The 72089-nt window shown below is 37.8% G+C and overlaps 2 long non-coding RNA genes across 2 annotated transcripts; one reads left to right on the top strand and one right to left on the bottom strand.

Moving 5' to 3' along the window:
- Window positions 1-15846: 15846 nt before the first annotated feature.
- On the bottom strand, window positions 15847-46942 carry LOC134484264 (uncharacterized). The gene is made up of 2 exons (XR_010061679.1): window positions 46584-46942; window positions 15847-16053 (listed from the first exon to the last, which is right to left on the bottom strand). It is a non-coding gene; the product is annotated as an uncharacterized LOC134484264 (long non-coding RNA).
- A 16465-nt stretch (window positions 46943-63407) lies between these two features.
- Window positions 63408-69386, top strand: LOC134484263 (uncharacterized). The gene is made up of 3 exons (XR_010061678.1): window positions 63408-63831; window positions 65114-65172; window positions 68934-69386. It is a non-coding gene; the product is annotated as an uncharacterized LOC134484263 (long non-coding RNA).
- Window positions 69387-72089: the final 2703 nt, after the last annotated feature.

Raw genomic sequence — 72089 nt, 5'->3', positions numbered from 1 at the left:
GCACTTGGTCCTGGTAAGACTGAAACCCAAGTGAATGTGATTGTTGGGGGAGGGTGTCAATGGGGGGAGGGTGGGGAGGGGAACACCCATAAAGGGGAGGGGGAGGGCTTAGTGGGATGTTTGCCTGGAAAACTGGAAAGGGAATAACACTGGTAATGTAAATAAGAAATACTCAAGTTAATAAAAAAATTTAAAAATAAGACCTCCAAATAAAACCAGATACACTGAAACTAACTGATGAAAAAGCAGGGAAAAGCCTTGAACACTTTAGAATTGGGGAAAATTTCCTGAATACAACACCAAAGTCTTTTGTTCTAAGATCAAAAATTAAAAAATGAAACTTCATAAAATTTCAAAGTTTCTGTAAGGCAAAGGACACTGTCATTACTTCCATACAGCAACTAACATCTTGGGAAAAGATATTTAAAAATCCTATATCCGATGGAGCACTAATCTACAATATATACAAAAAATTCAATAAGCTATCCTTCAGAGAACCAAATAACACTATTTAATAGTGGACTACAGTTCTAAACACAAAAATTCTCAACTGATTAATATTGAATGGCTGAGAAGCACCTAAAGATATTTTCAACATCCTTAGTCCTTGGGGAAAAGCAAATCAAAACAATCCTGAGATTCTACCTCATACCACTCAGAATGGCTAAGATAAAAAAGTCAGGTGACAAAAGAGGCTGGCAAGGATGTGGAGAGAAAGGAACACTCTGTCACTGTTGAAATTGCAAGCTCTTTAAATACTCTGGAAACCGGCTGGAGGTTCCTCAGAAAATTGAACATAGTATTTACTACTTGAGGACCCAGCTGTACCATTCAATGGCATATATCCAAAACTTGCTCCAACCTACAACAAGTTCACATACACCAATTTGTTTATAACAGCCTTGTTTATAAAGGACCGAAGCTGGAAAGAGCCCACATGTCCCTCAAAAGAGAAACAGATAAGGTGGTACATTTACACAATGGTGTGGTACTGAGGTATTAAATAGAATGACTTCAGGCAATTCATAGGCAAATGGATGAAACTAGAAAATATCATCCTGAGTGAAGTAACCCTAACACAAATAAAGGCACATGGCATTCACTCACTGGTAAGGGGGTAATCTCTTGAATTTCTCAGATACTAAGGATGTGACAGGTTCCCTGGACCTAACATTGATGACATTAGCCAACATACACAAAAACAGTGATACTGAACCTGAAGACACCACCTGCAGTAGATAGACACGGTCCACAGTGCAAGAATGGGACAACTCACCGATCTCTTATTAAATCACAGTTATCCCTGTCTAGTGGAAATGCAGGGCAAAAATGCAGCAGAGGCTGAAGGAAAGGCCATCCAGAGATCTGCAGACACCAAACTGGACACTGTTGCTGATCTTGAGATCTGCTTGCAAACTGGAGTCTGATATGCCTATCCTCTGAGAGGCTCTGCCAGCACAGCCAACCATTGAACTGAGCCTAGATATCCCAATGGAAGATGTAGGGGAAGGCCTGAAGGAGCTGAAGGGGATTGTTATTAGAGGTCGAATAACGATATCAATTAAGCAGACACCTCAGAGCTCCCATGGCCCTAACAACCAACAATAGAATGTATATGGTCTGGTACCCTACATATGTAGCTGAGGACTGCCTCATCTCACATCAGTGGAAGGGGAAGCACTTGGCCTTTGGATGCTTGATGTCCCAGAGAAGAGTGATTCTAGAGGGGTGAGGCAAGAATGAGTGGGAGATTTGGGGAGGCACCCTCTTAGAGACAAAGTGGAGGAGTATACTGTGGGGTGGTTTATTAACAGGGACTGGAAAGTGGTTAATATTTGCAATGAAAACAAAAACAATGATTAATAATACTAATAATAAAGGAGTGGCATTTTCCATACATTATTTTACTGCACAGGTTAGCTTGGAACATTTATTGTTGCCTAGATGCATATTTCTTCCTACAGTTTCTGATTTCTTGTTTTCTGAGGAGTGTAGCCTTAGGTCTTTCTCTTCATTCAAAGAAGGCATAACACTTAACTCCTTTCTCCAAGCAAGGGTGATTATAGATATGTCTGTAAAAGGCAGGAGCCATTTCTACAATCTATTTGGGGGTCACCAAAAGAATTAATTACAAGCAAAATTTGTAACACGAACAGTATGTGTTCAATAAACTTACTAGTATTGAATGCATCCCAGGATTTCTAGCCAGGCAACTGTGTACGATAACAAGAGACATTTAGAATTTCAATATATGTAACTAGAGAAAATACATTCCATTGAGTAGCATACTCAATATTTCAAAAATATCATCATGGAAATAATATTAAGAGCTTTAGGTCAAGAAAAAATAATGAACACCAAGTCACAAGCATCACAGAAACACCTGGAAGTCACATGGAATTCTAATATCAATCACACGCATTCTATGCTCTATTCATATCCTATTACATATTCATTCCCTAACACAGTCCACCAGTGATTTTCTAGTCCCTGCAGTCTCTGAGGAGCAAGGGTCTGGATCAGCTTTTCACATTCGGTTTTGAGGCTCCAAGACACATGACTGCACCACTGATGGCCTCCAGTTTACAGGGAACTACCCTGTTTTAAGAGTCGCTTGACTGCACAGTGTCTTAAGCACTCCTTGCCCTTTCCGTTCATGTTGATCCTTCCAGAATCCCTTGTCTTGGCCCCTGACAGTGTGCACAAGAGCAGATAGCACTCTGGATTCAAAGGAGGAGAGTCGACAGGGATCCTCCCCATTCAGAAAGCTTGGATGATCGCCCGCTACTAAAAGCAGAATTGACAAGTGAGGCAGCTCCTGACTGGGCCATGAAGACCTCGCGACTGCCTCGTGCAGACCTTGCGACTTCCCGGTGCAGACCTCACGACCCCCGTGCAGACCTCGCGACTGCACCATGCAGTCCTCGCTACTGCCCCGTGCTAACTCGAGGACAGGCCCTCTCGAGCTTTGGTTGTTTCCTGAGATCAATGGTCACTCGAGATTTCCCTGCTTTGCCTTCCGGACTTGTCCAAAGTTCTCGGGAGAGAGAGCAATACTCAAATGATACAGCTCAACTGATGTTCCTTACCACTGGGAAGTACATTCACTGCCACTTCACGAGTAGTAGCCCATTTGCCATTTCTTGTTCAATTTCCTAACGACTAAAAGGCCAGATGTGTGGAGAGAGGCCAGTGAGCTTCATCCCGGACTTTACCCTCTGACCATGCACCGCCGATTTCCCAGCCTCCTCGGCCTTGGAACGCCTTTAGATTCCCCCAAGATGATTATAACACCGGACTCCAATGGGGGAAGCACTTTAAGGGTTCCCAGTGTTCGCCACCTGAGACCGCCTTCAGTGTCCCCCAACCGGATTATAACTTCCTACACCAGTGTGGGAAGCAATTGAACAGCAGAGACCCGAGCGACTTTGTACCTCCCGGACTACTTAGACGCACTCGGTACAAGTTCAGATGCACAAAACCCTATGAAGACCAGAGATTCAAAAAAACCTGATATTCGTGCTACAGAAAAGCTACGGAAACTCGAAGATCATATGAAGGCTTCAGTCAGTAAGGGGGTCCTAGACCACAGACCGGAACTGACAGAGAAGAAGAAATGGACAGTTCCACTTCCTCTGAGGGTTCCTGAGGGCATGAGTAATTCACTGACCAAGGATAGCAGATCACTGAGTAACCCACTGACCAGGGATACCAGAACATGTGCTTACATCCTGCTACCAGAAAAAGAGTGGCCGCATCTTTAGTGCTCATTCTTGGGAAGATGAAAAAAAAAAGTGGGTTATTTCTACTGGGTTTGAAGAAAATATGGACTTTGACGAGTTGGTAGCCAGAGTGCCTGCAACATCTACAAAACACAGTACTGGAGAGAACACTGAAAGATTCAAAGTAGATCACACTGTGCCTGGGCCACCTTCTGCTGACTCTTCTACTGACAAACTTGGACAGGTAATTTCCCCACACTTTCCAGGTTCCCAACATCCTTCCCTATCTAGACATGGAGAACTTCGATCTCCCATTTTACCCCAAGATATTCCTACCCACCCAAGACTTTGCGGAAATAACCAAATGTTTCCAATGTTCTATAGGGTTATTCCACATTTGCCCAAGTGTCCAAAATTCTTCCCACAGATACTGAACGGAAAATGATACATTCTCCTCTTCCAGAAGGAGTGTTTTTTTTTTTTTTTATTTTCTTCAATCTTTATTAACTTGAGAATTTCTTATTGACATTTCAAATGTTATTTTCTTTCCAGGTTTCCATGTTAACATTTTCCTAGCCCCTCCCACTCCCCTTCTACAGGGGTGTTACTGTCCGATTCTCCCCCACATTACTGCCCTTCTCCCAACAATGCCATTCACTGGGGGTTCAGTCTTGGGAGGACCAAAGACTTCCCCTTCCACTGGTGCCCCTACTAGGCATTCAGTGATTCCTATGATTTTGGAGACCAGGGTCAGTTCATGTAAAGTCTTTGAGTAGTAGCTTAGTCTCTGGAAGCTCTGGTTGGTGGGCATGTTATTTCACATGGGGTCTCAAGCCCCTTCAGTTCTTTTAGGCCTTTCTCTGATTCCTTCAACGGGGATCCGTTTCTCAGTTCAGTGGTTTGCTGCTGGCATTTGCCTAAGTATTTACCATTATCTGGCTTTGTGTCTCAGGAGAGATCTACATCCAGTTCCTGTCAGCCTGCCACTCTTTGCTGCTTCATCCATTTATTTAGTTTGGTGGCTGTATATGTATGGGCCCCAATGACTGTTCCTTCATTCTCTTCTCTAAACATTGACACCCTGTGCCCTACTATAGGTATTCTTGTTCCCCTATTAAAGAAGGAGTGAAGCATCCACATTACAGTTATCCTTCTTGAAATTCCTGTGGTCTGTGCATCTTGGGAAATTAGAGCATTTGGGTTAATATCCGCTTATCATTGACTACATACCATGAGTGTTTTTTCTGTGATTGGGTTACCTCACTCAGGGTGATATTTTCTAGTTCCATCCACTTGCCTATGAATTATATGATGTCATTTTTTGAGAGTTGAGTAGTATTCCTTTGTGTAGATTTATCACATTTTCTGTATCCATTCCTCTCTTGAAGGGCATCTGGGTAATTTCCATCTTCTTCTGTGAATATAGTGGAGCATGAGTCTTTGTTGTATGTTCGAGAATGTTTTGGGTATATGCTCAGGGGAGATATACTTGGGTACATAGATAGTGCAATGCCCAGTTTTCTAAAGAAGCTCACAGAATGATTTTTACCAGTCGGCAATCCCACCAAAAATGGAGGAGTGCTCTTTTTTTTCTCTATATCCTTGCCAGAATCTGCTGTCACCTGAGATTTTTTTTTGTAGCCATTCAGACTGGTGTGACGTGGAATGTCAGGGTTGTTTTGATTTGCATTTTCCTTATGATTAAACATGTTGAAAATTACTTTTTTTTCTCCATATTTATTAACTTGGTTATTTTGTTTTTTAACATTTCAAGTGTTACTCCCTTTCCCAGTTTCTGGACCAACATCCCCGTATCCCATACACATCCCCTTCTATATAGGTGCTAGCTCCCCTTCCTCCCTCATTAGTGCCTCCCCAAAACAATCCCATTTAATGGTGAATTCAGTCTTGGCAGGACCAAGGTCTTCCCCTTCCACTCGTGCTCTTCCTAGGATATTCATTGCTACCTATGAAGTTCGAGCCCAGGGTCAGTCCATGTAGAGTTTTTGGGTAGTGGCTTAGTCTATGTAAGCTCTGCTTGGTTGACATTGTTGTTCAGATGGGGTCTCGAGCCCCTTCAAGCTCAACTGATTCCTGATTCCTTCAACAAGTGTCCCGTTCTCAGTTCAGTGGTTTGTTGCTGACATTTGCCTGTATATTTGCTGTATTCTGGCTGTGTCTCTCAAGAGAGATCTACATCTGGATCCTGTCAGCCTTCACTTTTTTGCATCATCTCTTATCTCCTTAGGTTTCTGTATATGTATGGGCCACATGTATGGGAGACTGTGAATGGGTGTTCCTTCTGTCTCTGTTGTAAACTTTACCTCCCCATCCTCTCCCAAGTATATTATTGTTCCCCATTTAAAGAAGGAGCAAAGCATTCACATTTTGGTCAACCTTCTTAAGTTTCACATGTTCTGTGCATCTAGGGTAATTGGTCTAATACCCACTTATCAATAAGTGCATACCATGTGTGATTTTCTGTGATTGGGTTACTCACTCAGGATGATATTTTCCACTTCCATCCATTTGCCTATGAATTTCATAAAGTCATTGTTTTTGATAGCTGAGTAATATTACATTGTGTAGATGTACCACATTTTCTGTATCCATTCCTCTGTTGAAGGCATCTGTGTTCTTTCCAGTTCCTGGCTATTATAAATCAGGCTGCTATGAACATAGTGGAGCATGTGTCTTTGTTACATGTTGGGGCATATTTTGGGAATATGCCCAAGAGAGGTATAGCTGGTTCCTCAGGTAGTTAAATGTCCAATTTTCTGAGGAAGCTCTGCACTGATTTCCAGAGTGGTTGTACCAGTCTGCAATCCCACCAAAAATGGAGGCCTGTTCCTCTTTCTCCACATCCTTGCCAACATCTTTTATCATCTGATTTTACATCTTAGACATTCTGACTGGTGTGCGGTGGAATCACAGTGTTGTTTTGATTTGCATTTGCCTTAAGACTAAAAATGTTGAACATTTCTTTAGGTGTTTCTCTGCCATTTGATATTCTTCAGCTGTGAATTCTTTGTTTTGCTCTGAACCCCATATTTCAATAGGAATATTTGTCCCCCTTTAGTCTAACTTCATGATTTAGAGTTTGACAATCATTATCCTAAGGATCCTTTGCTACAATTTTTTACTGAGCATCCAGTGATCTTTCCTCAGGTCACTGCCTCAGAGCATTAGATATTTATACAGATGGCTCCAAAACAGGTGTAGGTGCCTACATGTTTGATTCTCAAGAAACAGTATTGATTCAGTACAGTCCAGGAACACCCCAAATCACAGAATATATAATGGTATTGGAAGTTTTTAAAATATTTCATGATTCTTTTAATTTAATTTCTAATTCTGCTTATGTAGTTTACGCTCACTTGAAATTTCAGGGCCAATTACTTCGAGTAATACTGTATGTCAAATTATTTTCGAATTACAAAAATTGATTTGGGTCAGAAAAAATAAGTTTTTCATACAACATATCCGAGCTCATACTAATTCGCCTGGTCCTGTGGACAATAATAACGACTTGGTGGATGCTAGTACTCGTAGAGAATTTATTTTTCATGCAGCTCCAGTTGATCTTACTAGAGAATTGCATCAAAAGATTCATGTTCCTGCCTTTACAAAAGTTTAACATCTCTAGGGCTACAGTTCGTGATGTGGTGTTAGTTGCCAGAATTGTGTTCAATTTCACCACCCTTGTCATGTGGGGATTCACCCTTGTTGTCTGATCCCCCTAAAACTTTGGCAGATGGATGTCACACACATATTTCAATATGGAAATTTAAAATATGCTCATTTTTCTGTTGATACTTGTTCTGGTATTATACATGCTACTCTGGTGACTGGTGAAAAGGCTAGTAATGCCATTAGTCATTGCTTAGACACATGGGTGGCCTGGAAAAGCCTGATAGTGTTAAGACAGACAACGGGTCTGCCTACACAGCAAAGTCCTTTAAGGAATTTTGCCAGACAATGCAGGTTGGTCATACTACAGGATTACCATACACTCCCTAGTGGCAAGGAATTGTGGAAAGAGCACATTGTACCTTAAAAGAGCTTATAAAAAGCAAAAAGGGGGATTTGCCAGTGGCCAAACACCAAAAGAAGAACATTCATTAGCTCTTTTTACTCTAAATTTCTTAATTTTGTCCGTGCATGGCCGCTCTGTCACGGATTGCCATGCTGCTACTACACCTATGAGTAATGCAGAAGAAAAGTGGAAGGAAGTATTAACTGGTGAATGGTGTGGGCCAGATCTTGTGATTTCGAGGTCTAGGGGAGCTGTTTGTCTTTTTCCGCAGAACCAAGAAAATCCAATTTGTACCTGAGCACTTGACTCGAAAATTGCCTTCTGCTCTTCCTGAAGATGAGACTACGAACCCTACTATAACTGGGAATGGTAATTTAGGTTGATTCACTAATCTTGTGGGCTATTGCCAGATCCTGGCCAGTACCCATGCCTGTTCATAGCAATTCAACTGTTTTGCCAAACTTTTCCTCTGCCTCCTGTTTGTGTGATGCTCCCTGTATTTTGCCAAATGGAGAAATGCCCCAATGGTATGCAGCCATTAACTTTTCTCTGTCGCATACCTTATGTTTTATTTTAAGAACTCTTCCCTGCCTTGCATTTGGTTGCGTAGAGCCACATTTCAATATTCAATATAATATAAGCTCTAATGTGAGCAATATACCCATTTGGTATCTGGCCTCCTATTAGTTAATCAAAGGATAGATTTAGTTCAAGGACAAATTGAAGCACCTTACCATATTACGCAGCTGTCCTGCTTTTCTTCCCATAGAGGCTTATGCATTACTCCTTTGCAAGTTAACTTTTCTCAGCATTCTCTACAGAGCAAAGAAATCTTGAATTATCTGAAAGGGAACTATTCCATGAAAGCAGACCAACTATCAAGACAATTGCTGATGTAGATTGCTGACTTAACAGCACTAGGTTGGACCCTATCACAGTTGAAGAATTTACGTCATGGATTGCCAATGCTTTCTCCCTTTATTATGGAGTGGGCTGGTATGTTTGCCTGGGGAGCTATTTTCCTCCTTGGATGCAGAGTATGTCTCTAGCTTATTGGCCATTTAAAAAGATAACATGTCAGACAAAAAGCGGTTGTTTACAAGGCTATGATCGTCTTTGAAAATGGTGCTTCTCCCAACATAGGGCTGGCCTCTTTATAAGATTAAGTGTTCGCCCTAGATCATTTTTGTCATTGTCATGTGGAATCATTGTATCCAGAGATGGGTAAATATCCTGGAGTTCGGTCCAACCTCAGACAGGAGGCCCAGTGGTTGTTTGTGAACCCAATGATGGGTAAGTCTGAGTCATCATCAGGAATGACCTAAGACAGGAGCAATGAAAAGAATGATGTTACACCCAGATCTAGACCATTCATATTATTAAACAAAAAAGGGGGAGAAGTGGGGAGCAGCATGGTAAAACAAAGATGGCGCAGACATCCTGTCCCGTGTGGTAGTAAATGACTTATCGAGGATGCATAGGCTTGTCCACTTGCCAGGGCGGCCTTATGATAATGAGGTAATCCAGAGCCCTGCTGTGGTGAACAAAGGTATTTGCATACAGCTCATGCATGGAATTTGCACCTGGCATCAGTTGGATGGGACAGGAATGTGCTAATGAGGGATTCATGCTCTGCCAATCCATGAAGGACAAGTAGCAGAGTAATAGTGGGGTGATCCATGATCCACCAATCCCTGAAGGACAATTAGCATAACCACAGTCTCTTCTCTACATAAGGCGAGCGCTTTTGCCGCTTGAGTTCCCCTTATCAGTAAAGAGGTGATCCCGCAATAAAGGCTGTTAAGAAGAATCCCACTGTGTTGCGTATTCCTTGCCAGCCGAGGTGGAAGTGACACTTCAGAATAAAAGTCGTAGAAAGATCAGGAATTGAAGGCCCATTTCTAAACATAGTGAAAGAAATATACTGTAAACCTCTAGATAACATCAAACTAAATGGGGAGTAACTTGAAGCAGTCTCACTAAAATCAGGGACTAGATAAGGCTGCACCACTTTCTGCCTACTTATTCAAAACAGGACTCCATGTCATAGACAGAGAAACCAGACAACAAAAGGAGGTCAAAAGGATACAATTGGAAGGTTAGATATCAAAATATCACTATTTGCAGATGATATGATTGTATACTTAAGTGACACCAAAAGTTCCACCAGAGAACTACTTAATCTGATAAATAACTTCAGCAAAGTGTCAGGGCATAAAATTAACTCAAACATACCAGGAGCCTTCCTATCCTAAATGGATAAACAAGCTGAGAATGAAAATAATGAAATCATACACTTCACAATAGTCCCAAATAATGTAAAATATCTTGTTGTGAGATTTACCAAGCAGGTGAATAATCTGTATGACAAGAAATTCATGTCTCTGAAGAGAGAAATTGAAGAAGAACTCAAAAGATACAATGAGCTTCCATGCCCATGAATTGACAGAATTGATATAGTAAAGATGACCATTTTGCCAAAAGCAATCTACACAATCAATGCAATCTCCGTCAAAATTACAATTCTTTAATAGAGAAAGAGCAATTTGTAAAATCATTTGGAATAAGAAAAAGCCATGATAGCTAAAACTATCCTCAACAATAAAAGAACTTCTGCGGGAACCACCACCCCTGAACTCCAGCAGTATTACAGAGCAATAGTGATAAAAACTCCATGGTATTTGTAGAGAAACAGACAGATAGAGAGTGAAAAAGAATTGAAGACCCAGAAATGAACCCACAAACCTTTCACTTGATCTTTGGCAATGGAGATAAATCCATCCAAAGGAAGAAACATAACATTTTCCGAAAAAAGGGCTGGTTGAACTGGAAGTCAGCATGAAGATGAGGGCATATTATACCATTTTAAGACCATGTACAAAGCTTAAGTACGAGTGAATCAAGGACCTTCACATCATACCAGATACACTCAAACTAATATGTAGGGAGAAGCTAAAGATGGCTCCGAAATCCGGTGATCATTAGTGATAAACAACTACAAGGTGCATGTCGTGACATTTCTCCAGCAGTTATCAGACTGGAGTAATATTCATGTTAATAAGGTATTTCATACTCCACCAATCCCCAGAGAAAAAATTTACAACCACAGCCTGTCTTGTATTTAAGTCAGGTGCCTTTGTTCCCCAGGGTCCCCCATATCAAGAATGAGGTGTTCCTGCAAAAAAGGCTGTTGAGAAGAATCCAATGGTGTTGTGTCTTCCTTACTGGACGACTTGGGCACTACAACTTGTACGGGGACCCAAGAAAATTCTCTTTTCTCAAGTGGATTCAGAACTTTTCAGCCTCAGGACTGTGACGTGAGGAAGTTTCTTGATGGGACGATAAAGCTTCTGGATAAGGGATCATAAAGCTCCCAGAAAAGGGACGATAAGTATCCCAGATAGTGTCGATCAAGTTCTGGTGTATTAGGGACTATAAAATTTCCCTAATGGGAAAATAAGTTTCTCTGGAGTAAGCAGAGACGATGAAAGCCTTGTTTTACAGGCAAAAAGGTGAGTGAAACGTGGCAAAGTTTTTTTTTTTTCCCCAAATGATCTTCTGTGGGTTGTACTAATACTTTTGCCTTTTACCCTTTTTGTGTGGTGGTGTTGCTACTGTTTGAATTGCCACCATCCAGGCCATGAATACATGTGCTGGGTAGAGACCACTAATGATGAGCTACAAACTGGTGTGTAAATAAACACTCCAGCTTGCCCTGCTCGTAAATCAATAGTAAATAAGGTCGTAGATCATGGGAAACTCACACTCCACCCCCTCCTGTCAGCTATTCAGGAGCTTGTTGGTCAGCGTAAGCTTAAAATCAAAAGGAAAAGAGACAAGGAAACTTGAGGAAGAAATCACTCTTAAATAAAATTTCCCCAGATAAGGCCTCTGGCTAAGGAGTAAGTGTAGTAGAAGGAAATTTAATTTTATGGACCCTGCTCTAGTAGTGGTGTGTTGGTTGATTCCCAATGTTAATTTTTGAAACATAGTGTTTTATCTGTGCTTTTGTTCCCAGCCCACACAGTAGGGGGGAGCAAAACTAGCTGCGGAGCTGCTACAGTGAACATGGAAACTTCTCAGTCTCACCCAATTTTCCTGGCTCTTCAAGAGCTGTTTGAAAGAAATAGACAGGATAAAAAGAAGCACTATAGAGAGATTTCTTAGTGATTTTGAAGCCATTACTCCTTGGCTAACTCTCTGGGAATCTCATGGTGGACAGCTGAGATAAGCTGGGAAAAGATTTAAATTTTGCTTGGGAGCAAGGAACTATAAAGACAGAGGATGGGCCGGTTTGGCACTTAATGAATACCTGCCTAGAAGATCAGAAATGCTGTTAACAGGCTATAGAAAAGGGACAGGCTGTGTTAGAAATGTTACAGAAAGAACGATCTGAAAAGTCTGAGCGTAAGGCGGGGGAAGACTCTAAGTAAAACAAGAACTAGAAAGGAATTTATCCATAACTCAAAGAACAAGGTCAGAAGAAAAAATTCCACTTGCTCCCAGTTGAACACCTGACCTTCAACATTTGCTCACAGAAAGAGAGTGCTCATTAAGACAACTTCCTTAAGAGAGTCTGCCTTATCTGCTGGCTTTATTCCAAGAGAGGAGTCAGTCTCCAGCATTAAGTTACTTTTCCCCTTGATCTCCAGCATTAAGTTACTTTTCCCCTTCATCATCATTAACATGGAGAGTGCCTTTGATCCTGTCCCCTCAGCAGACAGTTTCTGCCCCTATGGTAAAAATGCCCCAGATTTGGGGACAGGGGGTGCCTAAAGTAGTTTCAAAAATGTCTACAGCAGAGTATGAGTAACTTTGTCTTTCTAGACAGAACAGGCTTTGCTCTAAGATGATAAGAGGTGAAAGTCTTGGCATAGGCTCTTCACCTTACTCCAATAAGGTGTTGTGACCAAGGTCAAGATTAATGTTTTCTTTTCCATGGGCCTTTAGCCCTCTGAGACAGTTTGATAAAGGGCCACTGTTGAGGTCCTGAAAGTCCCAGGTGAACTGGTTACAATTCTTTTGTCAGTCTTTTGATGAAAAAATCATGTAAAAACATTAAATGACTTTCAAAAGTTACTAGGAAGAATAAATTGAATTTGACCCTATATTAAAATGCCTAAAGTAGATTTACAACCACTCTATGAGATCCTGAAAGGAAATTCTCAGGTTACATCACCCTGTGCTGTAACCAAGGAAGCAAAATTATCCTTGAGAAAAGTAGAAGAAAGACTGGAAAAAGCAATGCTAAGAAGGTAAAAGGAAAAGGAGGTTCTCTTTTTGTGTATACTGAGAACTTTTCGTCAGCCTACAGGAGTGCTATGGCAAAAAGGACCACTACTGTGGATTTATCCCCATATTTCTCCGAATAAAACCCTTGAATATTTTTCCTCTGCTGTCGAACAGCTTGCTATGTTAGGTGTTAAATCTTGTATTCAGCATTTTGTTATTTTGTCCAAGAAAATTATACCATATACTACCACTCAGGTGGAAACATTGTGTGCCCTGATAGATGACTGGGCCATATTATGCTGTAGTTTTTGATGGAGAGTTTGAAAATCATTATGCTAAGGATCGTTTGTTACAATTTTTTACTGAACATCCTGTGATCTTTCCTAAATTCGCTGCCTCAGAGCCTTTGTCTGGAGCGTTAGATATTTATAGAGATAGCTCCAAAACAGGTGTAGGTGCCTATATGGTTTATTCTCAAGAACCAGTATTAATTCAGTACAGTCCAGGCACCCCCCAAATTGCAGAATGTAAAATTGTATTGGAAGTTTTTAAAAGATTTCATGATTCTTTGAATATAATTTTTGATTCTGCTTAAGTAGTTAATGCTCTGCGCTCACTTGAAATTGCAGGGCCAATTATGTCGACTAGTACTGTGGGTCAAATTCTTTTAGTATTACAAAAATTGTTTTGGGCCAGAAAAAATAAGGTTTTCATACAACATATCCGAGCTCATACTAAATTGCCTGGTCCCATGGCCAATAATAACATCCTGATGGATGCTAGTACTCGTAGAGAGTTTATTTTTCATGCTGCTCTGGTTGATCTCGCTAGAGAATTTCATCAAAAGTTTCATGTTCCTGTTTTCACTCTTCAACAAAAAATTAAAATCTCTAGAGCTGCAGCTCGTGATGTTGTATAAAGGTGAGAATTGTGTTCAGTTTCACCTCCTTCCTCATGTGTGAATTAACCCTAGTGGTCTGATCCCGCGAAAATTTTGACAGATGGATGTCACATACATATCTCAATTTAAAAATTTAAAATATGCTCATGTTTCTGTTGATACATGTTCCCGTATTATACATGCCCCTCTGATGACTGGTGAAAAGGCTCGTAATGCCATTAGTCATTGCTTACAGACATGGGCAGCCTGGGGAAAGCCTGATAGTCTCAATACAGACAACGGGCCTGCCTACACTGTAAACTCCTTTCACACATTTTGCCAGACAGTGCAGGTCAGTCATAGTACTAGATTGCCATACAATCCCCAAGGTCAAAGAATTGTGAAAAGAATAGATCGTACCTTAAAAGAGCTCTTTCAAAAACAAAAAGGGGAAATTGCCAATGGCAGAACACCAAGAGAACAGTTGTCTTTAGCTCTTTTTACTCTAAATTTCTTAATTTTAGATGTGCATGGCCGCTCTGCTGCAGATCGCCATGCTGCTACTAAACCTATGGCTAATGCAGACTTAAAGTGGAAGGATGTTTTAACTGGTGAATGGTGTGGCCCAGACTCGTAATTTTGAGATCTAGGGGCGCTGTTTGTGTTTTTCCACAGAATCAAGACAATCCAATATGAGTGCCTGAATATTTGACTTGCAAACTGCCTCCTGCTATTCGTGAAGATGAGACTACGAACCCTACCATTACTGGTGGAAATGGTAATCCAGGTTGATTCACTCACTCTGTGTGCCATTGCCAGATACTGGCCAGTACTTATCCCAATTCACAGCAATTCTACTGTTTTCCAACTTTTCCTGTACATCCTGTTTGCATGACGTTCCTTGTATAGCGCCAAATGTAGAATTGCCCCAACGGTATACTGCCACTAATAATTCTTTGTTACATACATTATGTTTCACTCTTAAAAATTCCTCCCAGCATTTTATATGGTTGTGAAGGACCACATTGGCCAATTGGTTAGATCCTATGAACAATAGTGCTGTGGGCACTGGAACCATCCTGGCTGCTTTGAGTCAAATTGCCCAAGTAGCTTCTTCAGGCAGTGAAAACACATCAATCAATAATTCTGCTAAGTTGAACATTACAACTTTGATCAGGATACATAATTGTAGTTTTTCATGTATTACTCTTTACAGGTTAACTTTTCTCAGTATTCTAACAGAACAAAGAAATCTCAAATTATCTAAAAGGAAACTGGTCCATGAAAGCAGAGCAATTATCAAGACAATTGCTGATACAGATTCCTGTCCTTAACAATACTAGAATGGAACCCATCACGTTTAGAGATTTCACATCATGGATTACCAATGCTCTCTTTTTTTTAAAGAATGGGCTAGCATTTTTGCCTGGGGAGCCATTGTCCTCTTGGGATGTGGAGTATGTCTATGGCTCTTTTGCGGTTTACAACGAGAACATGACAGACACAAAGCGATTGTTTACCAGGCTATGGTTGCCATTGAAATTGGTGCGTCTCCCAATATATGGCAGGCCTCTTTAAAAAATTAAGAGTTTGCCCTAGACTATATTTTGTCACTGTCATGTGAAGTCATTATATCCAGAGACGGACACCATTCCTCAGGTTCAGACCAACCTAAGACAGGGGCTTGGTGTCGATAGGGTTACACAAGGACAAGTAAGGCCGAGTCCTGGAGAAGAACGACCTAAGACAGAAACAATGACATATACTGATGTGACACCAAGATCTAGACAGTCATTTTTAGAAAACAAAAAAGAGGGAGATGTAGGGAGTGTCTAAAGATGGCTCCGACATCTTGTGGTTGTTAGTGATAAACACCTACAATGTGCATGTATTGACATTTCTCCGGCAGTTATCAGACTGGAGTGATATTCACGCTAATAAGGTATTTCATACTCCACCAATCCCCAGAGGACAAATTTACAACCACAGCCTTTCTTGTATTTAGGGGGAGTGCCTTTTTTCCCTCGGGGCCCCCCTCATCAAGAATGAGGTTTTCCTGAAATAAAGGCTGTTGAGAAGAATCCAACGGTGATGTGTCTTCCTTGCTGGTCGAGGTGGGCACTACACTAATAGAAGAAAAGATGGGGAAGAGTCTTCAACACATGGGCACTGGAGAAAGTTTCCTGAAAAAAAAAAAAACAAAAAAAAAAACATGACTTATGCTCTAAGATCAAGAATTGACAAATAGGACCTCATAAAATAGCAAAGTTCTGTAAGGCAAAATACATTGTCATTTAGACAAAACTGCAACCAACAGTTTGGGAAAACATTTTTACCAATCCTATATCTGATAGTGGGTAATATCCAAAATATACAAAGATCTTAAGAAGTTAGACTTTAGAAAGCAAAAACAGAATTAAAAATGGGGTACTGTGAGTTACAAAACATTCTCAGATGCAGGTTATCAAATGGCCAAAAAACACATAAATAAATGTTCAACATCCTTAGTAATCAGGGAAATTCAAATCAAAACAAATCTGAGCGTCTACCTCACACCAATGAGAATGGCTAAGATATAAATCTCAGGTGACAGAAGATGCTGGTGAGGATGTGGAGAATGAGGAACACTCCTCCATTGTTGGTGAGATTTCAGACTTGTACAACCCTTCGGAAAATCACACTGAAGTTTCCTCAGAATATTGGACATTCCATGAATGAGGACGCAGCTACAACTATCCTGAGCATATACCCAAAATATTGTCCAACATACAACCGAGAAATGTATTTGTCTGTATTCATAGCAGCCATATTTAAAATAGTTAGAAGCATGAAAGAACCCAGATGCCCTTCAACAGAAGAATGGATACAGAAATGTGGTACATCTACAAAATGGAATATTACTCAGCTGTAAAAACAATGACTTCATGAAATTCTAGTCATATAAAAGGAACTAGAAAATATCATCCTGAGTGAGGTTACTCAATCACAGAAAAACACACTTGATATGCATTCATTGATAAACAGATATTAGCCAAAAAGCTTGAAATACCCATCATGCCATACACAGACCACATGAAGCTGAAGAAGGATGACCAAAATGCAGATGCTTCACTCCTTCTTTAAAAGGGGAACCAAAATACCCGTGACAGGGGATAAGGAGGCAAAGTTCATAACAGTGACTGAAGGACCTGCCATTCAGAGCCTGACTCACATGTAGCCCATATATGTACAGACACCAAAACTAGTTAAGATGGATGAAGTTAAGAAGTGCAGGCTGACAATGACTGGATATTGATCCCTCCTGAGAGACACAGCCAGAATATGTCAAATACAGAGGAAAATGGAAACAGCAAACCACTGAACCAAGAACCAGAACCCGGTTGGAGGAATTAGAGAAAGGATTGAAAGAGCTGAAGTGATTTGCAACCCCATAATAATAACATTGCCAACCAACCAGAGATACCAGGACCAAACCACAAGAGAAAGACTATACATAGACAGACCCATGGCTCCAACTACATATGTAGCAAAGGATGGCCTTGCTGGGAAAAATGTAATGAGAAACTCTTGTTTCTACCAAGGTAGGACCCCCAGTGTTGGGGAAAATGGGGAAGTGTGGGGAGGCCATGGGTGGGAATGTGAACTCCCTTACAGAAGAGTAGGGGGAAGGGTTAAGGGGCTTATGGACTGAAAACATGGACAGGGAATAACATTTGAAATGTAAACATGAAATCTCCAACAATGAGAGAGAGAGAGAGAGAGAGAGAGAGAGAGAGAGAGAGAGAGAGAGAGAGAGAGAGAGGGAGGAAGAAGACGAAGAAGAAGAAGAAGAAGATGAAGAAGAAGAAGAAGAAGAAGAAGAAGAAGAAGAAGAAGAAGAAGAAGAAGAAGAAGAAGAAGAAGAAGAAGAAGAATTTGAAACAGAAATAGAACTAAAGTTCCATTCTTCTCCATTCCCTCTCTTCGTCAGCTGTTGTTTAGGCAGTAGTTTTAGTGAGATGATATAAGTGTAATTTCTGGTGTTACATTGAGACACCATCTCATAGAAAACTTTAGTCTCTTACAATCTTCATGCTCCCTCTTCGGTAATGTTCCTCAGCCTTGAATCATGTGACATTTTGTAGATAGAGTCATTGAGACTGGGCTTGAAATTACTATCCTGCATTTTTTATGGCTGGGATTTTTACTGTGATGTTTGTTCCAGAGACTGTAATTAATTCTGTATATAAGGACACATGGCTTTGATTGTTGTTAGGTATGATACTGGCTTAAGTAAGTAAGGGGCTGTACATTCACCTTTGCACCCACAGCTTCAATAGTCTTATATACATGGCTACATTTCTACTACAAACGATTTTCATTGAACAGGACTTAAACCAAGTTAGAGAGCTGTTGGCTATCACCAAGCTATTTACGCCATTGCACTGCCCTTATGGTTATACTGCATGTTTATCATTGTGTTTTACAGGCATGATGTGAACAATCATTTGAAACGGACAAGACTGATGATTGTAATAACAGGTTATACTAGAAATTTGACCTGTGCCTGGCACATCTTCCAGTATAAGAATATTGATTTTCTGATAGGTAGGGGGATGTAAAAGTTAAATTTTGTTTAACAAAAAAGAGGAAATTAAAATTTTCCTCCTATAGCATGTTTAATTAACTGAAGCAAAATAAAATCTATTTACTTGATGTTGGGGAAATATCATTTAAAATATAATTCTAACTCTTTTTTTTAATCTATTAGCCATTTCTGAGTTTTTTGCCTTTTTTTGTAGACTGTCACATTTTAAAAACAATTGTCAAAGTTTCCACTCCTTGGTTAGATTCTAAGAATGAGAATTGGCACATCTCCCTGGAGTAGGTCAGGCATTGCTCTCCTTTTGGGTATTTAGGCTTTCTTTGTGGGAGAGTCATGGGGATTGTAGTGTCAGAAGAGGCTCAACTCTTCTTTTGAGAATTTTTTTTAACTTGAGTATTTCTTATATACATTTCGAGTGTTATTCCCTTTCCCAATTTCTGGGCAAACATTCCCCTCCCCCCTCTCCTTCCTTATGGGTGTTCCCCTCTCAACCATCCCCCCATTGCCGCCCTCCCAACAACAGTCTAGTTCACTGGGGGTTCAGTCTTAGCAGGACCCACGGCTTCCCCTTCAACTGGTGCTCTCACTAGGATATTCATTGCTACCTATGAGGTCAGAGTCCAGTGTCAGTCCATGTATAGTCTTTAGGTAGTGGCTTTGTCCCTGGAAGCTCTAGTTGCTTGGCATTGTTGTACATATGGGGTCTCAAGCCCCTTCAAGCTCTTCCAGTTCTTTCTCTGATTCCTTCAACGGGTGTCCTATTCTCAGTTCAGTGGTTTGCTGCTGGCATTCACCTCTGTATTTGCTGAATTCTGGCTGTGTCTCTCAGGAGCGATCTACATCCGGCTCCTGTCTGTCTGCACTTCTTTGCTTCATACTCTAATTGGGTGGCTGTATATGTATGGGCCACATGAGGAGCAGGCTCTGAATGGGTGTACCTTCAGTCTCTGTTTTAATCTTTGCCTCTCTCTTCCCTACCAATGGTATTCTTTTTCCCCTTTTAAAGAAGGAGTGAAGCATTCACATTTTGACCATCCGTCTTGAGTTTCATTTGTTCTAGGCATCTAGGGTAATTCAAGCATTTGGGCTAAAGCCACTTATCAATGAGTGCATACCATGTATGTCTTTCTGTGATTGGGTTAGCTCACCCAGGATGATATTTTCCAGTTCCAACCATTTGCCTACGAATTTCATAAAGTCGTTGTTTTTGATAGCTGAGTAATATTCCATTGTGTAGATGTACCACATTTTCTGTATCCATTCCTCTGTTGAAGGGCATCTGGGCTCTTTCCAGCTTCTGGCTATTATAAATAAGGCTGCGATGAACATAATAGAGCATGTGTCTTTTTTATATGTTGGGGCATTTTTTGGTTATATGCCCAAGAGAGGTATAGATGGATCCTTAGGCAGTTCAATGTCCAATTTTCTGAGGAACCTCCAGACTGATTTCCAGAATGGTTGTACCAGTCTGCAATTCCACCAACAATGGAGGAGTGTTCCTCTTTCTCCACATCCTCGCCAGCATCTGCTGTCACCTGAGTTTTGAACTTGGTCATTCTCACTGGTGTGAGGTGAAATCTCAGGGTTGTTTTCATTTGCATTTCCCTTATGACTAAAGATGTTGAACATTTCTTTAGGTGTTTCTCAGCCATTCGGCATTCCTCAGCAGTTAATTGTTTGTTTAGCTCTGAACCCCATTTTTTAATAGGGTTATTTGTCTCCCTGCAGTCTAACTTCTTGAGTTCTTTGTATATTTTGGATATATCTGTTGGATATAATTGGGCCATTATCTGTTGTAGGATTGGTAAAGATCTTTTCCCAAACTGTTGGTTGCCGTTTTGGCCTAACAACAGTGTCCTTTGCCTTACAGAAGCTTTGCAGTTTTATGAGATCCCATTTGTCGATTCTTGATCTTAGAGCATAAGCCATTGGTGTTATGTTCAGGAAATTTTTTCCAGTGCCCATGTGTTCCAGATGCTTCCCTAGTTTTCTTCTACTAGTTTGAGTGTGTCTGGTTTGATGTGGAGGTCCTTGATCCACTTGGACTTAATCTTTGTACAGGGTGATAAGCATGGATCGATCTGCATTCTTCTATATGTGGATCTCCAGTTGAACGAGCACCATTTGCTGAAAATGCTATCTTTTTTTCCATTGGATGGTTTTGGCTCATTTGTCAAAAATCAAGTGACCATAGGTGTGTGGGTTCATTTCTGGGTCTTCAATTATATTCCATTGGTCTATCTGAATATCTCTGTACCAATACCATGCAGTTTTTAATCACTATTGCTTTGTAATACTGCTTGATATCAGGGATAGTGATTCTCCCTGAAGTCCTTTTATTGTTGAGGATAGTTTTAGCTATCCTGGGTTTTTTGTTATTCCAGATGAATTTTCAAATTGTTCTGTCTAACTCTTTGAAGAATTGGATTGGTATTTTGATGGGGATTGCAATGAATCTGTAGATCGCTTTTGGTAAAATGGTCATTTTTACTATATTAATCCCGCCAATCCATGAGCATGGGAGATCTTTCCATCTTCTGAGGTCTTCTTCAATTTCTTTCCTCAGTGTCTTGAAGTTCTTATTGTACAGATCTTTTACTTGCTTGGTTAAAGTCACACCGAGGTACTTTATATTATTTGGGTCTATTATGAAGTGTGTTGTTTCCCTAATTTCTTTCTCGGCTTGTTTCTCTTTTGTGCAGAGGAAGGCTACTGATTTACTTGAGTTAATTTTATACCCAGCCACTTTGCTGAAGTTGTATATCAGCTTTAGTAGTTGTCTGGTGGAACTTTTGTGATCACTTAAATATACTATCATATCATCTGCAAATAGTGATATTTTGACTTCTTCTTTTTGGATCGGAATCCCCTTGACCTCCTTTTGTTGTCTGAACGCTCTGGCTAGAATTTCAAGAACTATATTGAATAAGTAGGGAGAGAGGGGCAGCCTTGTCTAGTCCCTGATTTTAGTGGGATTGTTTCAAGTTTCTCTCCATTTAGTTTAATATTAGCAACTGGTTTGCTGTATATGGCTTTTACTATGTTTAGGTATGGGCTTTGAATTCCTATTCTTTCTAGGACTTTATATCATGAAGGGGTTTTGAATTTTATCAAATGCTTTCTCAGCATGTAACGAAATGATCATGTTGTTTTGTTCTTTCAGTTTGTTTATATAATTGATCACATTGATGGTTTTTCGTATATTAAACCATCCCTGCAAACCTGGGATGAAGCCTACTTGATCATGGTGGACGATTGTTTTGATGTGCTCTCGGATTCGCTTTGCCAGATATTTATTGAGTTTTTTAGCGTTGATATTCATAAGGGAAATTGGTCTGAAGTTCTCTCTTTGTTGGGTCTTTGTGTGGTTTAGGTATAAGAGTAATTGTGGCTTCGTAGAAGGAATTCGGTAGGGCTCCATCTGTTTCAATTTTGTGGAACAGTTTGGATAATATTGGTATGAGGTCTTCTATGAAGGTTTGATAGAATTCTGCACTAAACCCGTCTGGACCTGGGCTCTTTTTTGTTGGGAGACCTTTAATGACTGCTTCTATTTCCTTAGGAGTTATGGGGTTGTTTAACTGGTTTATCTGTTCCTGATTTAACTTCATTACCTGGATTCTGTCTAGGAAATGTCCATTTCCTGTAGATTTTCAAGTTTTGTTGAATATAGGCTTTTATAGTAAGATCTGATGATTTTTTGAATTTCCTCTGAATCTGTTGTTATGTCTTGCTTTTAATTTCTGATTTTGTTAATTTGGACGCACTCTCTGTGTCCTCTCATTAGTCTGGTTAAGGGTTTATCTATCTTGTTGATTTTCTCAAGGAACCAACTTTTGGTTCTGTTGATTCTTTCTATGGTCCTTTTTGTTTCTACTTGGTTGATTAAAGCTCTGAGTTTGATTATTTCCTGCCTTCTACTCCTCCTGGGTGTATTTGCTTCTTTTTGTTCTAGAACTTTTAGGTGTGCTGTCAAGCTGCTGACATATGCTCTTTCCTGTTTCTTTCTGCAGTAACTCAGCGCTATGAGTTTTCCTCTTAGCACAGCTTTCATTGTGTCCCATAAGTTGGGGAATGTTGTACCTTCATTTTCATTAAATTCTAAAGAGTCTTTAATTTCTTTCTTTATTTCTTCCTTGACCAGGTTATCATTGAGTAGAGCATTGTTAAATTTCCACGTATATGTGGGCATTCTTCCCTTATTGTTATTGAATAACATTGGCCGTGGTGGTCCGATAGCACGCATGGGATAATTTCTATCTTTCTGTACATGTTGAGGCCCGTTTTTTGACCAATTATATGGTCAATTTTAGAGAAAGTACCATGAGGAGCTGAGAAGAAGGTATATCCTTTTCCTTTAGGATAGAATGTTCTATAAATATATGTTAAGTCTATTTGGCTCATGACTTCTCTTAGTCTGTCTACGTCTCTGTTTAATTTCTGTTTCCATGATCTGTCCATTGATGAGAGTGGGGTGTTGAAATCTCCTACTATTATTGTGTGAGATGCAATGTGTGTTTCGAGCTTTAGTAAGATTTATTTTACATATGTATTGCCCTTATATTTGGGGCATAGATATATAAGATTGAGGGTTCATTTGGTGGTTTTTCCTTTGATGAATATGAAGTGTCCTTCCTTATCTTTTTTGATGACTTTTAGTTGAAAATTGATTTTATCTGATATTAGAAAGGCTACTCCAGCTTGCTTCTTCTGACCATTTGCTTGGAAAGTTGTTTTTCAGCCTTTCACTCTGAGGTAGTGTCTGTCTTTCTCTCTGAGGTGTGTTTCCTGTAGGCAGCAGAATGCAGGGTCCTCGTTGTGTATCCAGTTTGTTAATCTATGTCTTTTTATTGGGAAGTTGAGGCCATTGATGTTGAGAGATATTAAGGAATAGTGATTATTGCTTCCTGTTTTATTCATATTTGGATGTGAGGTTATGTTTGTGTGCTTTCATTCTCTTTGTTTTGTTGCCAAGACGATTAGTTTCTTGCTTCTTCTAGAGTATAGCTTGCCTCCTTATGTTGGGTTTTACCATTTATTTTCCTTTGTAGTGCTGGATTTGTAGAATGATATTGTGTAAATTGGTTTTGTCATGGAATATCTTGGTTTCTCTATCTATGTTAATTGATAGTTTTGCAGGATACAGTAACCTGGGCTGGCATTTGTGTTCTCTTAGGGTCTGTATGACATCAGTCCAGGATCGTCTGGCCTTCATGGTTTCTGGCGAAAAGTCTGGTGTGATTCTGATAGGTCTGCCTTTATATGTTACTTCAGCTTTTTCTCTTACTGCTTTTAATATTCTTTTTTTTTGCTTTTGGTGTTTTGACTATTATGTGAAGGGAGGTGTTCCTTTTCTGGTCCAATCTATTTGGAGTTCTGTAGGCTTCTTGTATGCCTTTGGTTATCTCTTTTTTTAGCTTAGGGAAGTTTTCTTCTATGATTTTGTTGAAGATATTTACTGGTCCTTTGAACTGGGAGTCTTCCCTCTCTTCTATACCTATTATCCTTATGTTTCATCTTCACATTGAGTCCTGGATTTCCTGTATGTTTTGAACCAGTAGCTTTTTCTGCTTTACGTTATCTTTGACAGTTGAGTCAATGATTTCTATGGAATCTTCTGCTCTTGAGATTCTCTCTTCCATCTTTTGTATTCTGTTGGTGAAGCTTGTATCTACAGCTCCTTGTCTCTTCTTTTTGTTTTCTATATCCAGGGTTGTTTCCATGTGTTCTTTCTTGATTGCTTCTATTTCCATTTTTTAATTCCTTCAACTGTTTGATTGTGTTTTCCTGGAATTCTTTCAGGGATTTTTGTGTCTCCTCTCTATGGGCTTCTACTTGTTCTCTAAAGGAGTTCTTCATGTCTTTCTTGAAGTCCTCCAACATAATGATCAAATATGATTTTGAAACTAGATCTTGCTTTTCTGGTGTGTTTGGATATTCCATATTTGTTTTGATGGGAGAATTGGGCTCCGCTGTTGCCATGTAGTCTTGGTTTCTGTTGCTTGGGTTCCTGCGCTTGCCTCTCGGCATCAGATTATCTCTAGTGTTACTTTGTTCTGCTATTTCTGACAGTGGCTAGACTGCCCTACAAGCCTGTGTGTCAGGAGTGCTGTAGACCTGTTTCCCTGTTTTCTTTCAGCCTGTTATGGGGACAGAGTGTTCTGCTTTCGGGCGTGTAGTTTTTCCTCTCTACAGGTCTTTAGCTGTTCCAGTGGGCCTGTGTCTTGAGTTCACCAGGCAGGTCTCTTGCAGTAGAGAAGTTGGTTTTACCTGTGGTCCCGAGGCTCAAGTTTGCTCTCGGTGTGCTGCCCACAAGCTTTCTAGGGCGACAGCAACCAGGAAGATCTGTGCCGCCGTTTCTGGGAGCTTCAGTGCACCAGGGTTCCAGATGGCATTTGGTGTTTTCCTCTGGCGTCTGAGATGTGTGTGCAAAGTGCAGTCTCTTCTGGTTTCCCAGGCGTGTCTGCCTCTCTGAAGGTTTAACTCTCCCTCCCACAGGACTTGGGTGCAGAGAACTGTTTATCTGGTCTGTTTCCTTCTAACTCCTTTTAAATGATTAAAAGTCACAGATAGTTGGTAGCTGTCATAGTGTGTAATGATTGTGACGATGATATATTCTCTGTTTTATGCAAATGCATAGTAATAATGAAAAAAATTATGTACCAAGTTTCATGCTTTAGGTATCTAATTGCATGTATTCAATTGTATCTAAGATAATATCATATTAGCTAGGTATCAAATGCATAATAATTATGATTAAATTATTAATTATATATTAAAATAAGCATACTAGAGTTACCAAGTGGAAATGGAAAATAAAATAAATTAGAGTAAACAAAATATATTTATTAAAATCCAAATGATGAAAACATTGTATATATACAAGCACCCTGGAGGTATATGTCACCTTAAAGTTTTATAGTGTGTTCTAGAGAGGTGGCCGAGCAGATAAATTTTCATGCCATGAAAAACCAAGAATCTAAATTTGATACCCACACATATATGTTTTGAAGATTTTCATATTTACTACATGACCTGAGCACATAAAAGCTTAAACAGAATATTAGTAATGAGACTAATAAGAACAATAATAATAAGAAAAAGAAAAAAAAACAAAACCCTATGAATATTTTAATACAATAATTTATTGTATTGGCCTTAAAAAAGGAAATTCAACACATTTTCTTAGTAGATTAACTCTTCAAAGAAAAACTAGAAGTCTTTTACTTCATTCTATATGAAATAAAAACACATGAGATGGATTGTGTAAAGGAAGAGAGAACAGCAAACTGTAAAATTAATATAGTCATTGCAGAGGAAAGAAAAAGATACTGAACCAAGGTTATATAAGTAAAAATTTGAAAGATTTACTGCATAATATTGACATATTTAATCTAAAACATCTTAAAAGATAAAGGAAAGAAAACTGGAAAAAAATGCCTGAATGTAGTCTCAGCACCGAGAAGGAGGCAAGATGTCTCAAATACAAAGATACACTGAAATACATGAGAAAATGATAAATAGGTTGATTTTATTATGGAATAAGTATTGTAGTATTGCCTTAGTGGTTAAGAGCACTTATTACTCTTTAGAGCAAACTTGTTAAGTTTACAACACCCATGAAGACACTTGCAACCAGCTGTAAAAGCATCTCCAGGGGATCTGATAACTGATCTCCCCAAGTGCCTGTGTTCATGTGCACAAATCTATACATAGACATTCACACATAACAGATCATTAAAATAAAAGATTCCTAAATATATTTTCTGCACAAATAATAAATAGTAAGCATACGACATATGAAAACACAATTGATGCAATGTAGTAAGAATGGAAAAAATCGCAAATAGTATGAAGAGTAAATTAAGGATTAATGCTTACACAGTTCAGTAAGCGAAAACGCTAAACTTCACAATTGAATTGCAATGTAGATGATAAAAAGAAACTAGCATTTGAATTTATGAGTGAAACTATTTTAAAAATTATTTTATTTATTTACATTCCTGCCATTGTGCTATGTCCTTCCCACAGTTCCTCATCCCATTCCACCTCTTCCTCCCCTGACACGAGGAGGATTCTCCCCAGATCCTGCCAGGCACCATAATCCCTGTGGCCTCAAGTTTCTCAAGGATTACGCCAGACCAAGCAGTCCTCTGCTATACATGTGTCACGGCCTCCGATCACCTTAGGTGCCCTGCCTGTTTGGTGGATCAGTGTCTGGGAGATCTCAGCGATTCAGATTAGTTGTGACTGCTTGTCTTCCTATAGAGGATGCCCTCCTCTTCAACATGTTCAACCCTTCCACTAATTAAAGAACTGACAGAAGTTAGAGATTGATACCTTTTTAAAATATATGTACCATTTAACTTTGAATGGTATAGTATGGTTTCTCATATAAAATTGATGGCAATATATATTTATTAGAGTCTTCTGAAATGGAAAGTTGGCAGTATTTATACAAGTATTACATTACTTAACAGTCTTGACATCATTCCAACAATGTGTTTTGTAATTTATACAAAATATAATGTAAATAATCACCATTGAGTAGAGTGCCTGAGTCAGTGTACTTTCTGTAGCGAACTTTAGTTAATGAAAATGAAAATGATCTGAATGGCACAATTAGATTATTATTTAAACAAATGAGTATACTACCATTAATTAAATGCATGATATTCCATGAAGAAATTCCCCATGCACATGTATTCAAGATATATTGTTAATTGAAAAACAAATGACAGAATAATGCATTATTTAATGAAACTTGAAAAACAGAATATTTACATATATTCTATAATTTTGTCAATATTGAGTAAACCTGATAAAAGAGCAGGGGATGCAGGAGACAGAACACTGGCAGTTCTAGGGTAATTTGAGCTACACAATGAGACACAATTTTTAAAACAAATAGAGCAGATTTGAAAGAATATCTCCCAAATTTTCTTTGTGGTTACATTTAGAAGTTTTAAGAAAGGAAGTTATTCTTTGACAATTCCATACATGCACAAAACATGAATGTAAGCCCTCTATACTCTCAACCTCATCCTCCCCAACCAACATAATCTCTTTGGACTAAATCCTGATAGCACGTGAATATCTTTATATTTTCCTTCATGAACCCCTGGATATAACTTGAGCCTTTTTGGTGAACAAGGGCATGAAGCTAAACATTTAACCCCTAGTAAGACACCAGTGGCTACATCATCTTTTATTTTCCAGCACTGCCCTTAGTAACTTTGAATAGGCAGGGTCAACATAATTTAGGGTCTGTTCAGATAGATGTAATTATTGCGAATTCCTGAGTGTCACAACTGAATATTGCTCAGAAGACAACACCTCACAGAACTCGTTACCTGTTAATTAGCCCTTTAAAGAAGCCAAGCCCTGAACATCACCTTATCTCTCAACCAGAAATTATCTCCAATGGGTAATAATTTGAAATGAAAGCATACTTTTCTCCAAGGGACTCTCACTGGGTACACAATTCAATTTTAAGGGTAGACTGCATAAAAAGCACTAAGGGAACTCAAAATTATCTTTGGAGAATCGTTGTCTCATAATCCACCAGGACATTTCCTTCACAATTTCTTTTACCTTATTTTAATTTGTTTAATTATCTATTAATTGCTACTCTGTATGATTTTGTATATATTGTTTCCTGGTTTTACGTTTACTTAGAATTATCCAGTATGTGAATGGAAGTCTGGGTCCCTGTGTCTGTACCTGATTCTTGTGCCTTTTATTGGCTCTTTGCTATCTGCTTCTTTTGTTCTACTCCAGTTCATTAACCTTTACCCTAATTTTGTCCCTTAGATGATTTTTTGTTATCTACTGAGAGTCAGAAGGAATGTAGATACAGGTGACAGGAGAGGTATAGAAGAAGGGGGAGAAATAGAGGGTAGAGGAACCGTAAAAAATATATTGCATAAAAAAGTCTATTTTAAAGAAAAGAATTTTAAAAACATACTTTATATGGCCTGTCTGCTCCCTTTTCTCAAAGTCCTAACTAGTTTCATATCAAAAGTTTTAGTCACTTTCCAACTCACAGAAAGTGATTTGTTTACAGCCAATCTGGAACTGCAACTATATGAGTGAAGCTTCTGCACGCTTAAAGTAATGCAGTCTTTAAATGCTTTCAGAGACATCAATCCATTGGGGTATAGTGGGTATTTCACATGATGGATGTTACACATTTTCAATGGGAAGATATACATTTTTGATACTTCAATTTTCATGAAACTCTTCAAGTTCAAATTAAAAGTTGTATGGGATATAGGTATGTTCCTTTGAAATTTTCACAATTTACCAAATAAAACTAAAATACCATTAATAAATCAGAATATATTGTATCCTAAGCCCATATCAATATAGCAATTAAGAAATAGAAGTAGATGTGAATTATTGGATAAAAGCTGTTTCTGGAGAGGCACTATTTTATTTCTGGCACAATTTCACTTCGTTGGTACATGGTTTAAATCAAACTTCTGTTAATGAAGGTCTTGCTGTAGAAGACCATTCTTTCACTAAGGGAATCTCAAAACCAGTTGCAAAGAGCGCTAGCATTTCAATAAATCATCTGAAGCAATTTTGGCAATGTCTTTATAACACTAAAATGACTGCACAGGAGTTAGTCTTCATCAATATCTCTGCTTCAAAGGGAATACTCCTCATTTCATTGTGTAATAAAATTTCAAATTCAGTTTCATGTAAATTAGATGATGATGGTGATGATGTCATTGTTGTTGTTGGTGGTGGTGGTGATGAAAATGATGAAGAAGAATTCAAAAAAAGAACTTTTGGGACAGAAAACAAAGCCCATACTATTTTCAGTGTTTTTCCTATCTTTAGTGTATATAAGATCGACAGTGAAAAATAATCTATAGTAAGTGCTATGTTGGGATGGAAGAGGGTTAAGCTCATCAATAGCCGACAAACCAACAGAAGAGGAAGCACATTTTGTCATGAGAAATTTATAACTATTCTACAAAAAATCATTATCATAACCATAGCAATGAATCAATTTAATTTTGTGAGGGAGCAAATTGACTTTCAGAGTTTAACCAATATACATAAAGTTATCATGGACAGAGTGCAATCCATAGCTGTCAGTACAAAAGCCCATGAATTTTAGATCTTGGTCTCCTAGGATTTTTAAAATGAATGACATAATGAAGGCAATGTGCAACCTTGAATGTCTTGCCATATAAGTCACAAAGACACCATACTACATGTTGTGTATCAGGATAGACCTTTTTTCTTCACATGTATTCAGAGTTTCAAAGATTAAAATGGTTGAGGTTAAGAAGAGGGCATTTTTCAGGTTGCATTGACCTCTCCAGTGTGCAGTTTGGTTTTGGTGGATCATTACAGTGTTTAATTTTATTTTATTTGAACAGGTGATAGAATTTATCTGTACAGATTAATGACCCTCAGTTTGATATTTCCATAATGCAGACACCATGCACTGAACTAATGTAACATTGACTTTCCTGCAACTTACCAAAAGTGAGGATACTTTTAGGGGAAAAAAGTGACTTGCAGAGGTTACAACAAGTCTTAATAGATTTTCAGAATTTTTTATTTTGGAATTTTTACTTATTCTTCATACATATATACAATGTACCTTGATCACACCTATCCTAAACTTGGTTCTACTCTTTCCAGAACATTCTCATTCCAGTTTCATGTTCTTTATATTTTTTCTTTTCTTTGTAATCCATTCCTTTACTGAGTACTGCGTGCTGGGATGTTGCCTAATCTTGTCTTAATCATGTGCTGGACTTGTGAATACGAGGGTAGATGCAGTGAGTCCATAGGTCCAATAACTGTGTCATGTCCAGAGGTCACGATTGCATCCTCCCAATCCTCACATTCTTTCTTCTCATTTTCTGCAATGTTTCCCCAGCCGTATGATCAGCGTTCATCTTCTCACAGTCTTAGCACTTATACCAGTTACACATATCAGCAGTAATTGTTGCACAGCACACATACACATTTCTCTGACCACAGCTCATGAAAGCTGTAATCTATGGACAAAAACAATAAGAATTGGAAGACAGTTTGACAACATGGTCATTTAGCAAAACAGGAGTAGTAGGATCCTCTCTACAACCATTTGAGACATGGGAAACTTTGACCATGTTTACAACATGAGATCTGACTTCCCTTCTATAGAAGAGGATTCAAAGTCAAACAAACTGTAGTTGTCTACTTTCATAAGATTAAGGCATTTGTCCTCACAGTTCTATTCTTTTCAATTGGGACAATGATATCTAGCTTCATCAATATCCATTCCAATTATGTAATTTTTCTCTTTTTCTGGTTACATAAAGGTCTAGTGTCTATATATGTCATTTATCCAATTTTGTAACATGGATATTGTGAACAGTGAGAAGATAAACTCATTTAATAAAGGTATCATAGAAATATATAGGTAGATACTTTCAGGTACATATTCTTTCAGTGGTACTATTGAATCACAAGTGATTTCAGTTTTTAGTTTCTATATCGATTTCTATAGTAGCTATATTAAAATTTAGTCCGAGCATCTGTATTCTAGGGTACATTTTTCAGCAACACAGTATAAACATTTTCATTTGTATTTATACTTAACCAATGATTTGTGGGTTTAGTATTTTTCCTGTACATTTTGATAATTTTTGTGCTATTATTTTAAGCATTTGTTCTAGTATGTAATATATTTTTGAAGAATAAGTTATTGGGTCTTATTCAATGGATATGATCCCTATGTCAGATAAAGAGTTGGAAAACACCTTCTTTAATGATAAGGTAAATCGCATGGTCATTGCACTGAATCTTCTGCTGAGTTTCAAGTGCTGTTCATGCATATATATATATAAACTAGAAATATCTATGGGAAGTTGAAGGAAAGGAAAATTTAAGACCAAAAATATGTTATATGTTATATATATATATGGAATCTTCTGTTCCTGTATTTGTTCATGATAAAAAGGCATGTTATTAAATGGGAAATAACTTTTCTGTTCACTACTCTAGCTCAATCTTCAATTTTCAGTTATATTTCGTTTGCCTACTCTCCTCGTTTGTGGTACATCTATGCCTGCCTTCTGAAGAAAATTGCAGTGCTAGACCCTTATTTATGACCTCTTGTGATAAGGAAAGAGAAACTAAACAGCTATCCTAATAGAAGTCCACAAATAGAGATTGGATTTCAACACAGTATTTATCTACAGTGAGACTATAATCTAGGAGATTACTGAAAAAGATGTAGCAAATTTAGTAATTATTTTTTTTTAATTTCCATACCAAACGCTGCCCCTCCCTTGTCACTTCCTCACAGAGTCTCTGTCTCACTCCTCTTCTCTCCTAAGATGATGACACACCTAGTTATGGCCCCAACTCTGAAACATCAAATCTCTTCAGAATTAGGCACATCCTCTCCAACTGCAGTTAGACAACGGAACCCTGTCTGGGAACAGATTCCTCGGTCAGGCTACAACTTTCAGGACTTCCCCCACTCAAGTTTTTGCGGAAGCCACATGAAGATTGATCTACATGTCTGCCACATATGCACCAGGGGCCTAGCTACACCCTGTGCATCATCTTTGGTTAGGGCTCAGGCTCTAAGAGTACCCCGGGGTCTAAGTTAGTTGACACTGTTGTTCTTCCTGTGCAGTTTCTATTGCCTTTTGGGCCACCAAACTGTCCTCAAGCTCCATCCACTGTTTGGCTGTAGGTGTCTGTATCTGCCTGAGTCTGCTGCTGGGTGGGGTCTCTCAGTACAACATGCGCCTATCTGCGAGTGTAATAGAACAACATTAATAATGCCATGAATTGTTGCTTGACTATGGGATGGATCTCAATTTCACTGGCAAGTCACTCAGTCGCTGATTTTCTTTTAGACTTGACGAATTTTACGTTGAATGCTTTGTGGGTGTACTGGTGTCTTTAACCCTCCACTGGTGGTACTTCCTTGCCACAGGCGTTGACCTCTTCATGTTCCATATCACCAATGTAAGTCACAGCCTAGGAAACCCCCATTGATTCGTGGGTACCTACCCTATCCCAGGACTCTTTCTCACCCTGGATATTTCCTCTACGTCCTCATCACCATAAGTTCAAGATTTCCTTTCCTTCTCATGACTATCTGGCCATATCTCCTGTCCCTTCCCACACATAATCCATTCTCTTCTCCCTTCCTTCTTCCAACCAGTTCCTTCCCTCAGTCTCCCTCCAAGACTATTTTATTCCCCATTCTAAGTGAGAGTCAAGTACCTGCATTTAAGCCTTTCTTCTTGTTTATCCTCTTTGGATCTATGAGGTTTGTGGAGGGTATCCTGAAGTTTATGGATAATATGAACTTATAATTGAGCAATTTCAAAAACCCTGCAGAAACATATTTTTATAGTAGTATATCAACATTGAAAATTATATTTCAGTATGAGTGAATGTCAAGAGGGGCAAAAATTAAGCAAAAAGCAACTTAAAATATAAATCAAATCACATTTTTTCCAGCTGATATTCTTATAATAATAATACTCTTCTACCATAAATAATTATTACCTCACAGGCGATTTTTTAAATGATACCACAATTGGAAGATAAGTGATGTTTTTAACAAATAATTATGCAGAGTATGACTAAGATCAAATAAGATAAATATATTATTTTGATATCACTTGCTGGCATTTTATCTCAAACATGATGTATATTGCATTAAAAATTAAGGTCTTATCCCAGCTCCAAAAAAAAGAAAGAAAAATAAGGTATCAGTTTTCAATTTTAGTATTTATTTTAACCTAACCTATAAAGTGACAGGTTGCCTTATGTCATGTTTGCAGACATTGAACTTCATCCTACCTCCCTCAGTTCTTTTTCCACACCGCTTCTATGCCTCTCTCACTTATACTATACTGTCTGCATCATTCTTACTTCTACATTCATATCCCACATGCTCGATATATTCCAAACCACACTGTTTTAACCCCACTTTCTAATCTCATGTGACCCATTCCTGTTTAATAAACTCAAACGACCCACAGCTTCACCTAAATGCAATTACATTAAAATTAAATTGCACATCTAAGACCCTAATACTGAGTTGCTGAATGATCTAGTCACATAGCAAGCTCTCTGAAGGAACTGAAAATAACAAATATTTCCTTTCATTACAGGAATAAAGAAAAGGCCAGCTCACTGCACAATCACTTGATATCATGGAACAATTCTGCCAACACTAAAAAGGGAAATCTCATAAAGAGCCCGGTACCCGAGTCCACAGTTTCTTACCTTCTGTTTCATTGTGCACACTCTGGCCACAATTTCATTACAACCAGGTTGAAACCAAAGGTATTCTCTGCACCAAGGATCCATTTCTATTATATTGTCATATTCAGCCATGTTCAGTTAAATTTAAGCACCGACCACACCAAAGGCCGGGTTTATAAAGTATCAAACAGAAACCTGAGAAGAAATGCTACAAAAATACATTCATAACTAGTAAATAAACAAAAGGTCTTTTACTAGTTTAAACACTGCATCTATCCCTTTACATTGTCTTGAATGTTTCTGGGTATATTCACAAGCCATGAAAAATGTGTTTAAGTCAAGAAACAACTTGTAAGATTTACTTTTCTCTGTCTATTATATAGACTATAAAGACTAAATTTAGATATCAATGCTTAATAGAAAGCAATCTTACCTGTTGTGTCCTTTCACCTGTTTCTCCAATGTTTCTTTTTTATAATTGAAAAAAATATAGTTAACCCTGTTATTTAATATTTTCCCCGGTCCACTTCAATTTCTACTTCAATTCTGAGTGATAAGTCTAACTGGGATCTGATTACATATATTGGCCACATACGTATTTTTCTTAAAAATCCTGAGGCAATGTTTTATATGCCTGAAAGTATTCTTTTGCGAGAGCATTATTCTGGAAATTTAGTTCATCACTTTACATGGTTTTCTCTGAATGAATTTATTATTTGCTAATTTGTTTTAAATTTTTAGGAGTATTGTGTGTGTGTGTGTGTGCCTGTGTGTGTGTACATACACACATACATGTATATGTATGCTTGCTAATTCAACTTTAATATGAGCATAGAAATTGCTTGAGTCATATTGATAATTTGTGGAGATAGTGTATTTTAGTATATGCTGTACATAAACTTGAAAATACATTATGTATATTTTTTCAAATGCAATGTTTAAATATGTATATTCGATCTAACCTACTAATTGCAGTTTAAGCATTTTCCAACATTAATTTTATCTTATTAGGTGTCTAGAAAGAAATACATGGAATCATGAATCATCTCTTAACTCCAACTGTAGGTAGACTCAATGATATATCTTTTTTTTTTGTTGTTTTTTTTTTTTTTTTCGGAGCTGGGGACCGAACCCAGGGCCTTGAACTTCCTTGGAAAGCACTCTACCACTGTGCTAAATCCCCAACCCCATGATATATCTTGCTTTTATACATGATTGCTCACCTTTGGTTCATTAAGTATATATTTAATTTGCTCTATGTATAAGTTTGTGCCACATTGTTTATATGTATTCGTTGATAATTTACTTCTGTCAACAAAAATTAAAAATAAATGATTTATATACATTATTTTCAAAATCTAAGATCATTCAGTTTCTTCCATAATCAAATACCATAATGCATAAATATCAGAAACATTTCTTGTTTGTGGCTATTAACAAAAATTTTTTGATGTACCATTACTACAAACATATTTGATATTATCCATTGAAGTTTTTTCAAGGAGTTGTCTAACTTTTAATAAAGGGAAGTATAGTAAAATTGTTAGTATCTTTCTTTCTCAAATGATATCAGTATTTTTTCAATCTATATTCCTTTAAATTGAAAAATAGATTTTTGTTTATATAACTCATAACAAAAAGGGACATGTTGGGTATAGACAGCAAAAGAGACCAAAGGAAGTTAATGCCAAACTCTAACATTTGTGCCAATATCAGAAATGGGAAATGATATTTTACTGTATGATTAATTTAATGAGACAAAATGTCATTTTTATCTAATAATTTCCTGACTATTTTATGTATTTATATTTCAAATGTTATCTCTTTTCCTCCCTCTCCCATAACCCCCACCAGATACATGACATCGCTGGGGATGTTCCCATTCCCACCAATCCACTTCATCTTCAATGCCCTGGCATTACCCTACATTGGGAAACAAGTCTTCACAGGATTAAGGGCTTTTCCTTTCAACGATGTTAGACAGTGCAATCCTCTGCCACATATGTGGCTGCACTCATGGGTCCCTCAATCTTTACTCACTAGTTGGTGGTTTGATCCCTCAAATTTCTAGTGGGGTCTGGTTGGTTGATATTATTGTTCTTCCTGGGGTTTTGCAAACCCCTTCAGCTCTCTAACAACTCCATTGAACCATCTTGTTCAGTCCAATGTTTAGCTACAATCATCCTCACCAGTGTCAGTAGGGTTCAGTCAGAGTCTCTCAGGAGATATCCTTATCTGAGTCCTGTCAACAAGGGCATGTTTGCATCAGCAATAGTGACTGGTTTGTGTGACTGCATATGGGACAGATCCTAACAAGAGGCAGTCTCTGGTTGACCCTTTCTTCAGTCCCTGGTTAACTCTTATCCTTGTATTTCCTACCATGAATATTTTTCCCCTTCTAAGAAGGAATGTAACATCTGCATTTTGGTCCTCTTTCTGCTTGGGTTTCATATGACCTGAGAATTCTTTCTTGTGTATTCCACACTTTTGGGCTGATACACACTTCTAATAAATGTTTACCATTTGCATTCTTTTGTGACTGGGTTACCTCACACAGAATGATAATTTCTACTTCCATCTTAAGAATTTTATACAAACTTTGTTTTTGATAACTTAGAAGAACACAGGTGTGTAAATGTACCACATTTCCTTTATCATTACTATGTGGACAGACATCTGGTTTCTTTTCAACTTCTGGCTATTATAAAAAAGAAAGGTGCTCTCAACCTGTAGCATCACCTGACCTTCTTATATGTTGGAGATCTTTTGGATATATATCCAAGAAGTGGGTTTGTGGTATCCTCAGGTAGTCCTATATCCAACTTTGTGAGAAAACTCCAGACTGATTTCCAGAGTGGTTGTACAAGCTTGCAATCTGACCAAACATGGAGGAGAGTTTGTCTTTCTCTACCTCCTTGCCAGCATCTGTTGTCATCTCATTTTTTTACTTTAGCCATTCTAACTGGAGTGCGTGTAACCTTAGAATTTTGTGATTTGCATTATCCTGATGGCTAAGGATGTTGATATTCCTCAGTAGAGAATTCTTTGTTTAGCGCTATACAGCATTTTTGAAAGGACTATTTGAGTCTTTGTATAGATTGATTCTATCCCTCTATCAGATGGAAGATTGGTAAAGATCTTTTCGTAATTTGTTGATTGTACCTTTTTCCAAATGCCACAGCCCTAGCCCTACAAGAGCTTTATGAAGTCCCATTTGTAGATTCTTGATCTTGGAGTAAAAGCCATTGGTGTTCTGTACAGGAAACTTACCCACTTTTTCTTCTATTAGTTTAAGATTATATGTCATTTTTTGTGGAGATACTTGATCCACTTCGACTTCTGCTTTGCACAGGGTGATAAGAATTGATAGATTTCCATTCTTCTACATGGTAACCTCCAGTCGAATGAGAAACATTTGTTGAAAATGTTATCTTTCCATTGGATGGTTTTGGTTTATTGTCAAATATCAAGTGTCTATAGTCCATTGATCTACCTCACTGTCTCTGTACCGTTCAGATCAATTTTTATTAATATTCATATTAATATTTCAAATTGGTCTTTCTAACTCTGTGAAGAATTGAGTTGGAATTTTGATGGTGATTGCCTAGAATCTGTTGACTGCTTTTGGCAAGATGGCCATTTTTACAATATTAACCCTTCCCATGCATGAGCATGGGAAATTATTCCATCTTATGAGACCTTCGTCAATGTTTTTTTTTTTCTTCAGAGACTTGAAGTTCCTGTCATACAGAATTTCACTTGCTTGTTTAGAGTAAACCTGAGGTATTTTTTCTTATTTGTGACTATTGGGAAGGCTGTTATTTCCTTAAGTTCCCCTCAAACTGTTTATCCTTGAAGTAAAATGCTATAGATTTGTTTGAGTTAAGTTTACATCCAGCCACTTTGCTGAAGTTGTTTATCAGCTGAAGGAGTTTTCTGGTGGAAATTTTGGGGTCACTAAAATATACAATCACATCATCTAAAAATCGTGATATTTTAGCTTCTGGCTTTCTAAATTTTTCCGTTTTGCCCCGTGTTTTTTTTTTTTTTTTCTATTTTCTGTGAATAAGACTTCCAGTACCATACTGAAGGAGTAAGTAAAGATTAGGCAACCTTTTCCAGTCCGTGATTTTTGTGGTATTGCTTCAAATTTCTCTCCAGTAAGTTTGATGCTGGCTACTTTTTTTTTTTAATACTTAATATGTTTTCGTATGGCCGTTGAATTCCTGATATTTTCCAAGACTTATAACATGAAGAAATATTTATTTTTTTAAATTTTTATCAGCATCTAATAAGATGTTCATTTGCCATCCCCCGGAGGTTTGTTTACATAATTGATTCTTCTATATGCTGACCTCCAGTTGAACCGTAATTTCGTGAAAATTCTGTCTTTTTTCCATTTCGTGGTTTTAGCACCTTTGTCGAAGACAAAGTGACTGTAGGTGTGTGCATTCATTTCTGGATCTTCAGGCTAGGATATCTGGTGAAATTTTCAATTACCATGGATGGAGAAACCAAGACATTCCATGGCAAAGTGAAATGTACACAATATCTTTCCACAAATCCAACCCTACAAATGATAGTAGATGGAAACTTCCAACCCAAGGAGGGAAACTACACCGTAGCAAAAAGTAGCGAAATAATCTTTCAACAAACCCAAAAGATGGTAGCCACACAATAGTAGTTCCCTTTCTAACAACAAAAATAATAGAAAGCAATAGTCCATTTAATTTAATATCTCTTAACATCAATGAACACAATTCCTCAAATAAAAAGACATAAACTAGGAGACTGAATACGTAAAGAGGACCCAAGATTTTTCTGCATACAGGAAATACACCTTAGTGACAAAGAAAGAGTATCTCAGGGTAAAAGCCTGGAGAAAAATTCTAAGCAAATGTTCCCAAGAAACAAGCTGGAGTAGCCTTTCTAATATCGAGTAAAATTGACTTTCAACACAAAGTTATCAAAAATGATAAGGAAGGTAACCATACTTGTCAAAGAAAAATAATGCTAAGATGAACTTTCAATTCTGAACAACTATGTTTCAAATGCAAGGACACCTAAATTCATAAATGAAACATAAATATAGGTCAAAGCAAATATTGCACCACACACAATAAATTGTAGGAGACTTCAACTCCGCACTCTCATCAATGGACAATTTATGGAAACTGAAAGTAAACATATACGGTTAAAATAACAGAATTTATTTTAATAACTTGAAAAATCCAAATGTATTTAACAGAGATTTAGGTAACATTTCATCCTAAAACAAAAGAATATACCTTTTCCTCTTCACCTCATTGTAACTTCTCCAAATTTGACCATAAACTCATTCACATAACAGGCCTCAAAAAATACCAGAATATCGAAGTAATCCTATGCATCCTATCAGATCACCATTGACTAGGGTTGCTCTTCTATATTTTATTATTTTTGTATTTGTTTAAATTATCAATGATTTATTTGTGAGTTATTTTTGAAACATCACCTTTCTTGAAAATTTGTCACTATGCAATAAACCTGGGGTAAACCTAGTGGTAGTCCTTCCATTTTTGCCTCTACAGCAGAAACAGTGAGTGCTCCATTCCAATCTTGGTTTATATAATACATTTTGAGTTAACTCTTTGTGCATACATTGCATTTAATGTTTTCCTCTTTGCATGAATATATATTTGTATTATCTAACCTTACGAATTTGTAGTTTTATAATGAAATTTTTAATTTCATAATTTCTGGCTATAAATTTTGATCTCATTTTGTTTATATTTTTCTCCATTTTAAATGCATTTTCTTTGTGGATACTTTTCCCTCTTTATGTATTTTCGTGCCTTTATGGGATTTTATTTTTGTTTATCAATGGAAAAATGGAATTTATTCACAGCAGCACCCATATATGAAGGAGAATACAAGAGTTAATTAGCTATTTCTATAGGATGGATTACTTATTAAAAATAAGAATCTCTGGGGTTAGGGATTTAGCTCAGTGGTAGAGTGCTTGCCTACCATGCGCAAGGCCCTGGATTCGGTCCCCAGCTCCGAAAAAAAAAAAAAAAGAAAAAAAATTTCTGACACAAAGAACAGTGATGTATTTCAAACTACCCTTCCCCAATTATCCCAGCATTCAATAATGCGCGGTAGTGTGCTGTGCTCTGTGGCTGTGGGAAATAATTTATGGAAGAATAAAACCACATAACACAGAAAATTTAAAGAATCCCATTTCCCCCTACACACAGATATATAATGGGATTATAGGGTTGTCAATTATTGAAGAGATAGTACAGAATTATGTTGCTGCAAGAAAGTGATGGCAAGGAAGGATTTCAAACCATAGTCAACTATATAATTGCGGACATTTGTTCCCAAAATTGTGGGTTGTTCCCCAGGACAATAATAGCTGGACTGAATCCACCTTTTATCTATACAAAATGGGGAAGCATGGCCCTAATGGGAATAATGAAGACAAAAAAAAATCACAAAAACGTAAACTAATAGAAGCAAACCATTACCGCAAACTACCATAAACAATTTTATGTTCTAACTAGAAAAGGCATCAAAACTAAAGTCACATTTGTGCACCCTACGTGAAGACAAAAGTGAGTGGGGCATGGTCTTTTTCCCTTTTTTGTTTTTCAAGTACTTTACAGAAACAGGAATCTCATACTGCTTTTTCCATGATTTATTAAAGGTTTTAAGCCCTCATGTATTAAAGTACCATCTGAAAGTATTGATAGCTGCTGCCTAGGTTTTTTTCAAGTTCACAAACTTCTTGGAATAATGTTCCAAAATGTAACTAGGCCCAACCCTGAGCTGTAGAACTATGACAAAACAATAATAACAGATATTTTCAAGGCACAAGCACTATAGTACTATACAATTGAGTACAGTAATCCAAATTAATTCAAATAGCTCAAGAGAGAAGGAAGATACATCTAAAAAAGGGTTAGAAAAGTGGTGAAGAATCAACTCCTACCTCGTGTATGCCAGCATTCATGGTTCTGCAGTAAGTCCTACGAGGCAGTATCCAAGTAGCAATGAGAGGAAAGAACTCAGGACAAGACAGAGAGTTAAACTAGCATGGTGGGAAATGTTAGTGAAAAACTTAGATATGAAAATGTCTTGTAAAATTAAAAAGGGATTTTTTCTTTATTTTCTCATTCCAATCAAAACAGACATCCCTGAATGATTCTCCTCTAAGGCTTCCATAAAAGAGGTAAAACAAAAGCCAACATAAACATTAAACGATTGAAAATGAAACAAAAGAAAAAAAAAAACTTGTGTATGTTTCAGAGCAGGATCACAGGAAAATGAGCTGAATCTGGTCAAGATGAAACCTAGAGTGACAAGCAGGAACTAGAATTAAGAGCTGCAAGAAATAGGGAGGGGAGCAGTGACAGGAACATGGCCACGCCTGAGAGATAAGGCTGGGCCCTTTACAGGGGCACAGAATGAGGTAAGAAAATATTTCAAATAAAGCAGCATCTTTCCTTTGCTCACCTCAAGTATCCCATCCTCGAAAAACCCCCATTTAGGGAATAATACAGAAGAGTTGTGGTATGTATGTAACTCACTTCCCATTTCCTTTTAACCCTGTCTCCGAAGTCAGGAAATATGAGCATTTTGTATTTCCAAGAAGAAAAATACCTCCCCAGGTATAAGGATGTCCTGAGGACCATGTGACAAACTGAAATATGTGAGGGCAGAGAAGGTGGAGACGTCTCATTCCACGGAGCAGAAATGTGACTGCCCAAGTTAAAGGGATAAGGCAACCATATCAGGTAAACCAGGTCTCATAACATTAACCTTATTTATATTATTATTAACTATTCTTAGTTCAAATCCCTTTTCAGCTCAATCCTCATTTTGAATGAAGCTGATTTATCCTTCAATGTGTCTGTACCATCTTCTCTTCCTAGGATTGGCTTTCATCATGGGGATAATAGATGATTGTGGCAGCATAGGTGTTGGTTTTATCCCTATATATCACTTCCTTTACGTACTATATGTGTAGTAACATTTAATGACTTTCATTTGGAGGTATAAATGATTGAGCTAATATATATGGTTTAAACCTCTATTGACAGTATTTAGAAAATATCAGGTATCCATTCTCTGTAAATAATTGCTTCTCTCATATGATAAGGAAACAATAAATTTTATTCTAGTCAAAATAATCTCTATAATTTTAATATCCAATGATACAGAAGAACATTAAGATAATGTGGAATATTTAATCAGCTGAACTGCATATCATTTATTTAAGAATAATGAGAATCATTGATATGTTTCTAAACATAATATAAGAACAAAAACCAAAGCATTAAATAAATAGTGGCAGAAGATCAGGGTCAATTTGTTAAAAGTAGCTTACCTTCAGATCCACTGTTTTCTTTTATTTAGTAAAAATTTAATTTAAATACTCTTCTTCAGTATTTTTCATCCTGTCATTGACTCTATTTTCAAAGCTCTATCCGATAACATTCACGATTGTTAAATTTAAAACCAAGAATTTGCGTGTGTCAATCACTTTCTGCATTTCCTTATTTGCAGTTTATTCTGTTCCCAATGTCCATGTTCGGTAGAAGTCATGAAGAATTTCTGGCTCTTTTAATGAAAATTTTCTGAAAGCATATACTATTCATAGTTGTAAAATGCTGTGCATATGTTTAATAGTACTGGATATTATAGTTAAAATCATCTGGATTCAGAATTTCTGCATAACACACTAAAATACTAAATATAAAAACTAGAGGGGTTGGTGATTTAGCTCAGTAGTACAGCGCTTGCTTAGGAAGCGCAAGGCCCTGGGTTCGGTCCCCAGCTCAAAAAAAAAAAAACAAAAAAAACAAAAAAACTAGAAGAGCTAGAATTTATTACATATTTTTTTCTCTTCTAGGGTCTGTAAATTTACAAAAACTGAGCAAATGACTTCTTTCTGTGAAATTCACATTCATGAACTATTAAATACTAATCAAACAGCCGTGTCAACCCCCATAAATTTGGATTAAATTCTAATTGCAATCTAAAATGTTTGTAGTAAGTAAATGGGCAAATAATTTGCTGAATATACTAAATAAACATGTAGTATAATCATAGGTTTGCTCTTTATTAAATAAGAACTCCCAGATATAACTTAATAAATACAGATATTGAATTAAGTTTTTTCTTATATAACAGCTAATAATGCTCTGAGTAATGGCTTAAATCACAAAACCATGTACAGTAAGTAGAAATGTCTAGTGAGTTACTGGTTCTTTCAAGCATCTTGAAGTAAATCAATCTAAAATAAATTCCTTTAAAATTCTCCTAAACCCACTTATCATGAAATATTTCAAATCAGAGTAAATAATCCCAACACCTTTTCATTTGCTCAGAAAAAAGACATTAGCTTTATTTGATTCTTGCCCTCCCCGCACTCATTCTTCTACCAAAAACATCAATTTCCAACATAGCTCTCTGATATGACTCTTTTTCATTATCACTGACACTACTTCCAGTTAGACTTCAAAAACAGCCTTCAAATCATTCTCGGTATCATTTCATAATACATAAGTAACCAGAGTCCCTTCCTATATACATACTGAGTTAAACAAACTTATTTAAAACTATTCAATTATTTCTAAGATATTTTCCATAAATAAAAATTTATATCTCTTATATTGTTTCTGTAAGCCCATATGCTTTATTTGCCTAAGCTTCAGATTTATTTCTTCCTCTCTTCCATCACTTAATCTATACAACCTTCTTTCACATTTACTTTTTGTATATGTCAAGCTATTTTTCCTTTTATTTACCTTATATTTATTGTAATATTGCCCGAAATATAGTTCAATTATTTTTCATCTTATTTAACTTAACTGTCACTTTCTTAGGACAGTCTCAATGAACTTATTTCTAAAATAGATTCTTGAATTATTTGCATACAATCACCTACAACACACTGATTTATGCATTCACTTCTTTCTTTTTTCTTATATCTTTATGCAATTTTTATAAAAGAAAGCTCATAATACTTTTTATTCATTCATAATCTATACCACTATTATGGATCCCGGTACATTAATGGAGACTTATTATTTATTACATGATTCAGAAAGTTGTAAAAATAAACTTTATGCTTTTCTTCGTTTTAATGAATATGCATTCCATGCGTTGGTTAAACCATCATGAAGTAATTAAGTGAGTTGATAAATATATTAAAATTCAATTACCTAGATGACATTGTCTAAACATTTTATTTTTCAACGATAGTCTATTTCATATTCAACAGCAATGCTTTGTTGTCTGAGCAATTATCTCAGTTAGGAATACATTTGACATGTAAGAATATGATACCTTATTTTAATTCATAGCGCCCATGTAAAAATGTCAGGCGCCACTCATGTTTTGTCCAGTCTCTGAAGATAAAAAGGGATGATCATTCCTAGGGGCTCACTGGTCACAGAGTCAAATTTCATTTGTGGGCTGTTCCAGTGAAAGATTAAAAATCAAGAGGACCCAAAGCTATGTTTCCATAGCTGAACCTGTACCTCACCTCTCTGTGCCCAGACACCACCAGGAAATGGCTGGATTTCCAGGAGTACTGACACACTCAAGATCACATTAGAGACTACCACTTCTCAGAGTCCTCAGAACCCAGGAAGAGAGGGGCAGTCTGCTACAGGATACTTTTGATTTCTATCTATTCCTTGTAGCTGAACCTGTTCCACAGCTTTGGTACACAAGATGCTTCAGGAAAGACCTAATCTCCATGGAGTGCTGACACACAGGCTTACAGGAGGATCAATCCATTGTCAGAGACAGTAAAACCAGCTAACCCCAGAGATAACGAGATGGCAAGAGGGAAGTATAATAGCCTAAGCAACATAAACCAAGGCTACATGACATAATCAGAACTCAGTTCTCACACCAACGCAAGGCTAGGATACCCTCAACAGAACAGAAAAGAAAAAGAAATGTTTGTACTTCAAATCACTTAACATGATGATGTTAATGGATTTTAAGAAAGACATAAATAACTCCATCAAAGAAATACAGGACAACAGATGTAAAGAGATAGAAGCCCTTGTAGAGGAAACACAAAACTCCCTTAAAGAATTACAGGAGACCATAATCAAACAGGTGGAGGAATTGAACAACCCATCATGAAAAAAAATATTTAAACAGCAACAACAACAACAACAAAAACACACAAAAAGAGTCACTCTGGATATGGAAAACCTGGGAAAGAAATTAGGATTCAAGAATGCAAGCATCAAACAACAGAACATAAAAGATGAAAAGATTATCAGAGACAGAAGGTACCATAGAAAACATTGACACTACTGTCAAAAAATGCAAAACACAAAAACTCCTAACCCAAAACATCCCAAAAATTTCAGACAAAATGAGTCGATAAAACCTAAGGATTATAGGTATAGAAGAGAATGAAGACTCCCACTATGAAGGGCCAGTAAATATCTTCAACAAAATTATACTACAAATGTTCCCTAACCTAAAGAAAGAGACAATATATGAGAAGTAAATAGTACTCCAAAAAATTAGACCAGAAAAGAATTTTCTCCCATCATATAATAGTCAAAGTATAAAGTCCACAAATCAAAGAAAAAATATTAAAAGCAGTAAGGCAAAAAGGTCGACTAACATAAAAAGGCAAACCTATCAGAATTCCACCAGACTTCATAAAAGACACAGATCCTGGGCATATATCACACAGATTCTAAAAGAACAAAAATGTCAACCCATGCTACTATAAAAACTCTTAACAACATAGATGGAGATATCAAGTTATGCCACACAATAGCAAATTTAGAAAATATATTTCCACAAATCCAGTCCTTCAAAAGATAATATATCTAATGTTCCAGAACAAGGAGGGAAACTACACCCCCACACAAAGCAAGAAAATAATCTACTTTGAAAAAACACTAAAGAGTTAAAGAAGATAGCCACAGAAACGTAATTTGATATCTAACAAAAAAATTAACAGAAAAAAGCAAATATTGGTCCCAAATAAAACAAAACACCAAAGGACTCAATTCTACATAAAGAGTGTGTGTGTGTGTGTGTGTGTGTGTGTGTGTGTGTGTATGCATATATATATATATATATATATATATATATATATATATATATATATATATATCCCAGCATTTTGCTGCTTAAACAACACAATCCAATGACAAAGACAAATATATGTTCAGAATGAAAGGTGGGAAAAAATTATCCAGCCAATGTTCCCAAGAAAGAACCTGGCGTAACCACTCTAATATCAAATGAAAGAGACTTTCAAGGAAAATTTATGAAAAATGGTAATGAAGGACATTTCATACTCATCAAATGAAAAATATACCAAGAAAAAATCAATACTGAATAATTATGCTACAAAATGAAGGGCATACTCATTCACCAATTAAACTTTATTAAGCTCAAAGCATACATAATTCCATATACAATACCACACTGTCATAAATGCACAGATCATGGAAAGAGAAACTAAGAAAGGACACAGAGAAACTAACAAGGTATGAACCAAATATTTTTAACAAATACCAATACTACCTTTCATCCTAAAACAAATAATACACCTCCTTGCCATGGGCCAGCCCTAAGATTGATCTTTCTCCTGTTCGTTCTTCTTGAAGAAGCTGAGAATGAAGGGTGTTAGCTGAGGGTAAGACTTTGTCTTACGAGATATGTGATAAGATTTTGTCTAACAAGATATTTTGGGTTGCTGTATAATAATAAGTTTACTTATCTAAGTTTAAGTTACTAAGTTTCTGTACCTGATTTACTTATCTATGTCCAAGTCACTATGCTGTGCTAGTGTAACTGGTCTGCCTTCTGAGACCAGAAACTGCAGTCTCTGGCACTTACCACCTCATTCTGAAACAGCAGGAGATAAAGTAGAAGATTACTTGCTGGAGCCTTTTCCATTTTGTCCTTATGCTTTTTGCTTGACAGGCTAGGGAGAAGCTTGGAGCCATCAACATCTATTAAACCATGAGAAGTGCATAGCAATTACAGAATTAAAAACTTTTACATAGACAAATATGCATAAACATATAATTTCACACCTGGATTCAATAAATGTGCATTGATACATTTCCACTGAAATTCAGCTGGGCCCAAATTTCATGCAATCTCACAATTACATTATTTTTTTCTTTTTTATTAACTTGAGTATTTCTTATATACATTTCGAGTGTTATTCCCTTTCCCGGTTTCCGGGCAAACAACCACCTCCCCCCTCCTCTTCCTTATGGGTGTTCTACTCCCAACCCTCCCCTCATTGCCACCCTCCTCCCCACAGTCTAGTTCACTGGGGGTTCAGTCTTAGCAGGACCCAGGGCTTCCCCTTCCACTAGTGCTCTTACTAGGATATTCATTGCTACCTATGAGGTCAGAGTCCAGGGTAAGTCCATGTATAGTCTTTAGTTAGTGGCTTAGTCCCTGGAAGCTCTGGTTGCTTGGCATTGATGTACATATGGGGTCTCGAGCCCCTTCAAGCTCTTCCAATTCTTTCTCTGATTCCTTCAACGGGGGTTCTATTCTCAGTTCAGTGGTATACTGCTGGCATTCGCCTTTGTATTTGCTGTATTCTGGCTGTGTCTCTCAGGAGCGATCTACATCCTGCTCCTGTCAGTCTGCACTTCTTTGCTTCATCCATCTTGTCTAATTGGATGGCTGTACATGAATGGGCCACATGTGGGGCAGGCTCTGAATGGGTGTTCCTTCAGTCTCTGTTTTAATCTTTGCCTCTCCCTTCCCTGCCAAGGGTATTCTTTTTCCTCATTTAAAGAAGGAGTGAAGCATTCACATTTTGATCATCAGTCTTGAGCTTCGTTTGTTCTAGGGATCTAGGATAATTCAAGCATTTGGGCTAATAGCCACTTATCAATGAGTGCATACCATGTATGTCTTTCTGTGATTGGGCAGGATGATATTTTCCAGTTCCAACCATTTGCCTACGAATTTCATAAACTCGTTGTTTTTGATAGCTGAGTAATATTCCATTGTGTAGATGTACCACATTTTCTGTATCCATTCCTCTGTTGAAGGGCATCTGGGTTCTTTCCATTTTCTGGCTATTATAAATAAGGCTGCGATGAACATAGTGGAGCACGTGTCTCTTTTATATGTTGAGGCATCTTTTGGGTATATGCCCAAGAGAGGTATAGCTGGATCCTCAGGCAGTTCAATGTCCAATTTTCTGAGGAACCTCCAGACTGATTTCCAGAATGGTTTTACCAGTCTGCAATCCCACCAACAATGGAGGAGTGTTCCTCTTTCTCCACATCCTTGCCAGCATCTGCTGTCACCTGAGTTTTTGATCTTAGCCATTCTCACTGGTGTGAGGTGAAATCTCAGGGTTGTTTTGATTTGCATTGACCTTATGACTAAAGATGTTGAACATTTCTTTAGGTGTTTCTCAGCCATTTGGCATTCCTCAGCTCTGAATTCTTTGTTTAGCTCTGAACCCCTTTTTTTAATAGGGTTATTTGTTTCCCTGAAGTCTAACTTCTTGAGTTCTTTGTATATTTTGTATATAAGGCCTCTATCTGTTGTAGGATTGGTAAAGATCTTTTCCCAATCTGTTGGTTGCCGTTTTGTCCTAACCAAAGTGTCCTTTGCCTTACAGAAGATTTGCAGTTTTATGAGATCCCATTTGCCGATTCTTGATCTTAGAGCGTAAGCCATTGGTGTTTTCTTCAGGAAATTTTTTCCAGTGCCCATGTGTTCAAGATGCTTCCCTAGTTTTTCTTCTATTAGTTTGAGTGTGTCTGGTTTGATGTGGAGGTCATTGATCCACTTGGACTTAAGCTTTGTACAGGGTGATAAGCATGGATCCATCTGCATTCTTCTACATGTTGACCTCCAGTTGAACCAGCACCATTTGCTGAAAATGCTATCATTTTTCCATTGGATGGTTTTGGCTCCTTTGTCAAAAATAAAGTGACCATAGGTGTGTGGATTCATTTCTGGGTCCTCAATTCTATTCCATTGGTCTGGCTGTCTGTATCTGTACCAATACCATGCAGTTTTTATCACTATTGCTCTGTAATACTGCTTGAGTTCAGGGATAGTGATTCCCACTGAAGTCCTTTTATTGTTGAGGATAATTTTAGCAATCCTGGGTTTTTTGTTTTTCCAGATGAATTTGCAAATTGTTCTGTCTAACTCTTTGAAGAATTGGATTGGTATTTTGATGGGGATTGCATTGAATCTCTAGGGTGCTTTTGGTAAAATGGCCATTTTTACTATATTAATCCTGCCAATCCATGAGCATGGGAGATCTTTCCATCTTCTGAGGTCTTCTTCAATTTCCTTCTTCAGTGTCTTGAAGTTCTTAATGTACAGATCTTTTACTTGCTTTGTTAAAGTCACACTGCGGTACTTTATATTATTTGGGTCTACTATGAAGGGTGTCGTTTCCCTAATTTCTTTCTCGGCTTGTTTCTCTTTTGTATAGAGGAAGGCAACTGATTTATTTGAGTTAATTTTGTACCCAGCCACTTTGCTAAAGTTGTTTATCAGATTTAGTAGTTCTCTGGTAGAACTTATGGTATCACTTAAATATACTATCATATCATCTGCAAATAGTGATATTTTGACCTCTTCTTTTCCGATCCGTATTCCCTTGATCTCCTTTTGTTGTCTGATTGCTCTGGCTAGAACTTCAAGAACTATATTGAATAAGTAGGGAGAGAGTGGGCAGCCTTGTCTAGTCCCTGATTTTAGTGGGATTGCTTCAAGTTCCTCTCCATTTACTTTAATGTTAGCAACTGGTTTGCTGTTTATGGCTTTTACTATGTTTAGGTATGGGCCTTGAATTCCTATTCTTTCCAGGACTTTTATCATGATGGGGTGTTGAATTTTGTGAAATGCTTTCTCAGCATCTAATGAAATGATCATGTGGTTTTGTTCTTTCAGTTTGTTTATATAGTTGATGACATTGATGGTTTTCCGTATATTAAACCATCCCTGCATGCCTGGGATGAAGCCTACTTGATCATGGTGGATGATTGTTTTGATATGCTCTTGAATTCGGTTTGCCAGAATTTTATTGAGTATTTTAGCGTGGATATTCATAAGGGAAATTGGTCTGAAGTTCTCTTTCTTTGTTGTGTCTTTGTGTGCTTTAGGTATAAGAGTAATTGTGGCTTCGTAGAAGGTATTCGGTAGTGATACATCTGTTTCAATTTTGGGGAATAGTTTGATAATATTGGTATGAGGTCTTCTATGAAGGTTTGATAGAATTCTGCACTAAACCCGTCTGGACCTGGGCTCTTTTTGGTTGGGAGACCTTTAATGACTGCTTCTATTTCCTTAGGAGTTATTGGGTGTTTTAACTGGTTTATCTGTTCCTGCTTTAACTTCGGTTCCTGTTATCTTTCTAGGAAATTGTCCATTTCCTGATGATTTTCAAGTTTTGTTGAATATAGGTTTTTATAGTAAGATCTGATGATTTTTTTTAATTTCCTCTGAATTTGTAGTTATGTCTCCCCTTTCATTTCTGATTTTGTTAATTTGGACACACTCTCTGTGTTCTCTCTTTAGTCTGGCTAAGGATTTATAAATCTTGTTGATTTAATCAAAGAACCAAGTTTTGGTACTGTTGATCCTTTCTATGGTCCTTTTTGTTTCTACTTGTTTCTACTTCAGATTTCAGCTCTGAGTTTGATTACTTCCTGCCTTCTACTCCTCCTGGGTGTATTTGCATCTTTTTGTTCTAGGGCTTTTAGGTGTGCTGTCAAGCTGCTGACATATGCTCTTTCCTGTTTCTTTCTGCAGGCACTCAGCGCTATGAGTTTTCCTCTTAGCACAGCTTTCATTGTGTCCCATAAGTTTGGGTATGTTGTACCTTCATTTTCATTAAATTCTAAAGAGCTTTTAATTTCTCTCTTTATTTCTTCCTTGACCAGGTTATCATTGAGTAGAGCATTGTTCAATTTCCATGTTAATGTGTGCATTCTTCCCTTATTGTTATTGAAGACCAGTTTTAGGCCGTGGTGGTCCGATAGCACGCATGGGACTATTTCTATCCTTCTGTACCTGTTGAGGCCCGTTTTTTGACCAATTATATGGTCAATTTTGGAGAAAGTACGATGAGGAGCTGAGAAGAAGGTATATCCTTTTGCTTTAGGATAGAATATTCTATAAATATCCGTTAAGTCCATTTGACTCATGACTTCTCTTAGTCTGTCGACATCACTGTTTAATTTCTGTTTCCATGATCTGTCCATTGATGAGAGTGGGGTGTGAAATCTCCCACTATTATTGTGTGAGGTGCAATGTGTGTTTTGAGCTTTAGTAAGGTTTCTTTTACGTATGTAGGTGCCCTTATATTTGGAGCATAGATATTTAGGATTGAGAGTTCATCTTGGTGGATATTCCCGTTGATGAATATGATGTCCTTCCTTATCTTTTTTCATGACTTTTAGTTGAAAATTGATTTTATTTGATATTAGAATGGCTACTCCATCTTGCTTCTTCTGACCATTTTCTTGGAAAGTTGTTTTCCAGCCTTTCACTCTGAGGTAATGTCTGTCTTTGTCTCTGAGGTGTGTTTCCTGTAGGCAGCAGAATGCAGGGTCCTCGTTGCGTATCCAGTTTGTTAATCTATTTCTTTTTATTGGGGAGTTGAGGCCATTGATGTTGAGAGATATTAAGGAATAGTGATTATTGCTTGCCGTTATATTCATTTTTGGATGTGAGGTTATGTTTGTGTGCTTTCATTCTCTTTGTTTTGTTGCCAAGACGATTAGTTTCTTGCTTCTTCTAGGGTATATCTTGCCCCCTTATGTTGGGCTTTACCATTTAATATCCTTTGTACTGCTGGATTTGTAGAAAGATATTGTGTAAATTTGGTTTTGTCATGGAATATCTTGGTTTCTCCATCTATGATAATTGAGAGTTTTGCAGGATACAGTAACCTGGGCTGGCATTTGTGTTCTCTTAGGGTCTGTATGACATCAGTCCAGGATCTTCTCGCCTTCATAGTTTCTGGCAAGAAGTCTGGTGTGATTCTGATAGGTCTGCCTTTATATGTTACTTGACTTTTTTCCCTTACTGCTTTTAATATTCTTTTTTTATTTTGTGTGTTTGGTGTTTTGACAATTATGTGACAGGAGGTGTTTCTTTTCTGGTCCAATCTATTTGGAGTTCTGTAGGCTTTTTGTATGTCTATGCGTATCTCTTTTTTTAGGTTAGGGAAGTTTTCTTCTATGATTTTGTTGAAGATATTTACTGGTCCTTTGAGCTGGGAGTCTTCACTCTCTTCTATACCTATTATCCTTAGGTTTGGTCTTCTCATTGATTCCTGGATTTCCTGTATGTTTTGGACCAGTAGCTTTTTCTGCTTTACATTATCTTTGACAGTTGAGTCAATGATTTCTATGGAATCTTCTGCTCCTGAGATTCTTTCTTCCATCTCTTGTATTCTGTTGGTGAAGCTTGTATCTACAGCTCCTTGTCTCTTCTTTTTGTTTTCTATATCCAGGGTTTTTTCCATGTGTTCTTTCTTGATTGCTTCTATTTCCATTTTTAATTCCTTCAACTGTTTGATTGTGCTTTCCTGGAACTCTTTCAGGGATTTTTGTATCCTCTCTATGGGCATCTACTTGTTTATTTATGCTTTCCTGGAATTCTTTCAGGGATTTTTGTGATTCCTTTCTGTAGGCTTCTATTTGTTTATTAATGTTTTCCTGTGTTTCTCTAAGGGAGTTGTTTACGTTTTTCTTGAAGTCCTCCAGCATCATGATCAAATATGATTTTGAAACTAGATCTTGCTTTTCTGGTGTGTTTGGATTTTCCATGTTTTTTTTTGGTGGGAGAATTGGACTCCGATCATGCCATGTAGTCTTTGTTTCTGTTGCTTGGGTTCTTGTGCTTGCCTCTCGGCATCAGATTATCTCTAGTGTTACTTTGTTCTGCTATCTGACAGTGGCTAGACTGTCCTATAAGCCTGTGTGTCAGCAGTGCTGTAGACCTGTTTTCCTCTCTTTCAGTCAGTTATGGTGACAGAGTGTTCTGCTTTTGGGCATGTAGTTTTTCCTCTGTACATGTCTACTGCTGTTCATGTGGGCCTGTGTCTTGAGTTCACCAGGCAGGTCACTTGCAGCAGAAAAGTTTGTCTTGCCTGTGATCCTGAGGCTCAAGTTCACTCACAGGGTGCTGCCCACGGGCTCTCTGTGACGGCAGCAACCAGGAAGATCTACGCCACCCTTTCTGGGATCTTCAGTGCATCAGGTTCCAGATGGCCTTTTGTTTTTACCTCTTGCTTCCGAGATGTATGTGCAGAGAGCAGTCTATTCTGGTTTCCCAGGCTTGTCTGCCTATCTGAACGTTTAGCTCTCCCTCCCACAGGTTTCGGGTGCAGAGAACTGTTTATCCAGTCTGTTTCCTTCAGGTTCTGGCGGTGTCTCAGGCAGGGGTCCTGCCGCTCCTGGGCCCTCCCTCACGGGAGCCCAGAGGCCTTCTACAATTTCCTCTTGGGCCAGGGATGTGGGCAGGGGTGGGCAGTGTTGGTGGTCTCTTCAGCTCTGCAGCCTCAGGAGTGCCCACCTGACCAGGCGGTTGGGTCTCTCTCTCACGGGTTCTGCTAGCAGAGTCACAATTACATTCTTACACAAACACACACACACACACACACACTCACACACACACATGCATACATTCTCATAATTGCATACTTACACAGACATCAATACTTACATATGCATATGGTGAAAAAGACCAAGGACCAGTACAGAAAGATGAACTCCAATCTTTATTACAGAGAGAAAGAAATCGCTTCTACCCTTTTAATGCTAAGTGATTTAAACCCAAGTTTGTAAAAGAAAAGGCCTGTTCCTTTTAACAAGACTAATTTTGCATTGCTATTAAGAAATGTCCTTTTCTGTCCCAAGATAAGGAGAAACCTGCCTGCACCTTCTATTCTTTCCAGCTTCTTCTTTTGTCCTCTTTTCACCTGCATTCTCTAGATTGCTCTCTTATGTTACATAAGTTATTCCTCTCTACATTACTTCTCAGCACAGATCTTTTTGTCTTAGTTCTACTTACCTTTGTTTTCCTTATCTCAAACTGATCTTTTCAGGTCATCCCCTCTCCTGCTCTGTCCATCTGTCTCTGTCCTTCCAGTTCAGACCCTCTGTCTCAGTCCTTCTGTGTGTCTTCTCTTTGTCCTCAGCACCTAAAAATTTTTCAGAATACATGATCAGGTGTTAAATTGTTCACCACAAGTACATATGAAAGATCAAAGCATAAATAGAAATACAAGTTTACAACCGAGAATGTTTACATGGATATCCCTCAGGAGTAATTATCTGGCTAAACATTCATCACCAGTGTCAGCTCTACAGGTTCACTGAATGTATAAAACCATAGTTGTTAGTGAAGTTATTTACAAATAAACACAGTCAATATCTTATCCCCTGTCCTTGCACCTGTAACAAATAGTTTATGACACTTGATAACTGTTTTTGCAACTTCTTGAATTGTGTTCTGAGTAGGAGAAAGTCTGTTTACTGTCTTAGAATAATTAACTGGTGACACCTGGGAGACTGGAGTTGTCACTGGAATTCTGACTATCAGAAAGAGACTTGTAGGAGTTCCACTATATAAGAGCTTAATAACCATTCATATAATTTTAGGAATTATTGTAGGATCATTATTAAGACTAAAGAATTCATCTATTTGTATGAATAGCATCACTACGGGACAGTGCAACTTCGTAGGCCTGCAGAGATCTGCTCCAAAGGGGTGTGCTCTTACTCAATGATTGCTATATATGTCTAATAATAATAACACGAATAGCATTTCAATAGCAGGAAACTTTCCAGAAATGAATCTCTTACAACCTTGCTTAATAAGGGCAAACCAGTTGTGGATTATAAAATAATCCAAGGCTGTCCATCTGAGGATGATCACCTGTTAGTTATGAGCTTGTCCTGATATGGCTCCTGACACTTTCTTCTCAGTCCTACATGGTACCTTCTACAAAACTGATAATATGATCCATCACAAAAAAGGCCTCAAAAGATGCAAGAAGATTGAATTAATTCCATTCAAACTATGAAATCACTAAGAATGGTCTTCAATAACAACAAGAACAACCAAAGTCCCATATATACATGGTAGCGTAAGATTGATTTACTTGATGAGAACTTGTTCAAGGAAGAAATAAAGAAAAAATTAAAGACTTTCTAGAATTTAATGAAAATGAATGCATAAATTGGGAACACAAAAAAGCAATGCTAAGAGGAAAACTCATAGCTCTGAGAGCCTCCACAAAGAAACAGGAGCTATGATACACTCGCAGTTTGTCCGAACACCTGAAATCTCAGAACCAATAAAAATCCAAATACACCAAGAGTACTAGACAGCAGGAAATAATCAAACTCCGTACTGAAATCAACCAAGTAGAAACAAAAGGTATTATGTAGAGAATCAACAAAACCAGGAGCTGGTTCTTTGAAAAATCCAGAAGATAGGTAAATCCTTTGTATTCAAATTAAAAATAACAAAATCAGAAGTGAAATAGAGATATAACCATAGAAAATGAGGAAGCTCAAAAAATTATCAGATCCTACTATAAAAGCATATACTTAACAAAACAGGAAAGCAAGGATCAAATGGATAATTTTCTACTTAGATACAAGATACCAAAGTATCTTGAATCACGATCAGATAAACCATCTAAATACTCCCTTTACTTGTAAAGTAGTAGAAGCAGTCATTAAATGTCTCCTAACCAAGAGATCCCAGGATGAGGAAGGTTTAGTACAGAATTCTCTCAGACCTTCATAGAACATCTAATACCAATATTCTCCTAACTATTCAACAAACTAGAAATAGAAGGAACACTACAGTCTTATTACTTTTCTGACACCAGAGTTATGTAGATTTTGAGAAAGAATTATAAGAGCTGATGCTGAGTTCAACCACATAAGAACAACAATGTCAATGAACCAGTATGTTCTGGATCTAAAACAATAATCAAAGACTATTCGTGGACAAACCTATGGTTCCAAATGCTTATGTTGCAGAGGATGGCCTTTTTGGGCACTATTGGAATGAGAAGCCCTTAGTCCTCTCTAGGTTTGACTGTTAGTTCAAGGGACAGTAAGGCAGACCAGTTAGTGATCTTATGGACAGAAAAGTGGGAAAGGAAATAACATTTGAAATGTAAATATAGAAATATCCAAATAAAAAAGCAATGTATTTTGTTAAAATATAAAAAAATGAAAGAAATAAAAGAAAAGAGAACTTCCAGCTAATCACAACTATGGACTCAGAAATCAAATGGGTCACTGTCAGGGAATGGCAGTCAGAGTAATACTAGTCAAAATATTGAGATGATGAAGTCTGAATTAGAAGCACTTCTCTCTCCCAGATATCAGTGTCAGACTCAAACTGCACAATAGGTATCCAAAGCACGGAGGAGTTTACTCTGAGCTGAGGACACGATACTTGTCTGTCTCTTCTTCCTTAGGAGGTTTTTCTTCTGGGCAAAAAGAGTAAAAGCCATGAGCTGTCAGGAAAACAAATGTGCCAAGATAAAAACCTGTCTTTTGGAATAAAGAAAGTAATAATATAAACTCTCTGACTTCCAGGAACCATAAAAACCAGGGATTTCAAGATGCTTCTGAGAGGCTACAATCTCTTTATTCCCATATGTGGAAGGCTCAGGTCTAGGCTATCTCTTCAGCGATTCCACTCAACTCCTACACAGGACTCACTGAGCTTTCCCATGGGCCACGTATTTCTTCCTTTTTTTAATAACAAGACAGAAGGCCAGGTTCCTTTTCCCCGTCTCTGATCTCTTCATCATCTTTGTTCTCCTTCCCAAAGGCTGTTTACTCTGAAGTAGAGGCCACTATACAAATCCTAGACGTAAGGAAAGAATATCTGAGAGGCAGGATACAAGAGATTATTCAGGGAGGGACTAATGCTGATGTCACTGAAAGCTGCCATGGCCTACCTGCTGAACAATTTCCTGACCAGATTCAAGGGTGCCCTTTCGAGGAGTGACTCCTGGTACACAGTGGAAACCTTCATTTACTAAATCTCCCTAAAGCTAGAGACTTCTCTGTGCTTTATTAGTGGTTACATGCTCTGAATGGAGAATGTTAGTCAGGGGCTTGGCATGGGTAGAAATGATTTAGGAACATGGAGTGGAGGAGATTCTTCCAGATAATATTTTTATTCCCAGTTTTATTACTGTGACATACAGTTCAAATTTCTAGGTTTTCTCTGTTTCCCAAAGGCCATTATTTTGCATACAGACCTTTAATTGAATGAATATGTATTTCACTTTTTTATTGTACAATCCTTGATTGGGGACTTTATAAATATTCCTCAATGTGTACTCAAAAATTCAGTTCTCCAATTCCATTTTCTGCAATGGTTTTGGCAAAAAAGTGGGCCCAGCTCTAGAGTGAGTATAACAGTGTAAACATTGTGTACCTACTTCAAATGATAAACTCCCAAATCCTTAATTTATCCAAAGATTACTAGACATCAATACTGCAAAGGATCACATGGACTATAGAATTCAGTTCTCTATTCCCATTTGATATCAGTACTACAATAGCAACCTTAATGTGTTCCTGTGCAGGACTTGAGGGTTGGATGTTTTACCATGATTCTTTGTTAAGGCCAAACATAAGATAATGGAGGATGAGCAGGGAGAAGAACGGCTAGAGGACCAGTGAAACCTCATCTTCCATAGGTTCAAAAGAACAGGAGGGAGTCTATTTGACATTGTCATTTGTGGATTCTACATTCTTGACCTAGTTGCTCAGAATCCAAATTAAAATTCCACATGATGTCACAGCTGTAGGAACCAACAAATTATATATATATATATATATATATATATATATATATATATATATACTAAACCAATATTCAAAGACTATACATGGGTAGACCTCGGACTCAATTGCATCTGTAGCAGAGGATGACCTGTTTGGGTCCCAATAAAAAGAGAGGCCCTTGGTCCTCCCTAGTTTTGATCCCAGTTAACGGGAATGTGAAGGCGCAGTAAGTGAGCCTATAGAAGAAGGAGAGTGGGACCGATTAGGGATCTTATGGGCAAGAAATAGGGAAAAGAAATAATATTTTAAATGTAAATATATAAATATCCAATTAAAAGAGCAATATAATTTGTTAAAAAATGATAAAAAATTAAAGAAATTAAAGAAGAGAATCTGCCAGCTAATTAGAACTATTCATTCAGAAATCTAAAGTGTCGTTGTCAGGGAATGGTAGAGTAATACTAGTGGAAAGACTGAGATGATGAAATCTCAGGTAGAAGCACTTGTCTCTTCCAGATATCAGTGACAGACACAAACTGCACTATAGGAATCCAAAGCATGAAAGAGTTTACTCTGAGCTCAGGACACAATTCTTGTCTTTCCCTTCTTCCTAAGGAACTTTTCCTCCTGGCCCAAAAGGACAAAGGCCATGAGCTCTCAGAAAAACAACTTTGCCCTTTCCAACAATTGGCTTTTGGGATATGGAAATTAATGATATAAACTATCTGAATTTCAAGAAAAATAACAACAAGGGAAGTCCAGATGATTCTGAGAGGCTCCCTGCTCCATATTCCCATATGTGGAAGGGTCAGATAAAGGCTTTCTCTTCAGTTATCCCACTCAATGCCTACCCATGTCTCACTGAGCTATCCCATAAACCACATCTTCCTTCCTTTCTTTATACAAGACAGAAGGCCAGCTTCCTTTGCCCATCTCTTATCTCTTCATTCTCTTTGTTCTCCTTCTCAAATGGCTGTTTACTCTGAATTTGAGGCCAATTAGTAAACCGTAGAGGTATTGAAGGAATATCTGAGAGGCAGTTGCAGTCACAATAGCACTTGTGACATCACAGAAGAAGCTAGGGCTCTCCAGGTTACAAGAGATTTTTCAGGGAGGGCCTAATGATGATGTTACTGAGAACTGCCATGGCCTACCTGCTGAACAGATTTCCTTACATTGACCAGATTTGGAGATGCCCTTTCCTGGAGTGTTTCCTGTGACATAGTGGAAACCTTTACATTCTACATCTCTCTAAGCTAGGGACTTCTCTCTGCTTCATTAGTGGTTACATGCTCTGAATGGAGAAGTTCGTCAGGGGCTTGGCAAGGTTAGAAAAGTAATAGGAACAAGGAGTGAAGGAGATTCTTCTGGTGAATAATTTTATTCCCCGGTCCAATCCTGTGACATTCAGTTCTATTCCCTAGGTTTCCTCAGTTTTCCATGTGCCAGTATTTTCCCTACAGACCTTTAATTGAGTGAACATTGTTTTGCATTATCTGATTGTACATTCATTGACAGGGGACATTATATATATTCCTGCATGTGTACTCAAAATTTCATTTTTCCAATTCCCTTTTTTTTTTGCAATGAATTCGGCAACAAACTTGGCCTGGCTATTGAGTCAATATAGCAGTGGAAATATTCGTACATAATTCTAATGATCAACACACAAATCCTTATTTTATCCAAAAATTACCAGACATCAATAAAACAAAGGACCATATTGACTATAAATTCCGACCTCTAGTCACATTTGATATCTTTACCACACTATCTACCTTCCTGTGTTCCCATGGCCAGACTTGAAGGTTTTAGATATTTTACCATGATTCTTTCTTAAAGCCAAATATAAGAAACAGGAGGATTGGCAGGGTTAAGAAAGCTTGAGGAACAGTGAAACCTGAACTTCAAGTACAGGAGAGAGTCTATTTAACATTGTCATTGTAAACTCTACATTCTTGACCTAGTTGCACAGAATCCATGTTAACATTCCACCAAAAAGATGTAGGCACCAAAAGTGTGTGTGTGTGTGTGTATATATATATATATATATATCTGTCACCAATTATAATTGATGAAGCTAAGAAGTGCATTCTGCCAGAAAACTGATATAGCTATGTTGTGAGAGACACAGCTAGAGCATGTCAAATGCAAAAGTGTATGCTATTGGTAAATCTGTGAACTGAAAATGGACCTCTTGTTGGTAGATTTTGAGAAAGGCTAACAAGAGCTGAGGGGACTTTCAACACCATAAGAACAACATTGCTAATGAATCAAAGTTTTCTGGTATGAGACTAATATTGAAAGACTAAACGTGAACAGACCTATGTCTCCAACTGCATATGTAGCAGAAAACGGCCTTGTTGGGCACCAATGGAAGAAGAACCACTTGATCCTCCCTTGGTTTGATTCACAGTTAAAGAGAATTAGAAGGGACAGTAAGGGAGTTATAGAAGTAGTGGAGAGGGACCAGTTAGTGATCTTATGGGAAGAAACTCTTAAAGGAAATAATATTATAAAGGTGAATATTGAAATATACATTAAAAAAACAAATAAAATTTGTAAAAAAAATAAAAAATATATAAGAAATAAATGAAAAGAAAACTGTCAGCTAAACACAGCTGTTGACTGAGAAATCTAATGTGTCAATGTCAGGGAATGGTAGTCAGAGAAATAATATTGGAAATAGTGAGATGGTGAAGTCTCAATTAGAAGAACCTCTTACTCCCAGATATTGGCAACAAAGGGGGTAGAGCTATAGAGTGAACAGAACAGTGAAAATATTGTGTGCCTACTTCAAATAATGAACTCTAAATGCATATTTAATCCAAAAATTGTGAGACATCTGTAAAGCAAAGGACAACATGGACTTTAGAAAGCAGATCTGTAGTCCCAATAGATATAAGTTCTATAAATCTACCTTTGGTTTTCCCAGAGCCAGACTTGAGGTTTTTGGATATTTTATCATGGTTCTTTCTTCAGACAAAACATAAGATTCATTTGGATGGGCAGGGAGAGGAATGACTTGAGGTACAGTTAAACCTCAACTTCAATATGTTCATAAGAACAGGATGGAGTTTATTTGGCATTGTCATTTGTGGATTCTACATTCTTGAACTACTTGCTCAGAATCCATGCTAAAATTCTACTTAACCTCATTGCTGTAGGAGACACTATATATATATATATATATATATATATATATATATATATATATATATATCACCAAAACTAGATATGATTGATGAATGAAGTACCTGCTTCCAGGTACCGGATATAGATCTTTCCTGGGAGACACAGCTAAACTTATCAAATACAGAAGTTAATGCTAGTGGCAAACTAGTTTACTGACAACTGATCTGTTGAGATTTTGAGAAAGGATTACAAATGCTGTGTAAGTGAGGGTTCTGAAGGTACCTGGAAGAGAATGTGGGACAAAGGACGCAAGAAGGATGCCAAGACAAGAGCCTGAAAAAGGCATCTATTTTATTTTTCTCCAAGGCTGAATTTATAACATCACAGGGGTTACAGAGGGAGGGGGAAGTAGGAAACATTTACGCAGGGCAAGAACACAGGATTCATTTGGTTATGGAACTGATGTTGAAAGGACGTCAGAAAGTTCACAGGTTTGTCGTATTATTAATCAGCAGGACAACATTATCATATTATTATTTTTCTTGACCACCAGATTTGTATTAGTCTTCTTCAGCTGGCTGGGGATTTTTCATGAACCTAGTTAATTGTTAACTAGGTTAACATGAACCTATTGTTAATTCTAACAATAATAATAACATCTACACAATGGAGGGCTTCAAGGGCATTGCAATGGGTTTCTAGAGGGTCCTCTAGATTCCTTTCTCCTCCTAGAGCACCCTCTAGGGCCTATGGCCTGTGAAAACTAGCAAGTCGTCCTGTCACAGCCGTAAGCCCCTAACAGGACCAATAGCGACTACCAAGTGGACTCTCAATCCTCTCCAGTGGTGACTCAAACACTTCAGCCATCAGAGGCAGACAACACAAGTCAACATGAAACAAAAACCAGACATGACACAGAGACAAAACAGAAAGTAACACAGAACACAAAACACAGATTTGCTTGAGCTTACCTCTGATCTCTTCGCCAATTGTGGTCTGGAGGGAACAGAGTTCCCTGTGATGGACCAAAATGTTGTAAGACCCCATAGTGGACCACTTCTGGAGCACAATCACGGAGCACAGATTGACAAAGTGACCACTGCAGTAGCATGAGGGTATAAGGTTTTAAATCCACATATGTGAGGTTGCTCATCCATACAAGGAGAGCCAACCTTGTACCCATAAACCACACAACTTTTATTCATTACAGGGGGTAGACTTCAGTAAAAGGGTTAGCCCATCCATTAAACAATCACTAACTCTGTACTATCTTTTGAATCAGTTGTTCCCTCCTGGGGGAACTATGGACAAATATTTTTACAAAATCTAAGATTTTTTTTTTAAATTTTAACCCTATTTGTGTCCTGAGTGACTCCCTGAGACATGTCACAAAAGATGACTGTAGAATGCTTGTTCCATCACTCAGCAAAAGCTCTGGGATGGGACGGGGGTGGGAGCAAAAGCTCCAAGGGGGAACGAAGGCTTCCACAAACAAAAAGACAGACCAGCCTATTCACAGTGATAGACGTTCTCCTCAAGAACATCTTCAAAGAGCTGCACATTGGTAGCCATTTGTAAGTGAGAGGTCTGAGGGTGCCAGGAATAGAATTGGGGACAAGGGTCGCAAAGAAAAACGTTAAGGTAGGAGTCTGATCAAGGCAAAAATTTTATTTTCCTCCAAGGATGAATTTATACCATAACAGGGGTAACAGAGGGAGGCGAGAAGTAAGAAACATTTACTCAGGCCAAAGATACAGTATTGGTGTGGTCAGGGAGTCAGCTGATGTTGACATAATATCAGAAATGTCACAGGTATGTCATATTATTAGTCAGCAGGACAACTTTGAAATATTATTATTTTTCTTGACCACCAGATGTGTATTAGTATTCTGCAGCTGGGTGGGGATTTTCCATGAAAATAGTCATACTTAATTCTAACCATAATAATAACATAAACATTGGAGGACGGCAAGGACATCGCTCCAAAGAAATTGAAGGGGCTTTCAACTCCATACTAAAAACAATTCCAAAGAAACAGAGATTTCTGGTACTAATCCAATATTCTGTGCATGGACAGAACTATGGCTCCAATATCATATGTTACAGAGGATGGCCCTATTGTGCACCAATGGAAGGAGAAGAACTTTGTCCTTCCCAGGTTTGACTCCCAGTTCAAAGAATGTCAAGGTGCAGTAAGGGAGGTTATAGAAGAAGGGTAGTGGGACCAGTTAGGGGTCTTATTGACAGGAAACTGTGAAAGAAAATAACATTTGAAATGTTAATATAGAAATATCCAATTAAATAAGCAATAAAATTTGCTAAAAAATGAAAAAAATGGAAGAAATAAAATAAAAGAAACTGCTAGCTTATCTCACCTATTGACTCAGAAATGTAAAGGGTCACTGTAAGGAAATGGTAGAGTCATACTACTGAAAGACTGAGATGATGAAATCTCAACTAGAAGCACTTCTCTATCCCAGATATCAGTGTCAGACACAAACAGCACTATAGGGATCCAAAGCCTGAAGGAGTTTACTCTGAGCTGAAAATACAATACTTGTTCATCCCTTCTTCCTCAGGACCTTTATCTTCATGACAAAAAGAATAAAAGTCATGAGCTCTCAGGCAACAACTGTGCCCTTCCCAATATTGGCTTGTGGAATAAAGAAATGAATGATATAAACACTCTGACTTCCAGGAACTATAAGAACAGGGAAGTCCAGATGCTTCTGAGAGGCTCCCATCTCCTGATTCCCATATGTGGAAGACTCAGATCAAGGCTGTCTCTTCAGGGAACCCACTAAAAACCTACCCAGGACTAATTTAGCTCTCCAATGGACCACGTATTTCTTCCTTTTTTAACACCAAGACAGAAGGGCATCTTCCTTCTTTCCACCTCTGATCTCTTCATCCTCCTTTTCTCCCTCAAAAATGGCTGTTCACTCTGAATTAAAGGCCAATTAGTAAGCCCTAGAGGTACTGAAGGAATATCTAAGAAGCAAGTGCTGTCACAACAACACTTATGACCTCACAGAAGGAGCTAGAGCTCTCAAGGTTACAAGAGATTTTTCAGGGAGGGACTAATGATGGTGTCACTGAGAACCTCCATATCCTACCTGCTGAACAGCTTTGCTTTCATTGACCAATTTTGAGAGTGCCTTTTCCAGGTGAGTCTTTTGTGACACAGTGGAAATCTTTACATACTATATCTCTCTAAATCTAGAGACTTCTCTTGTCTTCAATAGTGGTTACTTACTCTGAATGGAGAAAGTTGGTCAGGGGCTTTGCATGGGTAGAAATGATTTAGGAAAATAAAGTATAGGAGATTTTCCTAGATAATATTTTTATTTCGAGGTTCATTCCTGTGACATACAGTTCAATTTTCTAGGTTTTCTCTTTTTCCCGACAGGCAGTATTTTCCATATAGACCATTAATTTATTGAATATTATATTACACAAATGTGATCATGTTCTAGTTTTATTTTCTTGCATAGTGCTGAAAAAATGATACCCAATACTGTATTAGAACAAATATTACATAGTACACCTAAAGAAATCAAATTCCTTCCAAGGCCAACGTAACATCATAAGTAAGCAATTTCAATTTACAGAGAAATGTTTAAATATTGTATTATTTATCTTTAACAGTACTCAAGAATCTTTAAAAAAACAGGAATCTAAATATCTGTATAAAAATGTCATATCTGCTTTAAATGATCAGAATGCACATCTGTGATTGGCAATCCTTATTAAAACCTATCAGGAACTGAGGCTAAACCTGGGACAGAAATCAGTCATCAACAGTTCAGCCTTTGTGACAGTCACACCATTAGCCTGTGCCGCCATTGTTCTTGATCCCTGACCTTAAAAGGTCCCAGCCTTTCCAAACCTCAAACTGTTACATAATTTTTTTATTACCTCAGAGTCAGTAGGGACAACATCTTAGTCAGCTTCACAAGCAATTTACTTTTCCAAATGTGTTTTAAGGTTGGCGGTCGTCGCTGACCATTCTACATTTCCTTGGGAAATGATGGAAGCACTGATCTGCCCCAGAGGCAAATCCTAAAAGATCTTGACCACTGTTATTGCAAATACCAATGGCGCTGCCCTCTGAGTGGTGTGAAGCTCCATGAGGATTTTCATGCACTTCTTAGATTAAGAGAGATATTAGTGCAAAAACCGAGTGACACTCTGCATGAAGTCCTCGTTGGGTTCCTGACTCTCCAAGGTCCAACGGGACTGGGCGGAAGAGTGGGCCATACTGCAGGAGTTCTAAAGCTGTGCGCCATTCCTCCTTCACAGGCCTTGGCCATACTCCATTTCAGAACAAAATTTGAACCATGCTTTTAACCTGGATAGAATTTCAAATACTATACTGAGTAGGAAGTGTGGGAATCCTTACATTGTCCTTAACTTTAATGGAATTTCTTTATGTTTCTTTCCATTTAGGTTGATGTTGCGTGCTGGCTTGCTGTCCATTGCTTCTATTATGTTTCTGCATAGGACTGGTATCACTGATCTCTCTGATGCTTTTAACATGAAGGGGGGTTGGAATATTTTTGCAAGCTTTTTCAGCACCTAATGAGATTATTATGTGATTTTTTTCTTTCAGTCTCATTATATAGTAGATTATATTGATGGATTTTAAGAAATTGAACCGTCCCTGCCTCCCACTAGATATTAATAATTACATAGCATAACCAACAGAAGGGATCTCATATTCTCACGCATACTCTTACAGCTCTCCAAAAAAAACAAAAACAAAAACATGCAAACAAAAAAATCATGCACCCTACAGAACAGATCTAATACTCACAAAAACACTCAAACATCCCAATCGAAAAAACAAAAACCAAAAAACATGCAAGCAAAAAAAAGCACTGCTCCTGTAACATCAAAATAGCATGAACTAAATATCACTTCTCATTAATACCTTTAAGCATTAATGGCCTCTACTCAGCAGTAAAAGGACACAGGCTAATACAGTGGATTTAAAAACAGGATCCATCCTTCTTTTGCACTCAAGAAACACAATCTAGCAGCCGAGATAGACACAACCTCAGACTAAGGGATCGGCAAAGTTTTCCAAGCAAATGGACACAAGAAACAAGATGGTGTAGCCATTCTAACATCCGGCAAATCAGACTTTCAACCAAAAGTAATCAAAAGAGATGGGGAAGGACAATTCATATGCTTCAGAAGAAAAAGCCACCAAAATGTCATCTCAGTTCTGGATGTCTATGTGTCAAAGACAAAAGCAGCAACATTGGTGAGAGAAATATTCCTGAAGCTTAAATATCACATTGAACCTCAAATATTAATAGTGGGGAACATCAATGTCCCACTCTCACCAAGGACAGGCCATTGAGACAGAAACTAAAAAAATATAAATGATGTAACTAATACGGGGTTCAATTAGATTGACCTCAATGATATCTACAGAATAGTTTACTCGAACACAAAAGTACACTCTTTCTTTTCAGTACCTCATGGAACCTTATCATAAACTGACCATGTTCTCCCACACTAAACAAGCCAGAACAGATACAGAAAGACTGTGCTAACCATTGGATCTTTTCAGATCACCACGGATTAAAACTGGACTTCAACAATAAGAAAAAGTGTATGAACTCATTGAAATTAAATAGCTCGCAACTGAAAAACAACCAGTTCCGAGAAGACATGAAAAACAAAAAGGGTTCCTAGAATTTAATGAAAATGAAGGCACAGCTTCTTCAAACTTAAGGGACATAAGGAAAGTAGTGCTAAGAGGAACTTGCATATTCAGCACTGGGCACTTTCATAAAGAAACCAGAGAGACCACACACTAGCAACTTCACAGCACACCCTAAATCTCTAAAATAAAAAGAAGCAAATACATATTAAAGGAGGAGACAGCAAGAAATGATCAGACTCGGGGTGAAAGTGATCCATCAGAAACAAAGAGAATACAAAGATCAAAAAAAAAAAAAAAAAAAAAAAAAAAAACAAGAGTTGGTTCCTTGTAACATCAACCTGACAGACAAACACACAGACAGATAATCTAATAGGTTGAGAGAAATCATCCAAATAACAAAAACAGAATTGAACCAGGGAGCCGTATCAATGGACACTGATGAAAGTCACAGAATCTTTAGGTCTCACTTCAAATACCTGCTGTCTCAAAAATTAGAAGCTCTGAACAAAGTGAATGATTGTGTAGACTGATTACACTGATCATAGGTAAATTCAGGTAGGATAAACTATGTAAATAGCTCTATAACAACTAAAGAGACACAAACAGTAATTAAGTTTCCCCACTGAAACAGCCCCAGATTGTTTGAGTACAGACTCGTACCACATTTTCAAAGAATTCTCAACCTACTCCAAAAAACAGAAACAGGAGGAAAATAGCCAAACTGATTCCATGTCACCACTGTCACCCTGACACCTAAATCACAAACGACTCAACAAGGAAGAATTTCAGACGAATTTCCCTTACGAACATTGGTGGAAAAATTACTAGGTAAAATGTTCCAAAATAATATCCAAGGGCATATCAAAACCGCCATTCAGTGCCATCATGTAGGCTTCCTCTTGAGGTTGCGGGAGTGGATCAATCTAGGAAAACCCATCAAAGTGATCCACCATATAAGCAAACAAAACTGAAAAAAAAAAAATTCTACCCTCAGGATTTTCCATTAACATGCGAGCTCACTTGGAGTTAACTTTGTGGATGTTGCATAGCATGCAGTATATTTATATGTGTGTGTGTGTATATACATATATATATAATATTATATAATAAATTAATATATTAAATTATTATATACTAACATTATAATAATATAAGTAATATTAATATACTACATTAACATTTTAAATTGTTATATATCAAAGTTATGCTAATATATAATAAATATTACTCTAGTATATTAATATATTGAATTATATTATTATAATAAATAATAAATAAAGATATACTACATAAATATATTGAATTATTAAATATTAATATCATGATTCAATATAATTAATATTTATATATTATGTTAGTATATTAAATTATTATATAGTAATAATACTATACCTCTCTTACCCTATTCTGACTCTCTACCTAACCCCATCCTCCACCCTCCATTATCAAATTTCCTCTCTGGCTCCCTGTCATAGGCTCTAGCATTTACTGAACAATTAAAATAGACAGAAGGTTCATATGCGATCTCCTTAATACATGATAGAGGTCTAGTTAGAGGCATCCTCCTTTGAGGAAGCTGATAAATATAAGGATACAAATACCGTTTGCCGGGGAAGATCAAAACTGAATAATGATATTGCATATCTATTCAGTGGATTCTGAAAGAACGAGGAATATTCTTCCTATAGACCTAGCTGTACTACTCCTGGCCTTATGTCTGAAAAGACATCTGCCATACCGCAAAGACACGTGCTCCATCATGTTCCTAGCTTCATTCTTCATAATGAGTAGAAAATAGAAATAACCGAGATGCCCCTCAATGAAAGAATGGCTACAGAATATGTGGTTCATTTACACTATGGAATACTACGCAGCTATGAAAAATAAGGACATTGTGAAGATGCGGTCAAGTAGATGGAATGGGAAAGTATTGTTCTGAATGAGGTAACTGAGACCCAAAATAACATGTACATGATTAAATTTAAGTGATTAAAAGAGGGTATTAGCCATAAAGTACAGAATTCACACGCTGCGATCTACAGAACCAAAGAGGCTAAACATGAAGAAAGATCCAAGAAAAATGCTTTGATTTCACTCAGAAGGAGGAATAAAATAATGAGAGGAGGCAGATGGAAGGAAAGGATTGGGTGGCTGAGGGGATGGGAAGGGATATGGGGTTTGAGAATCATTTCTTGGGAGAGGCGTGCAAAAGGGACAGAGAGCCAAGAGAATAAACTGAAATCAGTGACTGTCCAGGGTTGGTGCTATCTCTATGATTTGCCTGCAATCTGGGATGGGTGAGGCTACCCTGGCATCGTTGAGGGTGACTTTAGCTGAGACTCGTAGCAATGGGGATACAGATACTGAAATGGTCACTTTCCGTAGCCACGGAGGACCTATGGTGGAAGGTTAAGGACACAAACCACCCCCAAAATTTTGACCCAGAAATTGCCCCCTCTGTAAGAAACACAGGGACAGAGATGGAAGAGGAAATGAGGGAATGGTCAAAGGATAAGTGGCCGGATGTGAGACTTATCCTATGGGCAGACGGCAAACCCTGACATTATTAATGGTCCTTTCTTGTGTTTGCAGACAGGAGGGTAGCATTATTTTCCTCTGGAAGGCACAATGGAGCAGCCGACTGAAACAGCTGCATAGATGCACGGCCAAACATTGGATGGAGCTCAGTGAGTTCCACTGGAGAGCTGAGGGAAGGGCTGGAGAAGCAGAGGAGCTTAACGGGCTTCACGATATTCCATGACAAAACCAAATTTACACAGTATCGTTCCACATATCCAGTCCTACAAAGGATAATAAATGGCAAAGTCCAACACATTGTGGCAAAGTAAAACCATAGATAAAGAAAGAAATTAAACTTTTCTCAACAAAACAGAGAAGAGAAGCACACAAACATAAACTAACTTCAAATTATGAAAAAACAGAAAGCAACCATCACTATTCCTAAATATCTCTAAACATCAAAGAACACAATTGCCCCCTAAAAAGACATAAATTAGCAAACTGGATATGGAATGAGGACCCAGCATTTTGCACTACAGGGAACACAGCTCAGCGAAAAAGACAGACATTACCTCAGACTCCATATTTACACAATGTATGGAGAAGAGTAAATATCCCCTTTCTCCACAGGGGACTCTAGGTCATTCTGTCCAAAAGGTGAGGCTCCAAAATTTTCACATATACATCAGAGAAGCTAGAATTTTCCAAAACTAAGCAGGATTCTCTGAGTAGTACTCTATCTCATTAAGAGACGGTGGGACAAGAAACATATACTAAAGGAATTCTACCCACAGCCACATCTTAGAAACGGATGGTTGATGTGACACATATACAAAAGATTTTCTTGGACATATTCCATCTGTAGAGAACATTATGGATCCAACTGTATGTGAACCAGGAGTGGTGGAACATGAAATGCAAACACTAGTGGCTGTAGCATCCTTGATATCTGAGGAAATTGATTCCTTGTTTTCCATTTGTGCAAAAGAATGCATATGACCTCTGCAGGTTTCACAGGGGACTATTTGAACTTCCTTATCTCCTCAAGATCAGGCCATCTTCCCCAAATACAGAAGATGCTACGCACTCTTCCAAATATGAACAAATGGTTGCCAGTCCTTTTTTATACCCAAAATCGGGCCCAAAACATCTGCAAAGTACATCAAAGACTTTGGATTTTACCTTATATTCTGAAGGGGCCTTGGACCCTGTTTTGCCTACCAGTCAGGCTTTGGAATCTGCCACTTCTACACAGAACTCTATTTCCACTTCTCCAGCAGAAGAAATTTTTTTTGGAACTTCCTCAATTACACAAAAATATCTAGAAACATCCTTATCTGATCATGAGGCTCTCAGCCCTCTCACATATGTCCATGATGCTCTAGGAAAGGTCACATCTTCTGAGGTAGTTCTAATACCTACCCCCCCATTCTGATATCACAGTCAGCATTTCTAAACATATACACAGTACATTAAGACCTTCCTCATCTGAGAAGGATGTCTTAGGATCTACTGCATCTGAAAACCATGCTTTACAACTATCTCCATCTACCCAAGTAGATTTATTTCACATGTCCACTCTGGGGAGAAATAGTCAACATTCTCCCTCTACCAAAATGGACTACAGGCATCCAGTTTCTAGAAACAAAGGGTTAAGATTTGAACCTTCTGATGGACTCTTGAGAAATTTCTCCTCTAAGGAAGACAGTTTCAACATTACCCCTTCTGCCAAAAGGGATCCTTTGCCATCTTCTGCTGCCAAAGAGACACCAAAAGCTAGAATATTCCTCCCGTGAGTCCCACCCGTTCTCCATCTGTCCAAAGGGTCTTGAAATTTTCCAAAAATGATGAAGGAATTGTGGAAAGCTGCCAATCCTTACAAGGGCATGCTGGATATACCATATTGTCCCAGGATGCTCAAGTACCTCCGCCTTCTACCAAAAAGGCATGTTCACCAATCTGCCCTAGGGTTTCAGGGAATTTCTTCACACCTCTCTAGGGTTCCAGAAAGTGTTCTCCGTCCTCAAAGTAATTTGTCATTGTGAAAATTATACTCCAAAATACAATAACACTTTTTATATTTCCAAAGGAATGATGGAAAGTCCACATCGAAAAAAAATCATTTAGACCTTATGCCATTAGCCCAAGTATATCAGAAAAATTCCATGTCCTCTAAAGCATCAAAAAAATCAATCTGGTTCTATGACTCTTCCTGGGAAACATTTACCATCAGCAATAGAATCCCCAGGACCATCAAAATCTAAAAAGGGGTATCTAGAATATTTATCATCTGCCCAAAGGTCTTTAGGATGTTCAGCAACTTCTCCATGAGCTTGGTTAACCCATAGAACAAAAGAACTAAAGCCATCATCCCAGGGTGTTTTCACAAGAACCACATAGTTTTTCTTTTCTTTTATGCCAAGACATAAGGCCAGCTTCCTTCTCCCCATCTCTGTTCTCTTTACCCTCTTTCTTCTCCCTCCCAAATGGCTGTTTACTCTAAATTAGAGGCCAATTAGTAAACCCTAGAGGTACTGAAGGAATATCCGAGAGACAGTTGCTGTCAGGACAATGCTAGAAACATCACAGAACCAGTTAGGGCTCTCCAGGATACAAGAATATTTCAGGCAGGACCCAGTGATGATGTCAGTGAGAACTTCCATTGCCTACATGTTAAACAGCTTTCCTTACATTGACCAATTTCGAGGGTGTCTTTTCCATGACTGTCTCCTGTGACACAGTGGAAACCTTTACATACTACATCTCTCCAATGCTAAGTACTTCAATTGTTTCATTAGGGGTTACATTCTCTGAATGGAGAAAGTTAGTTAGGGGCTTGGCATGGGAAGAAAAGATCTAGGAACATGGAGTGGAGGAGATTCTTCTGGATAATAATTTTATTCCCAGGTCCATTCCTGTGACATACACTTCAATTTCCTAGGTTTTCTCTGTATCTCTAAAGCAAGTATTTTCCCTACAGACCTTCAATTGAATAAATATTGTATTAACTATTTTGTCTACATTCCTTGAGAGGGGACGTTATACATATTCCTGAATGTGTACTCGAAAATTCTGTTTTCCAATTCAATATTGGCAATGACTTTGTCAACAAAGGGGGCACAGCTAGAGAGTGAGTATAAGAGTGTAAATACTGTGTACCTTCTTCAAATGATAAACTCCCAAAAACTTATTTTATCCAAAAATTACCAGACATCATTAAAGCAAAGG

The sequence above is a fragment of the Rattus norvegicus genome, chromosome Y, assembly GCF_036323735.1.
Source record: "Rattus norvegicus strain BN/NHsdMcwi chromosome Y, GRCr8, whole genome shotgun sequence".
Lineage (NCBI taxonomy): Eukaryota > Metazoa > Chordata > Mammalia > Rodentia > Muridae > Rattus > Rattus norvegicus.
The sequence above is the reverse complement of the archived record's forward strand: the minus strand, read 5'-3'. Positions and strand labels throughout refer to the sequence as shown.